Source organism: Macrotis lagotis, chromosome X, assembly GCF_037893015.1.
Source record: "Macrotis lagotis isolate mMagLag1 chromosome X, bilby.v1.9.chrom.fasta, whole genome shotgun sequence".
NCBI classification, from domain to species: Eukaryota; Metazoa; Chordata; class Mammalia; order Peramelemorphia; family Peramelidae; genus Macrotis; species Macrotis lagotis.
Window position 1 is genome coordinate 386987398 of NC_133666.1, and position 72089 is coordinate 387059486.

At 35.3% G+C, this 72089-nt stretch overlaps 2 long non-coding RNA genes across 3 annotated transcripts in view; one reads left to right on the top strand and one right to left on the bottom strand.

Annotated features, from left to right (window-relative positions):
* Nucleotides 1-10166: 10166 nt before the first annotated feature.
* LOC141499720 (uncharacterized) lies at nt 10167-54573 on the bottom strand. The gene is made up of 3 exons (XR_012471737.1): nt 54446-54573; nt 27589-27748; nt 10167-10289 (listed from the first exon to the last, which is right to left on the bottom strand). It is a non-coding gene; the product is annotated as an uncharacterized LOC141499720 (long non-coding RNA).
* An 8382-nt stretch (nt 54574-62955) lies between these two features.
* LOC141503258 (uncharacterized) overlaps nt 62956-72089 on the top strand; it is a 171691-nt gene continuing 162557 nt past the window's right edge. For both annotated transcript variants that reach the window (XR_012472795.1, XR_012472796.1), the window contains exon 1: nt 62956-63119. This is a non-coding gene — a long non-coding RNA (uncharacterized LOC141503258). The remainder of the gene's footprint in view (nt 63120-72089) is intronic.

Here is a 72089-nt window from a genome sequence, read left to right on the forward strand (position 1 = left end):
CCTCCACCCTCCCTTCCCATCCCCCTCTTCTCAACAGCAAACTGTCAGGTTAAATTGTAAATATATGTTTTTGATAAACATGTTTACAGATTAGCCATTTTCAGTATGAGGAATTAGGATTAAGGGAAAGAGATACATAGATAATTTTTATAAAGTGTTCATCAGATTCTGAAGGGTTGGGTTTTTTGTTTTGTTTTTTCCTTCTAGATGGGGATAACATTGTCTATAGCCAGTCTAATATGGTTGTCCTACCTCCTTGAACTGCTGAGAGGAGTGCTTCCATCAACGTTGATCATCTCACAATGTTGTTATTAATATGTCCATTGTTCTCTTGGTTCTTCTCCCTTCACTCAGCATCAGATCCAGTAATTTATTCCAGGTTTCTCTAGAATCCAACCATTTATGGTTTCTTATAGAGCAATAATATTCCATAGTATTCATGTACTGTACTTTTTTAGCCATTCCCCAATTGATGGACATCCACTCAATTTCCATTTCATATATATGTTGTTAGCACATTGTTTCTACAAACTCACACTGGACTGTTAAATTCCTTGAGGGCAGAGACTATTTTTTTCTGGTCTTTCTTTGGGTCACTTGTGCTTAGTACACTTTCTAGCATATAGTAGACACTTAATAAATGTTAATTGACTAAGTATTCATAAATTTATTTTTCCTTTCCAGGTCTGAAAATTAAAAAAAATGAAGATGTAAAGGAAGAAATTTTTTGTAATAAATTTCCTGCCTATTTGTTCATTATTATGTGTACCTATGTCTCTTTGTAGTAGAGGTGGTGGGGTAAAAAGGAGGAAGCACAAAGAACAATTTAGAAAATCTGAAAAAAGGCTATATGTATATCTACTCTTTGGATGATTAGAAAAGTGATAAGCAACCCTACTGACTTATATGAAAGAGAAGCAAGTGGATCATTTCTAGAGTCCTTGGAAGGCTAGGACAGGGGATGACAAGATAAACAGTTAAAATAAAATAATCAAAAGGAAAACTCGGACCCCCAAGGATGGTTATCTCCCTCATTCTCAAGAATTTTTTAGTGCTATTCCTCCTCTGGGGCCACTCCTCCATCCTATACTTACATCACAGTTTGGGCTTTCTAAGGGGGTGGTTACTACTTAGGGTTCTAAGGGAAGAGCTAGGTTTCTAGGACTGTAATTCACAGGTCTGCACTGTTGAGTTTGACATGAATAATCAACCACTTGACACAAATAATCTTTTAGAAAAGGTTTTTATTAAGATGGCATAAATTTGTAATTAGAAAAATGACTTAATAAAATGGTTTAGCAAGAATGGTTGGACAATACCCTTCAAATCTTGTGTGACCCTCTCCCACAGATTTCTGTAAGTCCATAGGAAAAGTGGGTGTCTTGGTGTGCATCAGTAGTGAGACACACACAGTAATGAGACACATAGAATGGACACTCATATGACAAAAGGACAATTCACAACTCCAGGTGTGTTATGGTCCCAAAAATCTTTTCTGTAATCCATAGCCAAAATTCTTCTCTAGCGTGAAGGCTGATGTTCCTTGAAACTTCCTCCCTCCTAGAGTAACTCATTCTAGATCTCTTTGTCTTTGGTGTGACAATCTCTTACTGGTATGACAGACAACAGATATGTGTCTCTTACTGGTCTAGTCTTTCTGATCCCAACTTGATGTGCTGATTCCTATTTGTCTGGTCTCTTTGAGGATGTGATCAGTGGAAGAATAATGAGATAGACATCAGGTGAGAGAGACAGAAAGCTATCTCTTCCACATAATTCTAAAAATGATTTTCTCTTGAACTGGAATTTTCAGTTTCTGAATATAGTAAATTGTAGATTGATCTGCAATTTGATGGACTGATTTTTTAAAGAATTAAATTACATAGTAAAGCAATACAAATTTCCCTTCACTGACCAATAAATATGTTTCATTCTGCATATTAGCCTATCACTTCTATTTTGGGTGGTTACTCTGGAATCAAGATCATTTTATTGATCAAAGTACTTAAGTCTATCAGAATTGCTCATTTTTACAAAGGAGGTATCATAGCATAAATTTTATGCTCACTTCACTCTGCTTCATTTTATATAAGTCTTCTTAGATTTCTATGAAATTGTGTCTTCTTTTCTTACAACAATATTCCACTATATTCATATATAATAACTTGTCTAGTTCTTCTGCAACTGATGGGCACCCTATTAGTTTCCAGTTCTTTGCCACCACAGAAATAGATGATATCAATATTTTTATACCCATTGAGACTTTTTCCTTCTCCTTTGATCTTCTTGGGATATTGGCTAAGGTCTGATAATGGTTTTGCTGGATCAGAGTATTGACAGTTTAGCAACTTTTTTTTGAGTATAGTTCTGAATCACTTTCCATAATGGTTGAACCAAGTCACAGAGCCACCAAGAGTGCCTCAAAGAACAAAGGAAACAGGTACTTACATTTGCCACACTCCTGCTAATCTATGGAAATATAAATACAATTAAAAAGAAAAACAATCTCTGCCATCAAGGATCTTCTTTTATAATGGGAGAATTCAATACACACACACACACACACACATACATACATACATATATATATATATATATATATATATATATATATATATATATGAAAGGGATGGGGGGAGGGGGAAGTAGGGATATAATGATTAAATCTAGAAAGAATCAGAACTGAGATGGGAGGGGAATGAAGAATAATGACTGGCCTGGATCTTGCCCCAGAATGGAGAGGCTCCCCTCAGAAGAAATGCATAATTGGAAAAAAGGGGGTTTGAGAGGGAGAGATGAATATACTTGTTTATCTCCAGTCCCTCTATCATTTGCTATTTTCCTTTTATTTCTGGCTTTGTTGTTATTGTTGTTTCTATTTTTGTTTCTAACAATAATCCTAGGAGACAAGTACTACTATTATCCCTATTTTACAGATCAGAAAATAAGAGTTAAATGACTTGACAAGGGACCTAGTTAATAAATGTTTGAGAACATATTTGAACTCAGGTCTTCCTAAATCTAGGCTCAGTGCTCTATCCACTGTCCCACCTAACACTTACTAATGAAGCTGGTTTCAAAGATTTTTTTCTTTCAGTTTTCTGTTACTTTTCTAAGTTTAGCTGAATTTTTTAGTAGAAAATTCTTAATTTTATATGATCAAAACCGACCATTTTATATCTTATGATTTTCTCCATCCCTTATTTTCAATGAACTTCTCCTCTTTCCATAGAACTATGAGGTAATTTCTTCCTTTTGTCTCTAATTTGTTTATGATGATGAAGCAACAGTATTCTGGATAGAGAAATATTGCAATCTTTTTTCCCTCTTTTCTTTATTAAGAGACAAAGTTATAATCCTTTCCTTTTTCTGTATTGTTATACTTTCCTTATAAACAAACCCCTATAAGCAAGGAATATTCTTTGCAAGTAGATATTCTGATAAAATACTTCTGTTAAACTTTTTAAACCTTCCCTATCTTTATATTGACTCTGCATTTGTCTGGTATTTAATTCTATCTATACTGCCAATTCTTTAATCTGTTTTGACTTGTGATGATCTTTTTAATAAAGTTTCTTTTTATTTTTACATTCCTGGGTCAGAAAGTCTTATGATTTAAATGGATCTCCAACAGTCCTTATGATTTCCCTGTCTCCAGCTGACCCTGCCTACAATGTGATGCTTAACTCATATACCATATGATATTTGAAATTTGAAATTTATATTCTGTGTGGTATGAGAAGTTGATCTAATTTCTTCCCAATTGATAGTCAGTTATCCCAGGAGTTTTCTGTCAAATAATGACTTCTTACCTCAGTAGCTGGAATATTGGGTTTGTTGAACACAAGGCTACAAAGTTAGTTCAGTTTTATACATTGTATTCCAATATGTGTCATAATCAAGTTCCCTGTTTTTCAAATTGTTTTGATTTGTGAAAATGATTTTGCTAATGATTTTGCTTTTGCTATATCTTTGGCAGAACTCCCATTTCTAGAGGAAGACATGATAAAAATCACCAAAGTCACCGAATCTAATACCCCAAAAGAACTATGACCCAAAATCATGCTTTTACACATATGCCTCTGGGTTTGTACTCTGTCCTGCAGTAGCTTAGACCATGCTAAACCAAACTAAATTGATCCTGATCTTACTGGCCTACCTGTTCCATTCACTCCCAAAGCTCTCACCCTCCAAACTGCCCTTTGTTCCCCCTCTTGTGACTTCAGTTTTTAATTACTGCTCTGTGATCCTATATTAATGGTCACTCTTGTACTTGTGGAATCCTAATGCATATCCCTGGTTCTGTCCATATTAAAGATACATTTCTGTTTTATTTTGTTTTATTTTGATTTTTGCTTCTGATTCCTCTAATTTTCTTTATACTGAGTCTGAGGATGACAGATAATTACTGCTTTGTAGTATAGTTAAAGATATTAAATGGGTAGAAACCCTTCCTTCTCACCTTTTCCATTATTTCTCTTGAGATTTTTTGAACTTTTTTGTCTCTAGATGAATTTTGTTACTGTTATTTCCAGTTGTCTAAAGCAGAGGTATCAAAAATGATCCAGAATACAGCCTAAATCAGATAAAAAATGAAATTAAGAATTTATAAAACAATTTAAAAGACAATAAAGTACAGAATATTACATTTTAAAATTAAGTCAATATGCAGCCTAAAGGTATCCTTATATTCAGATTAGTGACCTTCATTTCTCTCTATTTGACACCACTGGTATAAAGTAATTTGATAAATTAATTGATATGGGGGTGGAGCCAAGATGGTGGCAGAACAGCCTCTCTTAGGTGCTCTCTCCAAAATATTTCAAAAACCTTAGAATTATGATTCTAACTAAATTTTCAAGAGACAAAACCCACAGAAAGATCCAGTGAGGCAATTCTACAGCCCAAGGTAACCAGGAAAATAGTGGAAAGGCTCTATTCCGTGGGGTTGGGGGGTGGCAGTGTGCCAAAGTTAAGGAGCTTCAGCCTTCCAGGAACAGCCCCAGGACCCCGGCAGCAGAAGCAGTTTCCTGATCTACCACCCCAGGGAGCACCAAGCACAACTTGGGAGATCAGGGAGACTTCTGCCAGAGTGAGTATGAAGCCCAGGCCAGCATGGTCCTCCTCAGCATGGCTTTGGCCCTCTCAGCACAGCCCAGATCCCAGGAACAGAAGAAGGCCACCCAACAGGAGCCACCCAGCAGCTGTACTCTGGGGCCCCAGGGGGTGGCCATTCAACAGATCAGGAGAGCAGTCATATCTTCACATGCTGAGGTCCATGTAGGGGTGTCCCCATAATACACAAAAGCTCAGGAAGCACCCCAAAACTAGTCATGAGTAAGCAGGAAAAAAAAGGAACCTGACCATTGACAATTACTTTGGTCCCATGGAGGACAAAATACACAATCTGAAGATGAGAAAGTCCAATCTTTTGCATCTTAAGACTCCAAGAAATATAAAAATTGGGCTCAGGCAATGACAGAGCTCAAAAAAGTTTTTGAAAGTCAAGTAAGGGAGGTAGAAGAAAACTGGGAAAAGAAATAAGAGAGATGCAGGGAAAACATCAAAACGAAGTCAGCAGCTTAGTCAAGGAGATCCAAAAAATGCTGAAGAAAGTAACATGTTAAAAACCAGTTTAGGTCAAATGGATAAATCAGTTCAAAAAGTTATTGAGGAGAAGAATGCTTTAAAAAGCAGAATTGACCAGATGGAAAAGGAGATAAGAAAGCTCTGTGAGGAAAACAAATCCTTCAGATATAGAATGGAACTAAAGGAAATTTATAACTTTGAGAGAAATCAAGACACAATAATTGATATGGTAATGAAAAATAAGTAATATTTTCATTTTTATTGTATTGGTTCTATTTACAAATAAGCCTTGAACATTTCTCCAATATTTATCTCCATCTGTTTCATCAAAGAGTGTTTTTATAAGTTGATTCACTATTTTTAATACATAGACTCAATGATCACCACTGATCTCAACTAATCACATTGCTTTCTTTCTTGATCTGGTCAAAGAGGTTCAAATCTCATAAAGAGGATCACAGGGATTCAATCAGCTTGTTTACACATTTAGAGCTTCTTTTACCCTGTCCATATTAATTGATTGATTCAGTAAAGATGTCTGAGTCATCTGTGATAACATGTAGTGCAGTAAGGTTACAACTCTACCCTTATACTATCAGCTTCAATTTTAGTGGAATCTTGAATCAGATGGGAGTGACTTTGTGGCACCTTGGAACTAAAGTAGGTCTTCTTTCTTGCTGTTCAACCAAAGTGTTTTTCAAGGCTAGGGAATGGTGGGAAAGGAAAGGGGAGTAGGGAAGCTCACTTATGTGAACCTATATTCTGATTTTCCACTCATAATTCTTAAAGGTTTTTTTTCTATAAAAATAATTGCTGGTTAAGTTCCATGGTACTGTTTTTCCAGTTCTTATTTAAAATGCACACTTTTTGGATAAAATAGGTTTTAGTGGAATGGATTACCTGTCATAAACATACTACTTTTCTGGGGAAGTGAATTAAGAGTTACAACCAATTGGTATATAAATTATTTTTTTAAATTCAACAAATTTTTGGCAGAGTGAATAGTGATCTTGGAATCAGGATGACCTGGGTTCAAGTCCAGTTCTGATATATACTAGTTTTGTGAGCTTGACCATAACTTAATTTCTCAGTGCCCCAAGGAATTCTCTAAGATATAGGTCACAGACTAATCACTTATTGTGCTGGAAAGAATGAATTTCTTCATAAAGAACATTCTTTTTACTTAGGAAATCTCAGTCTTGACCAAAAAAACCCTAAAATCAAAAAACAAGCCTTGTATAAATCAGGGATTGCTTATAATCCAAGATAAACTCATGATCCTTAGAAATCATATAATCTCCATAAAATCCCAAGGTATTTCACTGAAGTTTTTGAAGAGTGAAGTGATATTGTATAGTGTACCCTTCAAATCTAAGTTATTTTATTTTCTACATACAATTTCAAAATATCTGTCATTTAAAGGACCCTAGTTGGATTTTTAGGAGTTAGAAATAAAAAAGAAAAGAGATCTACTTGCTTTGGAAAAAAGATAAAATAAAATTTTACTTACTTTCTGGCAATATTTGAAATTGCTGAATACTATAAGATAATAACTATGATATAATGAGATCCTTCCTAGCACTCAAATATGTCTTTTGTTCCTGTTAGTAGTCATTTTCTGAGTCTATGTATTTCTTTAATTAATACCATTTTCCAGAACATTTCTGAATGCCTCTTCTGTTATGCCTATGAAGTTAATTCATAATTTCATCTCTTTGTAAGAACAAAGATGACAAAAATCAACCTATCTCATAATTTGATAGTAATATTTCATTTTTGATCACAAACAATTTTACTCAGTGAATTATTTCCTTATTCTTTGTTTTAGTAATTTGGTAGGAATTTGGGGAAATTTCCAACATCAAATTTATCTTCAAAAAGTGTAGATCTACACCATCTTTTGACTACATTTAAAAAGAAAGTGCCATAGACTTTAGTGGGAATTTCCAAAAAAGAATTTCAAAGAGATATAGGGCAATGGAAGATATTAGTTAAAATAAAGAACCTCCCAATGTGACTACTTTAATGGGGGGAATATTAATTTGGATGAATACATTCTGTTATTTATGTTAAAAAAATAATCATTTATTTATGTCCTTCCTGTTATTTTCTTCCTGAATACCATCAAAAGAATTTGTGAGAATCCATAGTAGTCAGATAGATATTGATACTATACTGAAAAAAAAAATTCAAACATTTCTGGAAAGCATAATGACTCCTTCAAATGTTTTCTGTCTTGTTGAGTGATTGTCAGTAACTTGACTAAGTATTTTAAATTATAAAGTTCACAAAAATGATTTTTTGTGAATAATTAGACAGGCTGATTTATCTTCCTGACTACTTGCTAGCATCTACCTGAGCCAGCATCACAAAATCCCTCTAAATGATGAATTAATATGCAAAGTGTGACCTGTCTGCTCCTGCTTTATTGTTCATGGTTAGTAAGACAATAACTTACAAGGCAATATACTTTGAGAGAATTATAATACATTTTAATTAGTATCTACTGACATGCTTCTTGGAAAGACAATAAATGCCTATGGATGTGCTATGTTGTAAAACAGACTTTGCATCTCTATTGCAAATGTCTGGATACACTGTTCTTAGACTCAGCTAAGAGCATGTAAGTGATTGATGATCCACTCAGCACACCCTCTGTCCTACCAATGACATTGAAACAGTAAATTCCTACCAAATCCTTTAGTTCTATTGAGCGTGACTATTTAAGGTGACAGTGTCTATGAGAGATGCTTCAGAGAGGGTGAAGAGTGCATTAAAAGTGGTGAAAGTAAAAGTTGAAAGTTGCCTCCTAATTTTTTTTTCAGGAGATGATCATTTAAGTTTATTGGCATCCCTGCTCCACTTCTCTCTTCCCAAACTTTTTGTATTTGCTATTGATTTAGATTCATTAACAGTCTAGTGAATAAGGGAGCCTAATTCTTCACTTGGTACACAAGAGAATGATTTTTGGCTTGGGCAATGCTAGTCAGGAATAAAGGAAGAAGAGAATTTGGGATACTCAGGTTTAATTATGAGAATAAGGTCATGCTGTAGTGGTGCTGCCTTCTGACTTTTGAGGATCTCATTTTGTTCATTTAAATTTTTTTAATTAACTATAATTAATTTTTCTCTTCCCCCACCCCCACTGGAAAAGAAGAAGAAAAACAAAACCCTTGCAGTGGAGATGTATAATGTCTGTAAAGCAAAATAAATTCCTTCACTGGAATATAAATATATAAAATATCCAGAATGAGATTAAAATATATGAAACAAATGTAAAATATCTGTTTTAGCCAGAACTTTTTCCTCATCCATATAGAACTGAAAGGTAATTTCTTCCTTGTTCCTTTGATTGGCTAATAATATCACTTTTAATGTCTAATTCATGTATCCATTCTGTATTTTTTTCAGTATATTGTATAAGGCACTTTTCTATACCTAGTTTTTACTAGCCCATGTTCCCAGTTTTTTAGGAATTTTTGGTTGGATAGAGAATTGAGGTCTTTGGCAAATCAAATACTTGGCAGGTATTCTAATTTGCTTTTTGTATGTTGTTTGACTGACAAACTTCCCTTTATTCTTAACCAGTACAAGAATGATTCAGTGATAACTGCTCTATATAATAGTTTGAGATCTAGAACTGCCTCACTGTATTCTGCTCTGCCAGAAATATCCGAAGTGATGAAACCATCAGAATTTTCTATAACTGTCAGGTGTAGTTGCTGAGGTAAGATTGTCTGGCTCTCTCTGTAAGCAAAGTAAGCAGTCAACTGTGGTCTGAATAATTAGATCTTCATTTCCCCTAAAATCTCTGACTTGTTAGAAAGCTCGACAACTCTTACTATTAGGATTATACTTTTGGATAAAGATGCTTTTCTCTGGAGGTTCTAGTTAGTGCAGATATGCCATTTAAGGGCTAAAATATTAACTGATTACTTCTACTTTTTTGAATCTGGGATCCCACTGATTTGAGTCTGTGTTCTCTATCTAATGATATAGCTTCAACCCACCAGGATCTTCTTATCCTGTGGCATATTTGCTCATGTGTATTCCAATAAATCCTTTACATGGAGTCTAACTAATGACTAAGAAATCTTCTAGATGATTTGATGTTGCATGGATCCCAATGGACCACATACTCATATTGGTCTAATATGCATATTCCTTATGCATAATTAGAATAACATGATTATTGATGGGATCCTTAATATATTTGTATTCTGTCCTGGACATTTGTATTTTCCAAGGTTAAACTGATTAGGGTTAATTAATATTTTGTTGAATATTAGTTTATAAGATTAGCTAGCAGGTAGCAGAGTACTGATATTTTATTCAAATGTCAACCAGGATAAAATGGAAAGATCACTGGTTCTGCCAATGATGTGATCTTGGTCTTAGATAAATAAAAATATCTTTATCTGCAAAATGAATAAGGGAAGATGTATTTTTGAACATTAAAGTTTATTTCAGTTTTAACATTCTCTTACTCCTTAACAAATTATAGGGAAAATTCCTCATGCAGAGCAAGAATTATGAAATCTATATGCAGATCAAAGCATAGTACCTTCACCTTGTAAATTTTGTTTTATGCTTTTTCTCATTCTTGTAGTTTTTGCTTTTTTTCTGATTCTTCTTTTACAGTGTGACCAATATGGAAATATGGGTAACAGGATTGTCCATGTATAACCCATATCAGATACCTGGGGGGAGAGAAAGGAAAAAAAAATTACAAAAATAAATGTTGAAAAGTATCTCTATAATTGGAAAATCAAACAAACAAATAAAATTATGGGGAAAGTAAGAGATATTTATAATGATCCCAGAAAAGGCAAATTCAGAGAGAGTGTTGTATTGGGGAGCTCTGGATTAGAAGAGGCAACATGATGGAATTTTGGGCGGAAGAGGACAGAAAAGTGGGGAATCAACAAGGGTGCGGGGGTCCAGCCTCTGCGGGGTCCTTGGAACCTGACAGGAGGGATAGAGTCGGCTAAATGAGTTGAGTCAACAAGTGGGTAAAGGCAGGAGCAGGTTGACTGACTGTCAGCTGCTTGGATTTATTTTTATAGTCTCAGAATCATGTATGTTGCAAGCAAGCTAAGATCATTTCCTTGGTTACAAAAGTGTATAATTTTTATCATCAGTCATATAGTTCATATGGTTACAAGTTTTAATCATGTGATTACAAGTTTAATTAATAATCATATAGTTAGTTTAATTAATAATCATATAGTTAATTGATTTCTTATCCCTACTCAGACCATGATGACCTCAACCTGTCTGTTACCTTATTTATTACTACATTGTATAATTGTTAATTCATTTACAGTTATTAATTAAGCAATTCTTTTAATGGAAAATTTTTTATATTTTTTGTGTAAGTAATGTTTTTCGATACACTTCCTTAACAATCTATAGTGAGGGTCTTTATGCTTGTCCACCCATCTGTTAACTCTTACAATAACCATTTTTTCTTTCAGGTCTTGTTCGTAGAAGCCACAGTTTCTTTGACTTTTTTATTCTTTCCCATGGAACTAAGGCTACTGGAATTCACATATTGGTCACCTGTACTAACTGTTTTCTCATGATCTTTTTCATATATTTCTGTTGGTAAGGGGGCAAAACTATTAATTTCCCTGGAATTCTATCTGACCCATCTTGTATCTGTTTTCCCTGTATATATATATTCTGACATCTCCTTGGAATTCCCAGTGTTGGGTTTTCCAGAGATTTCATAATGTTGAAGCCTTTTGTATGCCTCAGGGAGAGGCAGTCCTGTTAAATTTGGACAGAATTTATAATCTGTTTTATTCAATGAATTTTTCTGAAACCCTTCCTTTATAGTCATTCCACTATTAGAGTGAGTAAATATTGCAATCAATAATAAACCTATAAATATTGGTATGCAGGAAATCCCTATATATATTGAAGAAGGAAATGTTCCATCAGGCAGTGTGACTGCCTTGAGTCTTCTTGCTGAGACTGTGTCAAACAGCTTAGAGACCCTGGCTCCCAACACAAGGGAAGACTAATGGATCTGAAGATGATCTTTTCAGACTTCATAATTTTTCTTGGGACTGCTCTGGACAGAACATATGCATATGTCTGCTACTAATGGTGACTACAGAGTTCCTGGCAACTTACAATTTGAGTTCATCTGAATTGATTCCTATCTCAGAATAAGTTTCCTTGAAATGGAGGACTATCTATTTCACTTGCCTCATTTTATAAGGTCTCATTAGAAATAGATTTCATTGATGATATTTGAATCCAGATCCTCTTACTCTAGAATTAGGGGTAAAATGTATTGGGTTTCTCTTTCATTTTTCAAAATTAGCTATTTCTAAAGGGCATTCTCTTTTCTATCCTTTGTGGCTTTGCTTCCTAATGTTCCTCACTTTCATTCAGCCTTGGAACACAGTGCTAAGCCTAACTGACTTTATGAGTCCTATTTTCTCTGATAAGAGGAAATTATATTGCCCCAAACTACATTTATTTCATTATATATGATATTGATTTAGTTCAGCAAACATTGATATGCACCTGCTATGTGCTAGGGTGGTAGGCATACAAATGTTTCAGTGAGACATAGCCTCTGTCTTTAGGGAGCTTACATTTTACTGGGATAAGGATAGCTGGAACCTAACACACATGAATAACTGAATAGAAATTATATCAATAATTTTTTGAGTGAGCGACCTAGAGGTATTCAGTTTACTGATTGCTGCTACCATTTCAATTTAAGCTTTTATTGTTGTGAATTCAATCCCCACTCTGTATCACAATATGTTATGGAACTGGTGAGGCTGACTTGATTTCACAACCCCAAAATAGTGCTGGAGAAAGGGCTCATAAAGCTCTCTGGTCTTTGGTTTCACTCTTCTCAGGGAGTAGGACTCAGCATGAAGTCCCTATCCATGTCAAGCTCTAACAGAAAAGGGATCCCAAGAGAGCAATGAGCAAATCTTATTGCTGATTTTGGAAGCCAGCTGAGGAGAATGACTAAGTGATTATAGAATATTTTGGAAGCATAAGTGCTGGATAATAATAGGACATAGGTTCTGAATATGAAGATTTCATCTAAGAAATCATAATCTAAGATAGCAGTATCAGTCTTTGTTTATGTGCCTCCTGTCATCTAAGACACAAAAATGATGAATAGGTAGAGATTGCAGTCTATTTCTATCCCTGAACACCCATTTGATAGCTCACTCCAAGACCTTATGATTTACTTTGGCGAGACCTGTTAAAGAGTCTAAATATTCATTTCCACCATAATGATGTCTAGGAAATGCCTGTGTTTTTCACCAATGGAGTTCTGCATGTACTAGGAATTCTCTCCAAACCCCAGGGATAATTATCTTTCTAATGGGAGCCCACAAGTAGCAAGCCTATGCTTGCCTGCCTTTATGTCTTGGGCAGCCATTAGTAGAATGTTAGCTTCTGAATTTTAAATAGCATCCTCTGCCAGTGCCAAACTTTTTATCTTTTTTTCTTAGAGTCTTTTCTTTACAGACATAAACTGTAGAACATATTAATCCTTAAATAGTATAATTCTGTCCTAATCACAAGAGAAGAATTACTTGCTTCTCTGGAAAGGTTTTTTTTTTTCCTCTGAAGAGCATTGACTGTACCTCACTGACTCACCCACCTTGCAAGACTGAAGATGATCTATTGTGAAGAGTAATTACACTGCTTTTATTGATGAGGGTTGCTATTAGAATCCTTACAGGAGACTTAGATCAGGGACTAGCTTCTTTAAAATGTCCAATAGACATTCATGAGGAATGAAACTCCCCATGGTTTGGAATGCTAATGAAAGCTTTGTGTACTCACCTAACACATTCCCTCAGTAAGAACAATAATGGATAAAAAAAATAACTATTAGGACATTTCATAGAACTAGTCATTTAACACTAAGTGCTATAATGTCTAAGTCAGTTGAATAAACTGAAAAATTCCAGAAGCTGGAAAAAAATGACAGATGCTCTGTGCAGTACAGGATGTTATTAAAAATGTGTATGTGTCTACCTAGCAAGATAGGTTACTGGCTCATTATTCATAGTGCTATAAATAAAGAGAGGCCAATGAGAACTGACAAGAGGACTAATAGGAAAAGGGGAGCAAAGTAGGAACAATCATCCTAAGAAGCTCTTCACTGCAGCAGGAATTAGACATGACAACTGGAATCCAATTTTTAAAAAGAAAACTATTGGCAAAAATATATTTACTTCAAGATTCTATGAGTCCTTCTGCCAGTGATATGTCTAATCATGCCAGTCCTACTCCAACTCAATAAAATCCAGTGACTGATGTTTCCAAGGATCAAATATATAGTTACCCTTTCACATCATGATGGTTAGAGGCATGGCATTCCTTTGATCTGGAAAATCCACCTAAATATTTTTGACTTTCCCTTTATACCAGAGAATAAATCTGATTTTTTCTTTTATGAGGTGTTTACAATACCTTATAAAATTTTGGTTAAATATTTAGTCATAGATTGTATATAGGTCAATGTTAAGTGAAAATATTGTAGCTTCCACAAAACTCCCCCCCCCCCCAATATTCCCATTTATGGTATTTCTTTTGCCAATCTGCTATATATATATATATATATATATTCTGGTCCTCCCTCTACCTTTTTAGTTTCTCTTAAACCCCTCCCTCACCCTGAAACTCCTTCCATGTACTTTGTGATTCTATGACTCTGGCTTCATTGTTATTCCTCACACATGACACTCTCATCTCCCAACTCTGGATATTTTAATTGGCTGCCCCCCATACCAGAATCCCTTCCCTTCTCTTCTCCACTTCCTGGCTTCCCTGACTTCCTTCAAGTCAGCTATAATCCCATTTTCAACAAGAAGCATTTTCCTATCCCTTTTAATGCTAATGTCTTCTCTCTGTATATTACTTCCAATTATCCTGTGTGTAGTTTGTTTGTATATAATTATTATTCCATTTGATTATGAACTTAACAAGGGTACCAACCCTCATTAAGAAGATGAGTCACTTGTCCATGCTCAGGTAGGAAAGCATCTGAGATGGATTTTGAGTCAAGTTCTCTTTTAACTCTATACCATGTTATTTCTAATAGAATTTAACACTTGAAGGGACTTTAGGAATACTCTAGGGCATAGAAAGTCACAGCAATGGTTAGCAGAAGTCCAGAAATAATGACTTATTGAATCATGATTTCCAAAGGAAGAGGTGAAAACTAGGATGGGTTCATACATGGTGACAGGTCAGATGGAATGAACATGGCTAGGATGTTGACCAATGGAATTTTAGGCATGTTCTAGGTAGTCTAGTTTGGAGTTTGGAGTTGGCTAATTATAGAATACTAGTAGCATGTGAATGGATTAAGTCATAGTGATAATAGGTGAATCAGAGGAGAGGAAACTTCCATTTTCTGAATGTCCCTTTTAAACATTCTATCATCCAAAGGTAACTGATGGATGGATGGCTCCTTGATTATCTATAATAATATATAAATCATTTTACCTTTTGGCAAAAAGACTAAAAAGTTCAGATTGGATCTAGAAGTTTTCTCTCTCTCTTTCTGAAAAGGTTCATATATGGAGATTCTATTTCTGCTTGACTCTCTCTTGACCTGTCTTCATGGGTATGTGACATGTGCTTGTGCCCAAATTGGAAGTCACCAGAACTCTCTCTAAACAGGAGAAACCATATGGACCTTCAAGAATGGCTTCTCCCTACAGTATATATTGACATACAGCATGAGGCCAGAAGTGCTACATGAACAAAACTTGAGGATCTTCACAAGGTTTTATTCTGGACCACTGTGTGGTCCAGAAACTGTGTGGATTCTGTATTTTTACAGAACTTCATTGTAAACAAGCATTTTTTAAGTGCTTACCATTATAAAATAGGCAGTGTGCTAAATTCTGGGAATAAAGTACAAGCAAAAAATCAGACAGTTCCTGCCTTTAAAAAGTTTACATTCTAAGGGAAAATATAACATGTTAAAGGTATCCAAAGAGAGAGGGTGTCAAAGTCCTGAAAATGAAAGGTCAGAAGGAGCTCACTAATGGGAGAAAGACATGGGAACAGAGGCAGAAGGCAGGTGAAGCATGGTGGCAAAGTCTGGAGAGTAAAGCACTGCTGTCCTGGTTCTTCCTTAAAATGAAAGATCAACATGTATCTGACTAAGAATCCCCTCTATAATAACTCTGACTTATGGTCATCTGTCCTTTACTAAGTTTTCTCCAGGATTTAACTAAGTAAAAGAGGCCATTCTTTGCTTCAATTCTTTCTTATCTTGTCTTAATGTTGTTGCCTCAGTAAAAGATCTGATAAAGACCTTAACTTAATAAGAACAAGGTCTTTCACTGCATCTAGAGCATCTCCAGACATCCTGATCTATATATGGCCACTGGACCCAGATGCCTCTGGAGAAGAAAGTGAAACTGGTGATTTTGCATAGTTTTTCCTCACTTAAATCCAGTTCACTTGCATGTCATGGTGTCATTATCTCATAAAATGGACAAACAATAACCAGAAGGCAATGCATTTTATTTCTTGAGGCAGTCCATTCCATTTTGGAGTGACTAATAGCAAGATGTTTTTCTTGACTCTCAGCCTAAATTTGTTGTTGTTGCAATTTTCACACACTACTCCTATCTCTGTTCTCTGTGGTTATTTTGGTTTTTCCTGTATAGAAAGGTCTTCACAGGACCTGTTCTTCACATATACTTTAACAGAGCTGCTGAGAGAATGCTATGTTCTATATATATGCACTTATACTCAAATATTTGATGTTGAACTCTTGCTTTTTCAAATCCTATTAGCTGGCTTCTAGATTGAAACCACCATATTGTCCCACTTATTGGATCATTTGATGTAGAACTGAAAGGGTTCTTATATTCCAATCCACTAATTTTAAAGGATAAATTGAGGCCAAGAATTGTTAATTGACTTGACAAATCACAAAACTAGTAAGCATCTAAGAGAGAATATAAACTTAGATTTTCCTGAAAAACCCTTGATTCAACTCTACCACATTGTCTCTTAGTTAAGTTGTACCATTTTCCAGGTTGGCTCAATTTCTTAATTTTCATACATTCTCTAGCGGGGAGGAAAACTTTTGTTTTTGCTAGTTTCCTAGTTAATATTATACTAACCATGCTAGTTTAGGATAAAGGTTATTCATGCAGCAATTTTAAAATCTCATATCTACATCATTAACTTTAGATCTGACAAATTAACTGGTCCAAAGGGATTTTGGGTCTGAGAACAACATAACAGCTAGCCTGAATAGAAAGGAATTGTGTAATGCCCTATTTTTAAAGAAATGGATTCTATGACAATATGCTCTACCATTACAATAAAATATATTTATTGCTTATTACCATCTGTCACACTTTGGGGAAGTGTTATTTTATTATTCATGAGGAAAGTCGTGAGAGGAGATAAAATAATATGACAGTGTGTACCATTATTATGAATATGGACTATTCCTGTAAATAGAGGGTAAAAAATATTCATCTTCAGATAATCCAAACCATTATAGTCCTTTGATCTGGGTCCACAGTCCAGACTTTGGATCTAGAAATGGGAATAAACGATTACATTCTAGTTACTGACCACTATTCACTAGTAATTTTGTGCTGACAGTCATGTATTTTCTTTGAGTAAAAAAAAAATTGACTTTTGCAGCTGCTCTTAATTACATGAGATCCTTTATTTTCTTCATTGAATGGCATTTTTTGTCCTGATAAGAGAAGAGCTTAGAAAGCTCTAAATGACATTCTAGCAGAGCTTTTACTTTATCAACAAAGAGGCAAAATTTGTTCCCAAGGTCTAAATAGAAATATTAATCCTTAGAAAAGACTTTATGCAGGCCTCAAATGGTTTCAGTTTTACATTTTGTTTTTGCAGTCAATGGACCATTTAGACAATTAAGTTGCATTTTACTGTGAGATGCACAGATAAAAAAAGTTAAGTAGAATTTTGTGAATCTTATCTTTCACATATTCATATAATCTCAATTTCAAACTACAAATGAGTTTGAAATTCATAGATCAGTAGTATTCAGTGTGATTTTATATTATTATACATCTTAAGGCCATTTTCTATGGTCCACCTGTATGTAGTTTTTACTCTTAGAAACCTTGCATATGAAGTATTATTTACTTAGAGCCCTTCACGAAACTATCAAAAGTTTAGTAATAGTGAAAATCTCTTCATTTCTCTCTTATTTAACCTTAATGATTGAATAATCATGGCCTTGGTCAAAATAACTTGGGAAAGACCTAGTTTTTATTAAAGCCAAGGTTTCCCATTCTAACCAGTACCATCTCCAAAGATCTTGATTCATATATGGTCTGTGGACCCAGATAGTTCCAGAGAAAGCAAGGTTAGTGACTTAGCACAGCACACCACCTGCCCCTGCCCCCACCTCATTCAAATCCAATTTACTTGCATGTCAAGAACAAGATGACAAACATCAATCATTATCCATCAATCACACTATCTTAAAAAAAAACCCAAACCAAACCCTGCCCAATCTTTGATAGGTGCTTGATATCTTACTAATGTTAAGTGGACAAAATTGGCTCAAACTAGATTCATGTAATTTACCAACTTTGTGATGGGAGGACTTTCATTTAACATCAATGAAGTATTTCTCGAGTGCCTGAGATGTTGTCTCCATATGTTATTTCTGAAATAGTGGAAAAAAGGATATAGAATATGTATGTGCATGTGTGTGTTATAATTGATTTAGTGTTTTGAAGTTCACAAAGCACTATATAAACATTATCTTATTTTTTCCTCATAATCCTAGAAGCTATTTTTATTGCCTTGACAATATTACAGATGAAGAAATGGAGGCAGGCAGATTAGTTAAGTGACTTGCCTAGGGATACACAGCTAGTAAGAATCTGAGACAGGATTTGAATTTGTGTTGCTGACTTTAGTGGCAGTATTCTATCTGCTGGGCCACCTAGCTCAAGTTTTAGTAAATGAATCTTTACAGAGTTGCCTGAAGCTCAAAGAGGTTAAAGGACATTAATAGACAACAGAAGTAAGATTGGAACCCATATTTTTGATGCTAAGGACAACATTCTCAATATTTTATCCTACTGCTTCATGGGATGGACCATTTAGACAATTGATAGATGATTCTTGCTACTTGTGTGATCTTGGGTGAGGAATCTTACCTCTCTAGGCCTCAGTTTTCTCATCTACAACATAATATAGCTAGACTAATTGGCCTCTAAGTTCTATTCCAGTTTTGGTCATATATATATATATATGTATATATATTATATATGTATATGTATAATATATGTATACATTCTTTATTGAGTCAATGGATCCTTGAAATGAAACGGTGCACCAACCTTGAGTTCTTTGACCAGCACAGAACTTGTTCTCAACTACAGTGAAAGGATGAAAGACCAAAAGGCCACTTTTTTAAGTATCCTTAACTTCTATATATCTTCCCAATGCCCTTGGACAGCACAAACATATCTTATGAGATAATCAATGGGAGTCAACCATACAGAAAGATCTGAAATTTGCTTGCCCAAATTCTCGTCATACTTCCTTATCTATACAGTTTTGGTATAATCCTGTTACCTCAGGATGAGCTGCTTCCTGGGCAAACACAAAAGTAGGAGAATGAAGATGTCCTGAGATACTGAGCCAGCAGTATTGCAAAACAACAGAGGGGCAAGAGGGTCTTGGAGAGCTTTGTCCTTGTTATCTCACAGCTGTGGTCCTCAAGGATCACTAACAGATCCTAAAATGCTATAAATTTAAGTTTTTTAAAATTTTATTTATTTAAGGCAATGGGGTTAAGTGACTTGCCCAAGGTCACACAACTAGCAATTATTAAACGTCTGAGGATGGATTTGAACTCAGGGACTCCTGACTCCAGGATCAGTGCTCTATCCACTGTTCCACCTAGCTGCCCCTGGCTTTAAGTTTTTTTTTTAAGGATTGCTAGGCAGTGGGGTTAAGTGGCTTGCCCAAGGCCACACAGCTAGGTAATTATTAAGTGTCTGAGGCCAGATTTGAACTCAGGTACTCCTGACTCCAGGGCTGGTGCTCTATCCACTTCACCACCTAGCTGCCACCCCGGCTTTAAGTTTTAAAGGTAATTCTATTCCTCAAAAATAAACCCATAAGTTTCCAGTGAATCAATAAGTTGAAAGATGAAAACTGGAAGAATTTCTACTTGCAATAGAATTTGTCTATCCAACCAAGTATTCTCCATGCTAGCTTATATCTTGCATTTTATCAGATTCTTTTCAGTTATTAATTAAGGCTTACCTTCCTTTTCCCATTCTCTATATTACCTCCTTATGTCTTCAGTATTTTTGCTTCCTTCAGGGTTATACTGTTTCAGAGAACAATGGATTGTTCTTCCATAAGCCTGGATGAGGTACTTGCAATTTCTGTATAGAGAGGTATGCCCAACAAATAAGCTTTGGGATTATTGTGGAAGAGGCTAGATCCTTTGCCAATATTTCTTTTAAAGATTTCTCTCTAACCTTTCTTGGCTTTCACTCAATGACTCTTCTGTTTGCTTTCTTTCCATTAAAAAAGTCCTAAAGTTTAGAGTGATGCTAAAGTTTTAATACAGTGCATAAAATCATAACAGATAATTAAACATGATTTTACAGATATGAAGTTCATGTGCCACATGTGGTGGCATAGAATGTTCAAAAGAGTAACTTGCTAAAATTACAAAAGCAATTTGAATTAAGAAAAAAATCTATCTATGATTTGGGATGTATCAGACTTTACTTTTCTAATTATCTCTCTTTAGCTAATATTAAAATCAATTACTGTTTTTTGAATACATTATCTGCTGATGGTTCCAAAGGTAATAGGAGGATAGGAAGGAATGAGAGAAGACAAATGAGAATAGAAAAATCAACCTGAAATGACAATTATATTATAGGTAATCCACATAATGGAATAATCACTTCATAATAGCTAGGCACTGATTACAAACTTTTTTTGTATGTCTAAAAAGATTTTAATCTTATAGAATCATAGATTTAGAGTTAGGAGAAATTTTACATCCCCTTTACATCCCCTTTATTATACAAATAGAATATTGACATAATGTAGAGGTTAAATCACTTGTCCAAAGTCATATAGACAATAGATAATAAAACTGGAATTTAAACCTGAGTCCTTTGATTCCAAATTCCATTTTATTTCTACTATACTATGCTGTCCTCTTTTCAGTGACTTAACCCAACCTTCTTGAATCACTGATATCTAATCTGCTAGGTGGTCCGGTGGATAGAGTATTAGACTTGGAGGCAGAAAGATCTGACTTCAAATCTTACCTTAGACATTTATTAGATGTGAGACCCTTGACAAATCAATCAATTCCTTTAAACCTCATCTGCAAAGTGAAAATAATAATAGTACCTATCTTTCAGGGTTTGTTGGCTTGTTTTTACTTTTACCTTACCATTTTGCATTATCTTGAGTTTTTGCCACAATGCATTATTGCCAGGTCATGTGGCTAACTTTTTGAAATGAACTTTGTAACAATGTCCACATAATTATTCTTTCCAAAATGTTTGGTGATATTTAATTACTTAACATATAATTTCTTCTGGAAATTTACTCTATGGTTTCATAGTTGTTTGGGCAAATTAGTTACTATTCATACCATGGTACATGAAATGAAAGTGAGATTTTATTGCAAGATTGATGGAATTACTGAGAAACAAAGACCTAGAAGAGTTAGAAGGAAACGATGAGATTGATTTTCCTTGTAGAAGAGCAAAAAGTGATAAAGTAATCTACAATAAAATCAGCTTTTAAAGTAGAAAGCAACACTGCAAGTAGCAGGAGCAGATGTGGAGGCTGTGGGACTTTTCTGCTTTCAAAGCGAAATGGATGATTTCTGGGAGCTAAGTTATAGACTTCAGGTACTTTACATTGAATCACCTATTCTCTATAGTTTATTTATGTATGCTCTCATTTATCTCTAAAACTGCTGTGTCAGGAGATGCACTTTTAGGTGGGGGGGAGAACTTGGACTTGGAGTTGAGAAAATAAATGAAGCTGGAGGAATTTTAATGATTTCATAGGATCATAGGATTTAGAGCCTAAAAGGAGAACATGATTTGACAGATGAGTAAACAAAGGCCCACAGCCATGAAGAGGTTTGGTGATTATAGAGATAATAAAAAGCAAACTGGAATTCTAACTCCATTACATTTTGTACCTGTCTTTAACCTATTGAAGCATCAGGAAAAATAGTTGTTACTATCCTATCTATAATCTAAGTTATAATATCCCTAGTAATTCAATGCATTTGGTAAGCAATATGGCTATTATCTCAGTGATGCAGATAACAATTCATCCATGATTGTCGATTCCATTCTCAACCTCTTGCCTTTCTACCTCTAGCTCTTGGAAAAGTAGTGCAATCAACACCACTATTCTTAAAAAGCACAAGTCAATTAAATGCTTTTTATATAACTCTATTCATCATCCCTATGGATTCTCTGATCAAAGCAACCCTCTTTGACCCCCCCCCCACACATATATATATATATATATATATATATATAATATTTATAGTATAGAACACTAACTCTGGAGTTGGGGGAACTGAGTTCAAATTTGATCTGACACTTGATATTTTCTGACTATGTGACCCTATGCAATTCACTTTCTCTCTGATTACCTTGTGACCCTTCCCCCAAAATATAAGCTCTTCAAGGACAGACTATCTTTTTAATTATTTTTTGTATTTCCATCTTCAGCACTTAGGAGACTGGCTGTCATATAGTAAATCCTTAATAAAGTTTTTCATTCATTCATTCATTTATTAATATACTCCTTTGATGATGTACTCTTCCATTTTTCTGCCTAATTTCTTGCTTGTAATATGTTGTAGCACATTACACCTACTGTGCACCACTCAGTTATCCTTTGGCTGATCCTCAATTTCAAACTCCAGGGATTGATATGCAGGCATAAAAGAAAGCAGAAAAATATCCATTTGAAAAAAAGGATAGGGGTGGCTAGGTGACACAGTGGATAGAGCACCAGCCTTGGAGTCAGGAGTGCCTGAGTTCAAATCTTGCCTCAGAGACTTAATAATTACCTAGCTGTGTGGCCTTGGGCAAGCCACTTAACACTATTGCCTTGCAAAAAAAACAAACCTAAAGAAAAGAAAAAAAGGATGATTTTTGTTTCAGGGAAAAACTTGCAGTCCTTAAAATTACTGCATGTTCCCATTAGTAATCCAGACCATTTATCTCTTTGTTTCATGAATTGTTATGACATTTAAGAATCTGTCACTAAGAATTCAGTCTAAAGGAGATGATCCTTGAAAGGTTGGTTCTCAGAAAGCAAATATAATCTATTGCTAGAACTATACTCAAAATCAATTCTTCTAGCCTAGTATAATTTTCTAGAGTTTTATTTTATTAGCATAACCTTTGAGTGGGACTTTGTGTAGATAACCAAATCTTCTGACATTTTTATTTTGCTAGCGTAGTTTTTGAGTGGAACTTTGTGGACAAACAGGATATTTTTTAAGGTAGTATAAAGTTTATGCAAAATTGATGAACTCCATGGCCTAAGAGGTTCCTATTTAGCTCAGTTTCCTCACTATCTCAAGTCAAAGTTATCACTTCCTCCTGTGAATACCAATAAAAATTCTGACAGATATTTTACTGTCAATCAACCTTTTTGGAATATTTCATTGTTATTTAATTTCTCCTGTGGTTTTGTCTTTTTGAGGCCAAGTTTGAGCAGGATGAGCTTGTTTTCTGGGGATTTTTGACTTAGTGTTGTAATAGAAACACTATCCTTACTCATTAGTATTTTCTGTCTTTCCTTTTCTATATACTAGACTGAATCTTTACAATCAAACAATTCATTAAAATGTGTGGGGAATACAAAATTCTATTAGTCTTACTATTTTTTAATCACTGGAAAGCATTTATCCTTAGACAGCAGAACAAAGACTTAAAAGCTTTGTATATTATCTCTCATGAATATTAGGAACATAGAGGATTCCATAAAAATATGAAGGGGAAAGGGGAAGGGAATATAATGCCTATCATGTGCTAAGCATTTTGCTTGCATTGTACCAAGCATTTTGAAAATATTACATCATTTGACCCTTATAACAACCTTGGAAGGTAGGGTCTGTTTTATAGCCATGGAAACTGAGATAAATAGAACAAGGGACTTTCCCAGGATCATATATCTAGTAAGAGTTTAAGATCAGATTTAAATTCAAGTATTGCTGACTTCAGGACCAGGGCTCTATCCACTGCATCACATCAGTTGCCTCCTAATGAAGTATTAGAAGACTCAGAAAACCTTGCTTGATAGTTCTCTGACTACTAATATTTTGTAAGACATAAAATGAAGAGATAAATGCCCATTCTTATAAAGATTGTCCTGAACAAAATTTCAACTAAAGAAGACTCTAATTTTATTAAAAGAACTGAGTACATATCTTCATAAAGAAATCTCTTACTACTCTTTCTATTGTCACTTTATTTCTTCTAATGTTTGCAATTATTCAATCCTGAAATTTGTTGTTTGGCAAGTTTGAAAATCACTACAATTTTGGTTTTTCTTTCTAAAAATGTTTTAAACTCTTTTTTAAAATATAGAATGCCCATCTTTTGTCCTGTCTGATTAAAATCATACATGCAGAATAAGTCATCCTGGGCTTAAAACTTCTAACTCTCCTCCCAAATGGGCTAATACAGGACTCAACAGTCTTGGTCTCTGTCCCCAAAACCTTTTGATTAGTCAGAAATGATCCCAGTTGGATGATTTGCTTTTTACCTTGAGCTTGGTAGAGTTAAATAGCTCCATGCACATAGGAAAACCTGTCTTGAGGATTAGTCCCATTTCCTTTGTTCCTTAATTTTCTGGTCTAGTTTGAGTTGTTCAGAGCCTGTTTTCTCTAGCACTGGTAATTGAAAACTTTGCAGCACAGGTTCTTTCAGGTTTTAACCCCCTAATAGGCTTTGTTGTTATTGTTGTTTGTCCTTCATTCTTGAAGAGGAATAAACTAAGCAAACTTTTGAGACCCAAGAAAACTTATGAAGTCTGGAGTCAAGTTCTCAATTGAAATGTAAAGAGGGAAGGGAGAATGATTTTCATTAATACCCTGTTATGTCGTTAAGTCTGCTAATGTGACCTCACTCTTGGTAATGTGGGAAGTGACCTCAGGTTCAGTGAAGGTCAGTTCCTATTTTTTTTTAATCTTTTGGATTCTGGATTTCCTAGACCTTGGAAACAGCTGAAGTTGCCTTCTCTTTTGCACATAAGTTCTGTTTTGGAGGGGTTTGGGAGATAATAGAGATTAGAGGAAATTTCTAGTTTACCATCTTGTTGCTTATATGACCCAGAAGTTCTCAAAGACTATCTTTTTTAATATTTATATTCTCCCACTATGCCAAAGGGATTATAAAACCATGCCTACCCTTTGATCTAGCAATGCCACTACTAGGTCTATTTTCCAGAAGAGATGAAAAACAGAAGGGAAAAGGTCCTGTCTATATAAGGATGTTTATAGTAGCTCTTTTCTGGTGGCAGGGTACTGGAAATTGAGGAGATGATCATCACTAACACATTGTGGTATATGATTAAGATGAAGTACTCTTCTGTTTTAAGAAATGATGAACAGGATGCTCTCAGTAAAAAAAAAATTAGCATGGGCAGATGTGATGGGAAATGTATAGCAATATTGTAGGACGATCAGCTTTGAATGACCTTCCTTTACTTAGCAATGCTGTGACCCAAGAGAACTCTGAAGGACTTATGATAAAGACTATTTATTTATCCCAAAGACAGAGTTGGTGGTGTCTGAATGCAGATTGAAGCATCCTTTTCTTAAACTTTATTTTTCTTGAACTTTCCTTTTCTGGGAGTGGTGTTACGTTGTTATTGTCTGTCCTTCATTCTTGAAGAGGAACAAACTAAAGTAACTGTTGAAACCCAAGAAAACTTCTTGTAGTCCGGAGTCAAGTTCTCTATTGAAATGGACAATAGGAGGGGAGATGGTGGTGCAGGGATAGGTTGTCATGACTAATTGGTAATATATTTCATGACTACATATTTTTAGCTTATATTAAATAACTGGCTTTCTCAATGAGTGCAATTGGGGTGGAAAGAAGGGAGAGAATTCAGAACTCAAGGCTTTAAAAGTGAATGTTGTTTTGCATGTAACTGAGGAAAAGTAAAATAATTTTAAAAAACAAACTAAGCAACAAATAAAAATAAAAATATACACTGCTTGAACAAATATTCTCCCAGTGGGGAGGGAAAGAAAAGGAAGCATATATTTGTAAAGTACTTATGGGTCAGGAACGTTATTAGACACTTTATAAATATTAACTCACTTGACCTTCTATGAAGGAGTTGCCATTTTTAGCTATGATTATTCACATTTTACAATTCACAAAACTGAGGCAAATAGAAGGTTAAATAACTTGTCCAGGGTGATATAGCTAGGAAGTGTCTGAGGTTAGATTTGAATTCAGGTCTTGTTAATTCCAGGTCCAGCACTCTATCTACTATGCCACTTAGCTACCAGTAATTATATATCATAGAATACCAAATATCAGAATAATCTAAATTGCAGTTAACCCAAAGGCAATTGGAAAAAATTAATGGTGTGTGAAATCAGACCTCAGCATATTATGCATGAAATAGGATAATAGAATCGAAGAGTTACATGAAGAACAGTAAGGTACCTTAAGGTCATCTAGATCAATCCCTTTGATTTTACATTATGGCCCAGATGTGATCACAATCCAGTCACTTGTCCAAGATCGCAAGGGAGATAGTATAAGGAGGAGACAAGACTGAAATCATCTCCTCTAAATCTAAATCCTCTAAATCCTCTAAATCTAGTATTATTTACATTTATCACAGTAAAGTTAGGATACATGTTACTGCAGAGGAAGAAGGGCTGCTTAATAAAAAGAACAAGTGATAACAGACGAATAGCTGGAGTATTTCCCTAATTTTGGCAACATACATTAAAAAACATAGAAGGATTCCAAGGGGGTAGATGTTTCAAAGAACTTCATAGAGAAGGGATAACTGCATCAAAGTGTCCCCTGTTGAGTATATAGGACAGGTGAAGAATGTTAGCTAGTGGCAGTGGAACATGCAATCAGGAATCTTCCTTGATTGACAGAAAGTAAGTGTGGGACAACAGAATAGGTGAATAACCTCAATCTAGCTTGTAAATCCAAAATCAGTAGATGATGTTTAGAAATGGAAGATATTAATAAGTGCTTGTTGATTGATGATTTGATTCATTAATTGTAGGACCAAGAAGGAGTTGGATATTGTGATGAAGGAACTCCTATCCTAGAAAGGGTCCTAGGTTAGACTAGTTCTAAGTAGCTGCAACTAGATAGAATAGTTTAAAAAGTAGCTGCTACCAGTTTTAGGACCAGAAATATTCATACATATTTATAACAACCTTGCTATGTGTATTATTTATGAATTTGTATATGATCCTTTGCCTTGTGAACAAACTCTGAAAACTCATTCTTGTAGTCTAATATGGAGACAGGGTAGGAATTGAAAGAAAGTAGATTCAATTACATTGACAATGAAAGAAAAATGACACATCACAAGGCCTCAGGTGGAATATTTCTGAATTCAGTTACTAAAATAAGTTGTCTTAGGTGCTAGATTAGTATACTTGGTGCTTCCTCTTAGGGTTTAGAGATCATGGAAATGTAATCATGACCACAATGCTGACTACTCTGACTTCCCATTATCTGAAGGACAGGTATGAACCATTTCACTCTTCCTATTCATTCTCTGGTGTCTGAGAATGGATTGAGGGATATCTAGGTTCTCTGCTGATGATTCCAGGTCCCATTGATGGTAGCCCCTCAAGTGTAAGATTGTTCACTTGTTCTCTAGTTTTATTTAATCACTAATAGGAATATATAGTTAAAAAGGTATAATAGAAACTATGTAAATAATTTGACTCACTTCATATAGAATTCTAGTTCCAAGTTCAAACCCCAACTCAGGATCAATACCAGGCACTTGGGCTTTCTCAGGATTCTCTGCTAGATTGGCTTATTGTAATGTCCTATCCACAATCCTGGTTCCAAGGTTGCCATTGCAATTGCCATTGGGTACCCTTAAGCTGAGAAGACAAAACAGAACAGAAAGAACATTTTCAGGTCCATTTCTCAGAACTAAAGTACCCCTTCTTTCAATTTAATTCTGGATGCAGTAGAAAAATAAGTGTCTAGCAGAGTGACTATCTCAATCTCCTCAGTTTTAGAGACACAACCTGTTCAGGCTATAAGGTCAATCAAAAAAGGCTACTCCCACTCATGTGATGGGGGCATGCTAGAAAGCAGTGTACCTTCAAATTAGATAATCTAGGCATGCCTAGGATATAGGCCAAGCCCCTGTATAATAGAAAAGGAAAGAAAAATATCTCTGGATTGTATTTGAGAAGCTAGTTTTCCTAGGAAGCTAATAAGGTATTGTAGGGGCAATGTATGGCAGGGCCAAACCATTTTCAAAGGTCAAAGCCTGGTATCCAAAAGCTGGGAAAGACTTCCAAGGCCTTGTCTCATATCTTGAAAATAGAATATGACCATATTTGTTCAATTCAATTCCTACTATGTGGAAGTCATTCCTTTGGAAATATAAAAATTAAACAACTCCTTCCCTCAAGGAAATTTGGATTCTATAATATCCCTGACCTGAAGGAAAAATATGTTGATTTAAGCAAAGGTATATTTCATCTCTTCTAAGACTTTAAAAGAAATATTATATGAAATTACAAATTCCATAAGGACAAAAAAAGTTGAGAGGGATAACCTACTAAACAACTCAGTATATGGCATAACTAATGCTAGCCCCCCCCCAATAGGATTTTAAATAAAAAATAGTTTTGGCAAACCTGAATTATCAGTGTACAAACCATAACTCCAACAAGCCCCATCATCAAATAAAATAAGGAGTACCATCATTGCATTTATTCTGAAAGAAGTTATAATTTTAAGTGAGGGTCAATACTTGTGGCCCCCTACTATGAGGGTCTTCTCCTCTCCTCTGCCTTGTGCCTGCAATCTTTGTTCCATAAAAGATAATCTAGCCAAGAACATCATCAGAGGTAGAGACAGTGACACCCCAAGAGAATGTTCCTTTTTACAACAGAGTAAATGGTTGAAAAGAGATAGAGTGGCAAGGCAGACTTTTCTTTCCCAAACGTTTGTCCATAAGCATAGAATCATTGAATTTTAGAAATGGAAAGGGTCAGGAAAAAATCATCTCTTCCAGCTTTGGCAAAGGCCAAATTTAATAGTTCTTCTTGTAGCATTGTTGGCTAGGACTAGGAAAGATGCAAAAAGAAATAAGATGAGGTCCTTGTCATCAAAGCTTTTGTAATCTAGCAGGCAGATACCATTCTTGGTCTGAATATTTCTATATAGGTGTTCATAAGGTGTAATTCAGGAGGACTCTTTTGAGATATGACCATTTTAGCATCAGGAAATGTGAAAGAATTAGATGTCTAATAAATCATACCCTGGTGTTGGGTCAATATTGATTTTCAAAAAAATAAAATTATCACTGGCTCCTCAGATCTATGAAACTTATGGGGTATTTAGAGAACATACAGCTGTCATATATGAGGCTGCTTGGATCCTGTTTAGATAAAGATCTGGGGACTCTGGAGACATTTCTGGGATTCTCCTATAAATGTTCTCTAATTTATTTAGGACTTTCTTCATGAAGTCTACTTAACTCTTCCCTTCAACTTTATTTATAATAAATATGCATTAAACTTCTATACTTTGTGGATATCTTGCTGAGAGATGTTGGGGGGATAGCAAGTTTATATAGAATGGGTCATCATTCTGTTGGAGCTCATAGTCTAATGGGCATATATACATATATATGTGTATGTATTTACATGAAGGATATGATAATTTCATGAGAAGTAGAACCAAAGTGCTATGAAAGTTAACAAATTGGCAAGCCTTTATGAAACTCTTATTATGTGCTAGTCACAATGTTAAGTGCTGAAGCTGCATATATGAACACATATAGCCACACATATATATCTGTACATTATATATATCTTTATTTCCACTACCTCTAACTGAAATTTAACATTTTCTTCTTTAAAAGCATTGTGGTGGGGCCGCTAGGTAGCGTAGCGGATAAAGCACCAGCCTTGGAGTCAGGAGTACCTGGTTCAAATGCGATCTCAGACACTTAATAATTGCCTAGCTGTGTGGCCTTGGGCAAGCCACTTAACCCCATTTGCCTTGCAAAAAGCCTAAAAAAAAAAGCATTGTGAGAGTCCACATGCTTCACATATTATGGAAGCAGTCATGCAGGAAAGTACATAAATAATTGAAATATCTCCTTTCTAAAATAGGGTCCCAAAGTACAATCCCTTCCAAAAGGGATCATAACACCAAAAGGCTTAAGGACTAGGCTGAGAACATCACAAGTAATTTAACATTATACTGTGGGCCATTTAGAAAGTAGAATAACAAATTAGAACTGAACTAATTTTTTCTACGATTTTCAAAGGCTTTTAGAACCCAATTTAAAATAGATGGGATGCTGGGTCTCATTTTTAAATTTCCAAAAATATTTGTTGTACCTATCCACTTTGAAGCTAATGCCAAAATGTGGTTGTGGCTTGGCTAGAACAGTGAGATTTATTTCTGCCATCTCGTTCGCTGAAATAGTCATGTTAGAGCTCCGTTTACTCTTGTAGATCAAAATAGAGATGACTAGTGAAGCATTTATATCTTTAAAGACAGTGAACAAAATAATTGACAATTGAAAAGATAAGACTACTGTTTTTTAAAATTTATTTTTATTAAAGATATTATTTGAGTTTTACATTTTCCCCCCAATCTTGCTTCCCCCCCCCCCCAGAAAGCACTCTGTCAGTACTTTGTTTCCGTGTTGTACCTTGTTCCAAATTGGGTGTGATAAGAGAGAAATCATATCCCTAAAGAGAAGAGAAGTCTAAGAGGTAACAAGATCAGACAATAAGCTATCTGTTTATTTTCTAAATTAAAGGGAATAGTCCTTGCACTTTGTTCAAACTCCACAGCTCCTTATCTGGATACAGATGGCACTCTCCTTTGCAGACAGCCCAAAATTGTTCCCGATTGTTGCACTGATGGAATGAGCAAGTCCTTCAAGGTTGAACATCACTCCCATGTTGCTGTTAGGGTGTACAGTGTTTTTCTGGTTCTGCTCATCTCACTCAGCATCAGTTCATGCAAATCCCTCCAGGTTTCCCTGAAATCCTGTCCCTCCTGGTTTCTTATAGAACAATAGTGTTCCATGATATACATATACCACAGTTTGCTAAGCCATTCCCCAATTGAAGGACATTTACTGGATTTCCAATTCTTTGCCACCACAAACAGGGCTGCTATAAATATTTTTATACAAGTAATGTTTTTACCCTTTTCCCTCATCTTTTCAGGGTACAGACCCAATAGTGGTATTGCTGGGTCAAAGGGTATGCACATTTTTGTTGCCCTTTGGGCATAGTTCCAAATAGCTCTCCAGAAGGGTTGGATGAGTTCACAGCTCAACCAACAGTGTAATAGTGTCCCAGATTTCCCACATCCCTTCCAACAATGATCATTATCCTTCCTGGTCATACTGGCCAATCTGAGAGGTGTGAGGTGGTACCTCAGAGAAGCTTTAATTTGCATTTCTCTAATAATTAATGATTTAGAATATTTTTTCATATGGCTATGAATTACTTTGATCTCCTCATCTGTAAATTGCCTTTGCATATCCTTTGACCATTTGTCAAATGTGGAATGACTTTTTGTTTTAAAAATATGTCTCAGTTTTCTGTATATTTTAGAAATGAGTCCTTTGTTAGAATCATTAGTTGTAAGGATTGTTTCCCAATTTACTACATTTCTTTTGATCTTGGTTACATTGGTTTTATCTGTGCAAAAGCTTTTTAATTTAATGTAATCGAAATCATCTAATTGGTTTTTGGTGATATTCTCCAACTCTTCCTTAGTCATAAACTGTTCCCCTTTTCATAGATCTGACAGGTAGACTAGTCCTTGATCTTCTAATTTGCTTATAGTACTGCTTTTTATGTCTATGTCCTGTAACCATTTGGATCTTATCTTGGTAAAGGGTGTGAGGTGTTGGTCTAATCTAAGTTTCTTCCATACTAACTTCCAATTTGCCCAGCAATTTTTATCAAAGAAGGAGTTTTTATCCCAATGGCCAGACTCTTTGGGTTTATCAAACAGCAGATTACTATAATCATCTCCTGCTTTTACACCTAGTCTATTCCACTGGTCCACCACTCTATTTCTTAGCCAATACCAAACAGTTTTGATGACTGATGCTTTATAATATAATTTTAGATTGGGTAGGGCTAAGCCACCTTCTTTTGCACTTTTTTTCATTAAGCTCCTGGCAATTCTTGACTTTTTATTTCTCCATATGAATTTACTTACAATTTTTTTCTAACTCATTAAAGTAATTTTTTGGAATTTTGATTGGTAGGGCACTAAACAGATAGTTTAGTTTTGGTAGAATTGTCATTTTTATTATATTAGCTCTACCTATCCATGAGCAGTTGATATTTGCTCAGTTATTTAAATCTAATTTAATTTGGATGAGAAGTGTTTTATAATTGTTTTCAAAAAGATTCTGAGTCTGTCTTGGCAAATAGACTCCCAAATATTTTATATTGTCTGAGGTTACTTTGAATGGGATTTCTCTTTCTAGCTCTTCCTGGTGTTTCTTGCTAGACATATATAGAAAAGCTGAGGATTTATGAGGGTTTATTTTATAATCTGCAACTTTGCTAAAATTGCTAATTGTTTCCAGTAGTTTTTTAGATGATTTCTTGGGATTTTCTAGGTAGAGCATCATGTCGTCTGCAAAGAATGAGAGTTTTGTCTTTTCCTTCCCAATTCTAATTCCTTTAATTTCGATAAGACTACTGTTAATGCTTCTGAGAGCTGTGAGAACTTAAAAATTTTCTGAGACAATCTTTTCTCCCCTTACTAGCTGGAGTTTTCATTTTTACAAATGCTAGTTTAATATAGAGTTGTGTTATTTCATTTTGGGCTCTTTTATTTTTACCATCTAGGAAATTATCTTTTTTCCCCAGCTATGTAAGTCTCTTGGTAAATTTAATCTGCACTTTATATTATGGTGTCAGGAAAGCACATAAATAATTGAAATATTTCCTTGTGTAATTAGGTCATCAGCTGCAGTGAACTGGCCATATTTACTGGAGGTAACAATAACATGCACCTGGTCCATATTTACACTTTTACAGAGCATTCTGTAGCCTATTTCACTAACAACCTAGTTAGTTCCCCCCTTGTTTCTTTTCTAAGGTTTCTGATGTTCCTATTCTGTTCATATAGGCAAATTATAAATACTTTTCAGCATATTATCATTGCACAGGGAAAGTATATTTTAAGTTACATTATTCTTTTCTCTGTTCTACTTCACATTTGGGGCTGTGAATAGATGGGAAAAACTTTCACACACTGATTTTTTTTTCTTCTCACAGTTCATATTTTCTTGATATGATTTTTATATTGACAAGACTCAACTGGTAAAAGCAATCTGAAAAAGTTACACTTGCTAGTTGTTTAATCAAATTGCTCATATTCACTTCTATGGAAATCTTAACTCTTTCAGGGCCCTAGGGTATCAGTTTTGAAGTTTGTAATAAGTGATACCTTAGTTTTCTTCTCTGGAGATCCCTTAATTTTCTTGTTCAATGTGAGATTTCAATTCATATTTTAAAAATGATTTAAAAAAAACTACCTAGCAAGTTATTGAGGCATTGTCTTTGAGGAGGGATGTGTCTTGAGGTCTGCAGTTTCATTGGTATGAGGAATTTTCAGTTTGGAGACTCTATTGAGGTTCTCAACAACTGCTCTATGATTTAGAGTGTTCTCTAGGATGCTGAGACATTAAGTAACTTACCAAAGGTGGTACAAATATTAAATATCCGAGGATGGACTTTGATATACATGTTATTCTGAAACTAACCCTCTATTTATTAAACCAGTAACTCTGAAATGAGGGACACTAAATGTTATATTACTATGATCTAGTTTCATTCTTTTGTTTATTTTGTTAAACATTTCCCAATGATATGTTAATTGGGTTTGGACCACACTCAGGAGTGTTGGGGACCTCTATGCATCATATCATTCTATCTTTCCAACATTACAAACAAAAAATGTAAAGACAAAAAATAATGTACTTCTTTCCCTGAAAGAGTTTACAGTCTGATGGGGAAGAGGTAGTAAGACACATGCATGTCAGAATGCAAGGTAGAATTTGATATATTCAAAAGATAAGGCTAGATAAATTACTAGTAAGAAAACATGCAAATATGTGTAGATTCTGTGATTTCCATGGGAGCTCCTTCCATCATGTAGATTCTAAACCATCCATAACTTAGTAGATGAATCTTAGTGATAGGAGAAATACGAAGAGGAATATCTTATCTTTGAGGTAAAATGCTCATATAGATAAATTAAATTCAAAGATTTTTTACTAGAAAAAATTGATATACCATAGGTTTGTGACTTTTGTTAATGAATAATTGTGGCTTTTATCAGGTTGTTGTTCAACTTGGGTTGTTTGATGCCATGGCAAAAAAATTACTTGCCAAATGGTCAGCCTACTGTACTTTCCATAGTGATGGCCTAGTCCATATTTGTAAAAAATAAAAGAAATCATTTACATGATATCTTTTCTGACCCCACCTCAAAATAATTGGTAATCAAAAGATTAATGTTATAATGGAACACAAGTTCATTGAAGGCAGGGACTGCTTTTGTTGTAGTCTTTGGTTTTCTAATACTTAACACATAGACTTACTTATGGGAGGCAGAACATTAAAAAAATTAGATGCTTTTAGGGAGAAAATTGGTGAAACCTTTTTATTTTCTTTTATCCAAATTATCTTTTCTAGGTCCAGTTTGGATGTACCTCATCAAAAGAAACAAGTTCTAAAATACATTTTGCAACTTGAGTAGGAAATGTAAATGGATATGGAGGAAAATCAGTTCTATATGGTATGCACAGCTGCTTTCACTTATTCAGTCTTCTCCAATAATACCAGCATTATTGGGAACCTGGAATTAGAAGGGAGATGGCAGTCAGAACTACTAGTGATAAAAGAAAGGATGATGAGTTAAATTCATAGGTAAATTCTAGACCACTGTGAGAGAGGGAAGGGAAAAGGAGAGAAGAGACAGTAATCATGAACTCTATAATTTGATAAGATAGTAAAGAAATATGGATAAAATCCAAAATATTATTCACATCACATGAGATGACATGAACCTCAATAATTTGCAAAGACTTATAAACATTATAGAAAATTAGAAGAAAATATGTTATGAATTTGCATCCAGTCTCCATGTACAGTGTTGACTTGGCTAGATTGATAGTAAATACATGAGGAAAGAGGATGGCAAACCCTATTGGTGCTCTTCTGTCTTTGGATAAACCAGTACAATACTACATAGCTACAATATTATATACAGTGAGCAGAAGTTGGATGCCATAATGGAGCTCTCTGGGTTCACATCTTTCTTCTTATATTAATTGAGTAACTCCCTGGGGTTTAGACAAATATCATACTACGGTAAAAAAAAAAAAGAGAGAGGTTTTCCTTAGTAAAGAATCACAGATCTTCCCACATCTGCAAACTATAAACTTCATGTGGTGTGTAGAGAGGTAGTGTAGTGATAGTGATATGGGGTGACCACTCACAAAACTTCAAGTAGGAAGAGTTATCTTCCAGACCTGTATCTTATTGACTTTTTATGGCAAATGACCTCTCTTGGTCTCGGTTGCTTTCTCTATAAATGAGAAAGTTGGATTACGTGATCTCATGTGTCTTTTCACTCTAACAGTCTATGATTCTGTGATTTCTGTTCAGTCTTGAGAGTTGCTCAGGAGAGGCTAATTGTCTGGACAGGAGAAATAAGTGGTCATGGGACCAAGACCTTGTCTAGAATTGACTGGGCTAGTGGGTAAATTCTCTGTATGGACCTGGGTAAATCACCATAGGCTCTGTGTCTCCTCTAGAGAGAATTCTCAGGCCACAGTAATTATCAGGGGATTTAACTCTGGAGAAAACTTGCAATTCAGAAAAAAGATAGCCCCATATCCTCTTCTGAGGGAATACTTATTAAACTTCCCATTAGAAAAGGCTGTAAGGGACCATATTCAACAACAATTCAATTCAACAGTCACCTAAGTCACCTAATATGTGGAGAGTACTTTGGTATGGGCAGGGGCAAGATACCAAGGTAAGATAAAATAGAATTTCTGTTCAAATGCAGTTTCTATTTGAATATAGTATGGCAAATTGGGGTTTGTAATTCACAAAGACAAGCATTGTCTTCTAAACCCTGAGAAAAGATTTGAGATTCAAAGATCTCTAAGACAGAAAGTAGAACTGAGACATGAATGAATAAAACCTTTATTAAGAACTTATTATGTACAAAGCATTGGGCTTAGTGCTAGATATAAAAATAGGAAACTCAAACAGTCCTCACTCTCAAGAAATTCATATCCTAATGAGAGAGACAGAACACATAAAAATGTTAGTTGTAAATCAGATAGAAAAATGTCATGAGGTCTTAGGATACAGTAGCAAAGATGCTGTTAATGCTTCTTCTTTAATATATATATATATATATATATATATGCACAGAAATCATATCAATTTTTGCTGTTGAACAATTTGATAGTACCTAGGATTTTGGAGGCAAGAATTTTCCTTTCTGTATCATCTGTGCCTGTAATTCCTGCTGGAGCAATTACCAGGCTATATCTCTACAGGTGCCAGGATGATGATTGAATCACAATAACATTTATAACAGATAGCTAGGTGGGGCAGTGGAAAGAGCACAGTTCAAATATGGCCTCAGATACTATTTGTCTCAGTTCCTCATTGTAAATATGGGGACAGAGTGGGGAAGGAAATTTCCAGTATTTTTGCCAAGAAAGTCTCATGGAAAAAGACTTTTTAGTGCTTGAAAGTTTGCAAAATAATTATAAATATTATTTTTCCATTACAATAAACAAGGGGAGTATATTCTTCTATTTTTATCCCATTTTGCATAGTGGGAAACTGAGTCAGTGACATATACAGAGTCACACAATAAATGTCAGAGTCTGGATTTGAACTCCAGTCTTCCTGGCTTTTAGTCCAGTTTTCTAATCATTGTACAATCTAGCCGGCTTGGCTGACTGATAGTAGTCAGCTGGAAGCAATGTTTCCATTGAGTTCAGGGCCTCAGGGGAGCTAGTGGTCAAGGTGGTGGTGGTTTGACTTGTCTGGCACGTGTCTCTTGCAGGTGATCACTCAGTAGTTGTGATGATGGAATGTAGTGGTGATGAGGAATATAGCTCCATCTCTGTGATGATTTTCCCCCTCAATAATGGCTATGAGGATGTGAAGGGTCATTATATTTCCTCAGGTTAAAATATCAGCTAGTTGTTATAATAAAGCAGGACATTAGAAGTAAAAGGAGGGGCAGCTAGGTGGCACAGTGGCTAGAGTACTGGTCTTGTAGTCAGGAGTTCAAATCCAGCCTTAGACACTTACTAATTACCTAGCTATGTGACCTTGGGTAAGTCACATTAACTCCACTGCCTTACCAAAAAAAGTAAAAGGAATAGGAGGAAAAAGGAGGCCAACAAGCCACACTAGAATTTCCCCCCACCCTTCTTGAATGAATCAATGCAATACTGTCTATATGCAGTGAGTAGAGGTGACACAGTTTAGTGGACTTAATTGGACTCAGAGTCAGGAGACCTGAATTCAAATCTCTCCTTGGATATTTCCTGGATGTATGACCCTGGGTTCATCTGTATCTCTGCCCCTAGCAGCAACATCCAATACCAACATCTACTATTGCTATCCTAATGCAGTGTGATACATACAGAAGGGGCTCAAGTACATTAGAAAAACCCTGCATTTGAAGTTAGAGGATTTTGATTCAAATTCTTGCTCTGCTACTTACAATCTAGATGACCTTAACCAATCTGGGCGGTCTCTCTCTCTCTCTCTCTCTCTCTCTCTCTCTCTCTCTCTCTCTCTCTCTCTCTGTCTGCAACTGGAGTTAAGTGACTTGCCCATAGTCACACAGCTAGTAAGTGTCAAGTGTCTGAGGCCAGTTTTGAGCTCAAGTCCTTCCTCCTGACTTCAGGGCCACCGCTCTATCCACTGTGCAATCTAGCTGCCCCTCAGTCTCAGTTTTCTCATTTAGATATTAGGGAGCTGGGACAGATGACCTGAAAGTCTTTTTTCAAGGTCTAAATCTATGGTCTTACTTCAATTCATTTACCCCAGGCTCCTATAAAAGGTACTTACAGTGAAAGGAATAGAAAAGGGTAAGGTCATTGAATGTCACATAAGTAGGACCCAACCTAGAGGGTATAAGACACTGATGATGTCTGGACAAAGAGTGAAGCATACTTTTTTTAACTTTATTTTTCTTGAGTTTTTTTGAGGGGAAAATATTTGCTTTCACAATATGACTATTATAGAAATGCTTTGCATGATTATACATGTATAACACATCAAATTGCTTGCTTTATCAGTGGGGGTGGATTTGGGGAGGGAGGAAGGGAGACAATTTGGAACAAATAGCCTTGATAAACACTATTTGTCAGACCTCATATTGTTAAGTTTTGTCCCAAATCAATGAATGGTCCCCCAATTTGATCTTAATTGGAAGGTTCAATCTACCCTTTCAGATTTGTCCTCCATGTGAATGAAAAGGCTTGAAACCTTGTCTACTCCCACTTTTGTACATTAAACAAGCTAATTGATTCCCTTGATTTCTGACCTGTCATTTCCCTTTTTTTGCAGTCAATCTGTTATACATACCATTACTTGCTGACTTGAAGTCTTGTATTGTAAACATAGAGTGATAGATGGCAATATTGTGATGGAATAACAAATATATTGGTTAAAAAAATCAAAATCCAAAAAAAAAAATGGAGAGACTAGAACTAAGTGGTACAGTGAATAGAACACTAGGTCTGGAGGCAGGAAATCCTAAGTTCAAATTTAACCTCAGTCTGAACTATGTTATAAGAAGTCCTCTATTCAACTTATTTGATGTTATGTAACTTTGTTTACCTCATTTTCCCTAATTGTAAAATGGAAATAATAATAGCCTACCTCATTGAGTTGTTGTGAGGAAAAATGAGATAATATTTTTAAAATACTTAGCACAAAGCCTATACACAGTAGGGGCTATTTAAATAACAGCAATTAGGATCACTAATCTCTCTAATCACTAATCTCTAGGATCACTAAACTCTCAGAAAAACATGGAAAGATTTACATTGAGCTGATGTAAAGTAGAATATACTGTGAACAAAGTAGCAGCAATACTGTAAGATGATCAGTTGTGAATGACTAAGCTATTCTCAACAATACAGTAATCCAAGTCAACTCTGAAAGACTTTCTGATGAAAATGTTATCTCCCCAGAGAAAGAACTGATGGTGTCTGGACACTGATTGAAAAATACATACATTTGTTTACTTTTTTTTTTTGAAGAAGGGGAGGGTCTATATTTTCTTTCACAACATGATGATTATAGAAATGTTTTGCTTATATGGAAATGTAAAACTTCAAATTGCTTCTCTGATTAGTGCAGGTAGATTTGGGGAAGGTGAAAGGGAGAGAGAATATGGAACTCAAAGTTTTAGAAACAAATATAAAAAATATTTTTGCATGCATTTGGGGAAAAATAAATTACTAAACAAATTTTTTACTTTATTTTTTAATTTTTCCTCTGCCCATGATCAAACTCCTCTTGGAGTCACAATGTACACCACTGCTCCACTAACCCTATCTCAATGACCCAAGACAAGAACATTTCAGCTAATGACTTCTATCTATTGCAAGATAATAGGGTATCCATCAGGGACGAGAGCTCAAAGTGACACTGTCCAAAAGTTACTCTCCATCCTATCTCAGTGGAAAAGAAAATAGATCCTAAAATGAGGGCTCTATGGGCCATGATTGCATCTCCATAGAATGACTCAGTAAGAATGAATGACTCAGGGAGCAAGCAGAAATAGGCAAGTCAACTTTGGTCCACAAAATGAGTTCATTGAAGCAGTTCTTTGGCTGCAAATTTCCCTGGCTTTCTGAACTAAGTCAGATTGTTGATAGAGTAATTGCCTGGAGGTCATCAGACCAGAACAAAGTGGCATTCCTGGCTTCATTTGGTAGATTTTAACACTGGAGGGAGAGTCCCTTCTCTAGGTAATATTTCTGTGTATTAACCTTAACCCCAAGGATGTCTTTAACTTTTTTTTTTTTTTCTGGATAATAAGTTCCTTGAGGGAAGGGGACATGTATTATGTAAACTTTTGATATTTTTCTGGTCCCTATGGTAAGGACTAGGTGAATATTGCTGAATGAGCCAATCAATCACTGAGGAAGAGCCTTAAGGTCCTTATACCCTTGTATAAGTAGATGTTACTACTGATAATACAAGTTGTCCAAAGTATCACCTTCATCGAAAGTTCACTCTGAAGGATTTGTGTTTTAAATTCTGATTTCCTTTTATTTTCCTAAGAGTACCACACTTTGGTCTGATAAAACTTGAAACCCAGATCATGCTCATCTTGACCTTTAAACATGTTGATCTTCTGGTCCCACTAATAGTGAGTGACATTTAGGGTAATATATTTGCCACTATCTTCCTTCTCTTTGCTTTTTTATTAGACTTGCTATAGATCTTATCACCTGTCCATTCATTGGTGGATCCAACATTTTCAATAATTTGGTTTATAATGTTTCTTACAGTTTCCTGGGAGGAGAAGTGCGATAAATGTTAGAAGTTTGCTGGACACCTTGATGGAGCTGTCACTGGATATATGGATAAGAGGAAAGGAATGGATTTCATTTTCCTCCTTGGATTTCCCTAGCTCTTTATCTATAGTTGATACTCTTTATAGAGCATAAGCACAGCAAAAAATCTAAAGTACACAGATGGCACATAAAAGAAATACATGAAATTGTCTCAAAATCTTCAGTGGTAAGTTTTTGAAATGATTAAGTCATTATAATAAAACTGTAACAAGTGCCATTTGGGAAATAGTGGGAGGGGCAGGGAAGGTTCAGGAGAGGTGATTTCACATCTGGCTAAGAACAGATGAGAATTCAGAGGCACTAAATGGGAAAAGATATGGAAAAGATACCAACATGCTAAAAACATGTTGGCTGCCCCAGGGGCTCATAGTATTTGACAATCATTTGATGTTACACATGTAGTTAGTGTCTAAACAGAGTATGACAGAATCACCAAATTGGAAGGGGTCTTATGAAATATTTAATTCAATTCTTAACCTAAAGTTCAAATCCTTTTTAAAATCTGTAAGAAATGAACATCAAGATTTTGCTTGAATACTGCCAATAATAGAGAATTCACTGCCTTACAAGGCTGACCATTTCATTTTTGAACAGTACTAATTGTTAGGATGCTTTTTCTTCTTATTGAATTAAAATCTGTTTCTGCATAATTGCTATGCATTGGTCTTTGCACTGTTATATAATGTAGTGGGAAAAGATTGGACTTGGGATCTGAAAATCTGTATTTCATTTATGCCTCTCCCGGCTGTAGGGATTCCATTCAAATTCAATGAGCTATTTTCATAAATTGGCAGTGAATTAATTTAATATATTGGGTCTATAGAATACATATACTTTTCTAAGAAACATAAAACCCTTATTTGAACTTTTGCTTTTATTAACACTGATGGAATCTTTGAAAGGTCAATAGTAAGGGGCAGTTTCTTTCCACAATTGCAAGATCTTAGATACAGGACTGAATCAAATCCCTAAGTAGTACTGTTTACAGCAGAGTTTTTGGCTTTCCAAGTGATGGTGGTACTTTCCCTGGTAATAGAGTTCATCAATAATAGGAGCCATTTATTTTCCTGATGTGAAAATAGTCCCTCATTCCTTAAAAACAATTGGAAGAATACTAGGACTCTTCCATGGGATGGTTAAATAAACACACAAAGCCAGTGATCCAATGAAATGCAGGTCAGCTGGGCTTATTGCCCCATTTTAAATTTTATTAAATGGATTTAAGTCCACAAAGGGGTGATTCATTTCACTTTTAGAAGGCCTGCTTTACACCCATCAGTCAGGGGGAACTGAGATGATGATAAAAAGCATCTGCTAGCAAGAGAGGCTTGTGAATTCATTTTCTCACTTGGCTGTAGAATGGCCTCTGCTGACACATTTTATACTTGGCAGTCATGAGTCACAAAAGCCTGAGATTAAAATGAATAATAACTGAATTGGAAATATTGTCTCACCCACTTCAGAAAACACTGCAGCAGGTCCTCCTAAAGGCTCAAGTGCATTTCAAAGGAATCTAAAATAGAGGTGCACTGTTCATGTTCTGCTTGGAACCTGATTATTTTCTCTGCTTCTGGTATCTAAAGAACTTATTTTGTCCCTTTGCACTGACTGTAGAGCTCATAAAAGGATTCAACATAAGGGAAGACTGAATGTCTCCAATAACACAATAAATAGAATGAAGACAGAATTAGTTTTCTAGACTTTGGTAATCATTGAGTACCACATGAGCTTCAGGATTGCTTTTATGGATGATGATTGTTGCTGTAGTTAAGTCTTTCAGTCATGTCTTATTTGGGAAAGATCTGGAGTGATTTGCCCTTTCTTTCTCCAACTCATTTTAGAGAGGAGAAACTGAGAAAAACAGAGTTAGATGACTAGTCCAGAGTCACATGGCAAATAAATATCTGAGACAGAATTTGAATTAAGGTCTTTTTGAGTTCAAGTCCAGTATGCTCTTCACTGTGATACTTAGTTGCCCCAATTATTATTATATTATTAATTTTATATTGTATAAATAATGTATAAATATGAGGCAAATATACACCAAATATGATATCAATAATAGCTTACATTCATTTTGTACTTTATACACATCTGATCCTCACAAGAATACTATGAAATAAGAAACAAAAGTATAATTGCCTTCTTTTTACAGAGGAAAAGAAAAATTAAGTGATTTGTCCAAAATTGAAAAGTTACAAAAGTAGCAAATTCGTGACTTGAACCCTAGATGAATGTCCAAGTGTAAGAGAATTGAATTACTGGGAGAATTTGTTGTTTTTTGATTAGGGAGTCAAAAGGAGAAAATAGATGTGGTTAAGAATAGTAATGCCTTGGGGTGGCTAGGTGGCCTCTGTAGATAGAGCAACAGCCCTGGAGTCAGGGAATACCTGAGTTCAAATCCAGCCTCAAACACTTGATAATTACCTAGCTGTGTGTCCTTGGGCAAGCCATTTAACCCCATTGCCTTACAAAAATCTAAAAAAAAAAGAATAGTAATGCCTTGTTGGTGGAACTGGGAACTCATCCAACCTTTCTGGAGAACAATTTGGAATTACACCCAAAGGGCAACAAAAATGTTCATACCCTTTGATCCAGCAATACTACTACTACTACTACTGGGTCTATACCCTGAAGAAGTGATGAAAAAGGGTAAAAACATCACTTGTACAAAAATAGTCATAGCAGCCCTGTTTGTGGTGGCAAAGATTGGAAATTAAATGAATGTCCTTCAATTGGGGAATGGCTTAACAAACTGTGATATATGTATGTCATGGAGCACTATTGTTCTCTTAGAAACCAGGAGGGATGGGAATTCAGGGAAGCCTGGAAGGATTTGCATGAACTGATGCTAAGTGAGATGAAAAGAACCAGAAAAACATTGTACACCCTTTACAGCAACATAGGGGTGATGATAAACCTTGATGGACTTGCTCATTCCATCAGTGCAACAATCAGGGACAACTTTGGGCTATCTGCGATGGAGAATACTATCTGTATCCAGAGAAAGAACTGTGGAGTTTGAACAAAGGCCAAAGACTATTACCTTTAATTTTGAAAAAACACTCATTATCTTATTAAGTAATTTTGATATCTCTTGTACTTTATTTTTCTTCCTTAAGGATATGATTTCTCTCTCATCACATTCAACATGAAAACAATTTTAAAGACTAACAAACTGCCTTCTGTGGGGGGTGGGTGGAGGGAATCAAGATTAGGGGAAAAATTCTAAAATTCAAAATAAATAAAAACCTTTCTTTAAAAAACAAGAATAAGGACGGCTAGGTGGTGCAGTGGATAGAGCATCAGTCCTGGAGTCAGGAGTACCTGAGTTGAAGTCCAGCCTCAGACACTTAATAATTACCTAGTTGTGTGGCCTTGGGCAAGTCACAACCCCATTGCCTTTCAAAAACCTAAAAAAAATTTAAAAAAAGAATAGTAATGCCAACAAAATGGGAACCCATTAAAACATTCTCAAAAATGCCCAGAAGAGAAGAAAGGTCAGAAGGAAACACAGATAAGCAGGATAGCTTTGAAAGAGGATGTAGAATTTATTATATGCTCATACATGAAAGGGAGAATCATAGTTTAAATTCCAGTCCTTTTTTTTTTAATTGTTCTGTTTTGTAAATGAAAATGCATTTTTTCTTTTTTTTGAGTTATATTTTTTTAAAATAAGAAAAAGTGCTAACTGCTATGAAATCAAAATCAGGAGAATTAAATGATAAGGGTTTAATACCTCTGGCACTTATTATCTATGTGATATAGATCCTACAGTAGCTTAACCTCCCTGGACATCAGGAGGACCAAATTTATCATTTTATGACTTCAAGTCCACAGTTCTTTACATAGGATCACCATTTTAATGGCATCTGGGATATCTCCTCAAGTCTGATAAAACCCCAAAGTGCTCTGATCAAAGGATTTCCAATGATGTTTAGAGAATTCACTAGATAGCAAACATTGTATTTTAACTTTTCATTATTGAACTCATGTCATTGGAATAATGACTCTATAACACACAGGTAAGTAAGCCAAGCATGAAGATGAATGGTTTAGGCCTTTTATACAATGGAGTACTTAAAATGTTTTTTATGCTAAAACTCCTTATCATCCAGTAAATGAAATGCACTTACACAACATTGATGGAAATCCCTTCCATGGTGGCAAAAATGGGTGCCATTCTCTTGAATGAAAGGCTGATCATGTATCATAACTATAAGGGACAATTCAGAAATGCATTTAGCAAATTGAAGGACAAAGTTTTATCTAACCATACTCTTTTTCCTTCTCTAAAAGCAAAAATACTTTTTATGTACAAAAAACTGTGTTATGCTTGGAGGATAAAAAAGAAATTGAAAAACAGACCATGATCCCCAAAGAGATTACATTCTATTAGAAGTGGGGCAGGGGGAAGTTCCAACTCCTAAGTGCACAGATACATTAACAGAGTATCATGAGGGGAGAGAGAGCACTAATGAATAGCTGGGGGAACCTGAGCTGAACCTTCAGAGAAGCTCTGAGGATTCTAATAAGTAGAGATGAACATTTTTCTTTGACTACCATCTTCCCACATGCATTATTTTTCCTATTAGAATGCAGGGACTTGAAGTTAGGGACTACAACACTTTTTGGATTTGTATCCCCATATCCTTTAGTACAGTAATCATAATGTAGTAAATAATAAATCCTTTTTCATTCTTTATTTATTCAACTATTCAGAATATAAAAACCTTAAAAAAGAAATAATCTGAATCTCAGAATATTAATATCCATTCAGTTTTTAGTAGTCAGATAGTTAATAGTAGTAGTTTTAAAAATTAAAAAAATGGAGACCATTTGAAAAGTATCTTTTTATTTGGTTACTTCTTTTATATTTAATGGGTACTAAACCATTTACACTAAAGAGTTATCCATTCATTTTTCTCCATTATTCTCAATGATCTCTATTATAGCAATATATTATCATTTTTCTTGGTTTTTAAATTCAGGATATAGATATTATAGGGGTTTTAATTTAAGCTGCTAATTTTGAAAGAATTATGATCTTTAATATTTTAACTTCCTATTAAAAGGAAACTTTTCCAAAGTATGAATCTTTGAAGAAATTAGATTCTTATTGTTATGAAATGTGTTAGTGTACATATTATATAAAAGCTTTTGTAGGTCAATTATACGGGTACATTTGTCATTAAATATATTTCTATATTGGATAGATTTAGCCTTATGAATAGTTTTAAAAGCAAAAAATGCATACAGTCTTGAATAAAAGCATCTGCAAACAAAAAATATGACTCCAAATTAATCACTAAGAATATTATAATTGAAGGTACCTTAGAGACCACCATAGTCCAGGCCTTTCATAAATCATGAATCATATATACAATATCCCCCCCACCCAAAGTTGTAGTGAGCAGCCATTTAATCTCCACTTCAAAACCTTGAGAATGGGAAATTCATTACCTTCCAAGGCATTAAATTCAAAATTTTGATCACCTTTAATTATTTATAGGGAAAAGTTACATAGTACAGTAGATAGGATATTGGCCTGGAGTCAGGAAGACTTATGTTCCTGAGTTCTAATCTCAGACATAGTTGTGTGACCCTGGCTAGGTCACTTAACCCTGTTTGCCTCAGTTCCTCTTTGTAAAATGAACTGGAGAAGGAAATGGCAAACTACTCCAGTATTTTTGTCAAGAAAAACACAAATTGGGTAATGAAGAGTCAGACATGATTTAAAATACTGAACAAAAAATATTTTTTTCTTTCTAATTTTATATAACCCTTATGTATGGTAACGTATGGTCCAGAAGATACTGGTGGGGTAGGACAGGAAGAAATGAGGCAGTGGTAACTGAGCAACTACAAAAATAACTATTGCAGGTAGCTGGATATTGAATGGGAGGTGTTTTCCACAGTAGAATACAGAATACTTAAGGGCACAGAATGTTTTCATTTTTGTCTTTGAATTCCTAGTGCTCAGCACAGTGTCTTGTGCTTAGTAGATGCTTAACAAATTTTAGTTGAATTTAATTTGTTCCCTTTCATAGGGAAGTTAAGGAGGGAGGTACTACCTTAAATTCTCATTTTGGGGAAGTAAATATTATCGGTCCCACAAATAATCTTCTGTGCCTATGTCTCATTTATTAATGAGCAAACCAAGTCCTTTGACTCCATTTTCAATGTCTCCATTTTGATGTGCCTTTTAAAAATCTGAACAATTGATAAACTTATACTATCATCCTAGTTAGTACTGAAAAGATCCATCTGGCATCTAGTAGGAATAGCTGTAATGTCTTAAACTTGGGTTCAAAAACACCAAACTGAGTTTACAGATACAAGACTAGCTAGCAGTTTGCTGGGGCAGCTGATGGTGGATGATAGGGTGGAACAATACCTGAGAATTTTAACTGACTGCAAGTCCAATATGAATCAGCATTATGATACAATAATCTCCCTCTCTTCATCCCCTCCCCTCCCCAATCTGTTTTGGGCTACATAGAAGAGCATGACTTTCAAGAATCAGGTAATATATACACCCAGTGATTTGTTCTAATTATTCTACATCAGTAGGGTAGTTTTCAGTTTGGAGGACCATGGTTTAGGATGGGAATTAAACTTGAGAGGATTCCACTGAAGATAATGGAAAAGTAAAGGGTGTTTAGTCCATGCCATAGAATAGATGAAGGAAATGGGAATATTTAACATAAAGAAGAGAAAACTCAAATTTGATAGCTGTGTTCAAGTATTTGAAGAGGTTTTATGTGATAGCAGAATTCTGTATGCCCCCAGAAGACAGAAATAGGAGCAGTGGCTACAAGTTGCAAAAGGTCATTTATTTTAGGTTTTTGCAAGGCAAACAGGGTTAAGTGGCTTGCCCAAGGCCACACAGCTAGATAATTATTAAGTGTCTGAGACTGGATTTGAACTCAGGTACTCCTGACTCCAGGGCCTATGCTCTATCCACTGTGCCACCTACCTGCCCCCCACAAGGTCATTTTGAGCATTTTATAAAGAAAAAAATAAATTACAGTTATTCTCAAAAATGAAATGGACTGCCTTTAGGGGAAGTAGTGTGCTCTCCAGATTGGAGCTGTTTAAACAGAGGTTAGGTGACCCCTTGTCAGGTGTGTTTAGGGGAGAATTCTTTTGCATCTATGGTGTAGTCAGAATATGGCCACTCTGATGGTGATGTCACTCAGTTGTAGAAAGGAATAACTCAAATAGCTGCTAAAAGCTCATTGGAAAAGAGCAGAATCCAGCAGTTCTGGAAGAGTTACAAAGGCTTATTAAAGTTCCCCTTGCAGGATGAGAGTGGGAAAATCTTTCTCGGAGTGCTTATACTGTTTTCTACTACTCTCACTGGTTTGAGAGGGAGAAACAGAGATGGGAAGAATTTGCTTTTATACAGAAGTGATCTGTGCTTTGCTATGAGAAGAGCCTTGGAGCTGATTGGACAAAACAGAATTCCCTGCTATTTGAAGATTTGAAAGTTGTAATAGCTCTTGACTTGTCCTCAAAAGAATGTGATACTTTTTTCTCAATATCCTATTAAGACACTGATATTAAGACAGGGAAACAATCAGGCACAATTTTGGGATATCTACAATGGAGAATGCCATCGGTATCCTGAGAAAGAATTGTGGAGTTTGAACAAAGACCAAAGACTATTACCTCTAATTTAAAAAAAAAAGTTATCTTATTGTGTAATTCTGCTATATCTAAACATACCATATGTTTTTTTTTCCTTAGGGATATGATTTCCCTCTCATCATATTAAACTTAGATCAATGCATACTATGGGAATGACATAAAGACTAACAAACTGCCTTCTGTGGTGGGTGGGGGGAGAGAAGCAACATTGGGGGGAAAATTGTAAAACTCAAAATAAATGAAACCTTTCTAAAATTTTAAAAAAGAGTGAAAAGAGTTTGTTAACATTTGTGGTGGTCTAGATATAAGCTGTATTTAGAAACTGTCCATCTTTAAAAGGTGGGGGGCTTTGTAACAAAAAAAGACAATTATCCTTTTGCTTATATTATTAGATTCAATTTTTGTGAGTTCAGAATTTGGGGTTGAGGGAAGGTGAAGGTGACTCTATATTACTATAGTTTGGTGACATTATATTCCTATCTTTCTATCATTGATTGGATGTGAATTGAGTTCAACTTATCTAATTATATAAATGATTTTTTTCTTATTTAGATTTTTCTCATTTAGGCTTATTTGTTCTTTAGACTATTCATTATTTCTAATTCAGATGTATTTCATACACTAAAATTTGAGCAGTGGTCCTGTGGAAAAAAGCTTTCATGTGTTATTTCTCTACAAAACCCTTTTCTCTTTATTCTGGTATCTCTTTGATGAATTGATCTTTACAAAGTTCTTCATTTAATAACTCTGATATATATCACCCCTTACCTATCAGATTGACTAAAATAATAAAAAAATGAAAATTATCAATATTGGAGAAGATAAGGGAAAACAGGGATACAATGTACTGTTGGTGAAGTTGTGAACTGAACCAACCATTTGGGAGAGAAATTTCAAAACTCTTCTCAAAGATCAATAAAGCTGTGCATATCCTTTGATTCAGAAATACCACTACTAGGTCTGTAACCCAAAGAGAACATAAAAAGTAGGAAAAGACCCTCATGTACAAAAACATTTAAAGCAGGTCTTTTTGTAATGGCAAAGAATTGAAAATTGAGAAAAATTCCTATCAACTGGAGAATGAATGAACAAGCTATGGATATGAATGCTATGAAATTCTATTGTTCTCTAAAAAATAATGAGTGGTCTGGAAAGACTTTCATGAACTGATGCTGAATTGAGTAGAACTAGGTGATTGTCTACAATGGTCCACATTACCTGCTACATTGTGAGGTGATCAACTATGATGAATGCAGCTCCTTGTAGAAGTTAAATGATAGAGAACAATCCTGAGAGACTTGTTATGGACAATGCCATCCACAGCCAGAGAAAAACTGTGGAGTATGAATGCAGAGCAAAGCATACTAGTTCATTTTTTAAAACTTATTTTATCTTGTTTTTTCTCTTTCATGATTTTCCCCTTAGTTCTAATTTTTTATTTGCAAAATGCCTAATACAGAAATATGTTAACCATAATTGTATATGTATAACCTATATCAACTTGTTTGTTGCCATAGGGAGATAGGAGGGAACAGAGAGGGTGGTAGAAAAGTGTGGAATTCAAAAACTTACAAAAATGAATGTTGAAAACTATCTTTACATGTAATTGGAAAAATAAAAAAGGACAAAACAGAAGAAAAAAAGAATTGCTACCCTGTGCTTCTAAATGATGTTTGAGAAGTCTTGCAGAGTTGTTAGGTAATGCTAGGAGAGTTCCTAATAATTCAGCCTTGTGTGGGCTTATGGGAAAGAAAACCCACTCAATACATTTGCAAATGGAAAATAATGCTACTAGGTATTGCCTCATATTTCACATTCCCCACAGCAAAGAACTCAACTTTTAGTGAGAATAGAAAACTTTAGGCTTGTTATTTTTACCTTAATGTTGGTAATTTATTTCCATTCATTTTTTGAATGATATGAATCATTGATATTGAATGTCTCATCTCTGAATAGCAAACATAAAGTTTTAATTTAATTTTTATGAATCAATCATCAAAATCACTCACTTTGAATGGGGTATATGTTGAATTTCCTTCTGATGAGGGCATATACAGTATAATTTTTGACAGTGACTTCTTTCTTCCTTGTGGTTCTAGGTTATGTAACAGTATGTATACTGTTTTTGGAGAAAATATGGCTAGGTAGCAATTTATTTGGAAATAAAAGATCTAGGGAGGGGGGTGGTTGGTTGACAACATATTCAGTGTGAGCTAACAGTGAGAAAAAAAGGAAAAAAGTTTCTTTGACCCTAGGCTGCATTGAGAGACAGAGTATCCAGGATTGGGAAATTGATAATCTGTCATAATCTGCTTTGGTAGGGACACTTTTGAACTACTGTCCTCAGTTATTGGCACCAAATTTTGGGAAGACTATTGATAAATTGGAGAGTGTCCAGAGGAATGAAGCCAGGAAGATGAAAGATCTTGTATTTATACCATATGGGGAAGTTTAGCCTGGAGAAAAGATGACCTGAAAGAAACACATTAACTGATTTCAAGTATTTAGAGGATCATTACATGGAAGAGGGAACATATTTCTTCAACTTGGCTATGGAGGTCCAGCTAGGACCACAGGTTAGAAATGTCAAAAAAGCATATATAAGTTCAATTAAGAAAAAGAAACTCATAACAGTTAGAGCTATTCTGATGTAAAGTAGGAGTCTCCTAACCCAGCGGTCCCCCAGATTCAAAGCCTTTGAGTCTTAGTAGTATATGTTCAAAATTATAGTTCATGAACTTTCACTGAAGAATCTGTTTTCACATACCAACAATGAGATACATTAATTCAAATCAAAATTCATTTAAATAGCTCAGGAAAATAAGTGACAGTCAATGGGTATTGATTAAACATCTGCTTAATCAATGTCAGGTACTGTGTTAGGCACCAGATACAAAGAATGAAACAATTCCTGCTTGGAAGGAGCTTATGTTCTAATGACAAGAAAGCACCCTCCTACCCATGGGGGTTTCAGTCTCTCATATGTTGTGATTACAACATCAGTAATATAAGAAAACATGAAGGCTGAAAGCGTAACTGGGGATCATTGTAAAAGATATATATTTGACTGGGGAACAAATGTAGATACATGTAGGTACATGCATGTAGGGAACACATCTGGTGACCAGGGCATATGCATGATCAGGAAAACTAAGATCTGCATGGCTGCTCACATGCTCTGGATATGTCATTGGGCATGCTATTATTTCTTCTCAGCCAAGGTTTGCTCCTCTGTCACACTGCTCTCTATTGGGTGTCCCACTCTTTGTGATGTCTTTCCATTCTGTTTATGGAGATGCTTAATCTTGTCTGTGTCATAAGCCCCCTTGACCAAATAGCACATATAAGTTCAATTAAAAGAAAAATAAGGAAAATACTCATATTTTAAAATTTACAAACTAAAGTTGTATAAGATTAAAAAGCAAGTCAATTCTATCTCTCTGTCTCTCTCTGACTCTATCTCTATCTCTGTCTCTGTCTTTGTCTCTCTGTTCCTCTCTGTCTCTGTCTCTGTCTGTCTGTCTGTCTCTGTCTCTCTCTGTCTCTCTGTCTCTCTGTCTCTCTGTCTCTCTGTCTCTCTGTCTCTCTGTCTCTCTCTCTCACTCTCTTTCTCTCTCCAGCCTTTGTCTTCCTTGAAGGCTCATGTCTTTTATCTATAAATCCAAGGCTAATTATCCCTTAGTGCTTCCATGGCCCCATCTATCTAAGGTCATCATGCCCAATCCACTTAGGCTATCAGTAAAAGTCATAAGTTCATAGGCTAAGTATTAAGTTTCTTCTTCACACTCTTCTTCCTTTTGCAGGCCCCAGTATACTCACTAAATTGGGCATAGAAATTTTTTTTGTTTGTATTTGTCATTCCCTGGGTTATTAATACTCTAGTTTATCATGATCCTTTTGGAAACTGACTCTGTTAACCATCTTTCCCAGCTTTGTGTCATTTACAAAATTGGTGAGCATGCTTTCTCTGTCTTTATTTAAGATTTTAATTCATGTAAAGTCTAGAAATTATGCATTCAGATCCCTATTTCCACTGATGGGTCCTCAGAGCTTTTTATATAATTCTTGGGAATAAACTTAAAAGGTACAATAAGAAGAGTTCATTTTAAACATACCCCTAAAACCTGTGACTTAATCACTCCTACTTTCATACTTAGTTTAGGTAAAATTAGGTTTGAGTTTACAGAGCACATGAAGTAACTCACAGCTCTTAGATGTGAACATCTCTTTCTCCATTTGTGGGCGCTCAATTATTTCATATTTAGGATGATAAATATGTATCTCCCTAAAACTGGCTTTCAAGGAAGACACTTCCATCAACTAATTTGGTCCATGGATTCATTTAAGGACACTGTTGGGAAGATGAGAGGTCCAAGATCCTCTGGATCACCTAGTATAGGTAGGGAAGTAAGGTGTAAGACGATTGGAAAGGACCATCTTTTGAAGGACTTTAAAAGCTAAAAAGAGGACTTTATATTTAATCCTAAAAGCAATGGTAACTCATAGTGTTTATTGAATGGGGTAGGAGAGGGGGAGATTACATCTGTGCTTTAGGAAAATCATTTTGACTGAAGGATTAAAAAGACTTGAGGTAGGGAGGCCAACAAGAGGGCTATTGCAACAGTCCAGGGCTAGAGTCAAGAAGACTGTTCTAGGGTGATGATAGTGTCAGAGGAGAAAAGGGAGTATAGAGGAGACATGATATGAAGGTAAAACTGACAGGACTTAGCAATTTATTGGATATGGTGGGTGCAGGGATGGACAGGGAAGGAGGGTTAATGAGAATTCAGAATTGAGCATGACCCCTAGGTTGTAAGCCTGAGTGATTGGGAGGATGTTAGTGCCTTAAACAGTAGTAGGAAAGTTAGAAAGAAGAGATTTTTTTTCCTTTCTGGGAATAAGGACATTGTGCTTTATTAATATTATGATGACTTACGTTTTGAATTTATTGAATTAAAGATGTATACATGACATCAAATTCAAGATATACAAATACAAGATATACAACTGAGTCAAGATTGGGTAAGAGCTTAGGGCTAGATAACTAGATCTTAGAATCATCTATATCTAGCTGATAAGTGAACCATGAGAAATGATGAGATTGCTAAGTGAAATAGTGTGGAGGAAGAAAAGGGTCTAGGAGAGAACCTTGGGGGATAACTTCAGTTAGTGGGTATATCCTGGTCCTACAAAGATGACTGAAAAGTGATCAGACAGGTAGGAAGAGAACCAGGAGAGAGAAGTCACAAAAACCTAGAGAGAAGAAAGATATCAAGGAGAAGAAGATGAAGGACAGTACCAAAGGCTGCAGAGAGGTCAAAAAAGATTATGACTGAAAAAAGAATCAGTAAATCTGGCAATTAAAAGATCATTGGTAATTTTGGAAAAAGTAATTATGGTTGAGTGATGAGATCAGAAGCTAGACTGTAGAGCAAGGACAGGGAATGTCCAGCCTGCAGGCCTTATTGATCTGGTGTTGCCAAGGCAAAGAAATTCAGTAAAATTTGGAATGTTTTAGGGATGAGTTAATTAAATGTTTGACCAAATATAGCCTGCAAAGATCTTATAAATATCCAATTGGTCCTTGGTAGAAAAAAAGTTCCCCATGCATGCTTTAGAAAGTTAAGGAGAGAGTTACAGGAAAGAAAGTGGAGGCACAGATTAGATTATACATGGTTTTCTCACAGATTTTAGCCTTGAAAGGGAGGAGAGATGTAAAATGATAGCTAGCAGAAATGAACAGATCAAGTGAGGATTTTTTTGAAGCATGGGGGTGAGCATGTGTACAAGTAATAGGGGAAGAAACAATAGACATGGGGATATGGAAGGTATTGAGAGTGAAGATGATGGAAGAAGAAATCTGCTAGAAATGTCATCATGAGATCTCTTATGCCTCAGAGGGGTTTCTTTTTCTAAGGCAAAGGACCACCTTTCCATGTGAAACAGGGATAAAGGAGGAGATAATGAAGTCATCAGAATAACATGAGATAAATTAGAGAAAAAAAGGATCCTCTTGGTAAATATTTTCACCTTTTTTCTATGAAATATGAAGGAAGGTTCTCAGTTGATAAAATAGAGTGAAGGGTGTAATGGAGGTCTAAGAAGTATGAAAAAGTTTCAAAAAGTCCCCATGGTATATCAACTAGTCAATCAATCAGGAAAGTGTAAAAGCATTGTCATGCTGTTGTGAGACTCAATTGTAACATAAATTTGTAGTGGATCCAGTCCAAATGCTTTTATTATTTTCTCTAGCAGCAGTACTCACAAAGTAGAAGTAAAGGTAGCCAATGGTAGGAGAAATCCAAGGCTGAAGTTTGACAAGGCAAGAGCAATAAAAGGATAAGGTGGCAAGGACTTGATAGAAGAGGGCAGCATAAAGCTGAGCTAGCTTATGAAGTGGTCAACATGGGGAAGGAAGAGAAGTGTAGTCAATGCAGTGGTAATGTCCAGAGAAAGAATGGAATGAGGTCACAATGAAAATGAAGAACAGGGTTTGGATTTACAATGAAGAGCAAGAGGTAGACTGTAAATATATTATCAGATAAAGAAATTTCATAGTTCCTGAACAGGAAAGTGAGATACTTGTGGGAGATGTCAAGATCAAAGGTATGACTGAGGTAGAGGCAATGAGAAAGGCAGAAGTTGAGGAACTGAGAAATTAGAGTGTTTGAGAGATTATTAATATGTATATTGAAAAATCCTAGTATGGGAATAGGAGTGAAAGAGTAGAGGAAGATCGAACCAGGAACTGAAATGCTTTAAGAAAGAAGCACAATGGGGGTGACTAGGTGGTGAAGTAGATAGAGCACTGGCCTTGGAGTCAGGAGTAGCTAGGTTCAAATTCAACCTCAGACACTTAATAATTACCTAGCCATGTGGCCTTGGGCAAGCCACTTAACCCCATTGCCTTGAAAAATCTGAAAAAAAAGAAAGAAGCACAATGTCTTAGATGTTCATAGATAACAGTTATCACAATCTAGATAGATTAATTATAGAGGCTAAAGTAGAATGAGATGTTTTTCCACCCCACTTTTAAGTCTTTGAGAAAAAATATCAAATAGAAAAGTTAATTCATAGTTTGTTGGAGGAATCTCCTGGAGACCTGGGGCCAAGCTGAAATTGAATTATTAAGAACTATTCTTTTAATCCAATGATCTAGTCATTTCTAAATCTATCTATTTCTCTTATAACTGAACCATTTCCCCCCATCTTCTCCAGAAGCATAGTATAAAATATTTTGTCAAAAGTTTTGCTAAATCTAGGAATTCTATAATGACATTATTCCCACCATCTACTAGCTTAGTAATGCTGCCCCAAAAGGACATGAGATTAGTCTGGCATAATTTGTCCTTGATAAAGTCTTATTACTTGTATTTTTCAGCTTTATTAAACATTATCCTTCTTCTCTTTTTCTACAGTCTTTCCAATCTGTCCTTCTTAGTGTTCCTTATGTAACACACTCTATCTCCCAGTTCTGCGCTTTTCTTTTGGCTTTTTCCAATGAAGAAATGTACTTTCCTTAAATTTGTCTCTTAGAATCTTTAGTTATTTTTAAGACAGTTTAAATGTCACTTACATTAAGTCTTTCCTCATCCTCAGTTCCTAATTTCCTCTTCCCACTAATACCTTTGTAGCTGTTTTTTTTAAATAAGCCAATAATATTGGACAGGTTTAGAGTAATCTAAACTTTAGTGCGGTGATCATCATTCTCTATCTGCCACTAGCTCATTGTCCTTATTCATTCCCATCCTGGGTTCTAAAGGAATTTTAAAGATTATGTTCAGAATATTTCCTCATGAATTCCTAAAGTTATAATTTCTTACTTGATGAATTAGTTCTGAGTCACACCCACATTTATTAAAATGTAGAAAACTTTTCCCATAAGATTTTACTCATCCATCCATCTCTCTCTAACTCTATCATTGTTTTTGTCTCTGTCTCTCCTTCATTCTACCTATCTGTTTCTCCCTCTCTCCTTCCCTCATCTGTTTTTTCGCAGTTCTGGATATTATTCATCTTTCTCAAGTTATCAGTTAAAGCCTCTTATCAAGAATTCTATTCATAATCATTCACAAGATTAAAACAATATTCTCCAGTCAGACATTCCCTACCATGTTCCAGAAATCTTTTCCTCCAGGAAGCTGACTACAATCCTGGAATTCACATACTGGAAGTCTCTTCCATCTTGGCTTCTCCCTGGTATTAGATGACTTCATCCTAGAACCTCCTTTTAAGGAGGGCACTTGGATCAGCTAAGTCTTATTCTTTTTTAGTCTGTGATTTTTTTCTACCATGTGCCCATATACTAAGGGAATTTTCCTGTGTTCCACCTCTCTAGCTCCTCTCCTCCAACCCCACTTCACCTTTCTTTTATGTGTTTCTTCCTTCATTAGAATATGATCTCCTTGAGGTCAGAAACTATATTTGTGACTGAATTTATATCCCAGTACTTATCATATCATATATAGTAAGTATTTAATTAATGATTATGTACTGACTGATCAACTCTTAAACCTTTCTTGCTGTCTTCTCAGAATTTCTCTCATAAGCAAAGTTAGCAATTTCTAAAAGACAGTTCAACTTAGTTCAGTTCTGTCTCCTCAAAAATTCTTCATAGAATGACAAAGTAAATATTTAAGATTTCATTACTTCCTTTATAGCCTTTGTGAGAGAAGTTACTGAAGTTGGTACTACATATTGCTACATGTTGCCCCCATGTAACTTGATTGTAAACTCCTTGAAGATAGGGATGGTATCTTGATTTATTGTCAATGACAATGCCAAAGTGAGAAAATTTCAATTTTTTGGCTTATTACATGTGGTGTGAAAATTCTTGAGGGAGTAATAACATATCTCTCTCCATAATTCTGTTTATGTTGGGAGAAAGTGATGTATGAAAGTTTCCCTTGGCTCATCTGATTTTTCTCATGGATACAAGGCATTGCTAATAGAATAACATTATTTAATAAGGGATTAGGAACTATCAATCTTTTTTTTAAAAAAAACTTACCTAAGATAAAACACTAGAGTAGAAAATCAATGTCTTTTAAAAATAAGGCATTTGCAGAATCCAGTCAGATGGTTTTGTGGTGACCAAAGAAGTTATAAGAATGCCTTTCTTTTCTAAAAGAAAATATCATTTATACAATTAATGATGCTAAGATGAAGAAATGAAAGAGATTTATATCAAACTCTGAGAAAGAGCATCATAACTTTGATGTCTTTTAAAATCAAAGAAGGCCATGACAATCAAATGAATGATGGCATGACATACAAATTATGTTGATTATAGTGAGGGGAATGTTCTGCAAAACATCTTTCTCATTGCCCTTTTCCAGAGCCATTAACACTCCATGACCTGATTTAAGGGGAAACAGGATTTCTGGTGATGGTTTGGTTGCTTGGCTTTGTGAATGTGGGTTACACCTATATCAGCAAGGTTCTTGGCACTCCAGCAAATCTGGGCAAGACACCAGTATATGATTTTCTGTTGACATATTGGTAACAACATGGTATATATCAAAGCCTATCTCTAGATGCTCTTATTGTCAGTATAGTTCATACTCACCCTAGAACCCAAAGAGTTTGATTTCTCAGAAACTGCCCAGCAGGTCATGGGAAAAACACTGCTGGATCACTAGTTGGGTTATTTTTGGTTGCAACTCTGATGGTATCTCATTGTCTTTGAACTTCCCACTTTTAGTCTTGATTAATGAAAACATTCTTGGCAAATGCTTTCATTCTGGTCCATCTTGCATAGGTACAAGATTTTACCTCTAGCAGCACAATACAAATGCCTCTGGTTGTTTCTCTTAATCATGGCCACAGTTTTGAAAACCAACAAAATAAAAAGAGCACTGATCCTGCAGTCACAAGATCTAACTTTTAGTCCTCCTTCCATCACTGACTTTCAGGGTGACATTGGGAAAATCACACTTCGTGTTTTGGTATTTATTCACTCATATCATTATGGGATAATAGTTTTAGAACTAGAAGTGAATTCAGTATTCATTTAGTTCAGTCCTCTCATTTGCTGATGATAAAACTCAGTCTCAGAGAAGATAAATGACTTGTCTAAGGTCACAAGGCAGTAATTGTTGAATTAAAACCTACAACATCTAACTTCAGATCTGGTACATTTTCTACTATATTATATTGATTTTCTAAGGACTCTTCAGTCTTCAGATTGCATGACTACAAGACTCTGGGTCTTTATGAATAGTGATTATTTTATTCATTGTCCTTAAGAGTTCAAGAAGCAGAATAGTACCTTACATATAATTGAAGGAGTTTCCAGAAGTTAAAAACTATTTTGAGCAATGACAGTTCTTTCAAATAAATATATTGCTTCACATAGTATATCCACTATATATATGTATATATATATACATATATATATATATATATATATGTGGGTAAATTATATTGTATATTTACCTTAAAAAATTGATCACTACTTTGACATCCAGAGATGTAACTAGGGCAGAGCAGACTGGTTTAGATCCAGGGCATCAAAATTTAGAGGGCATTTACAGCACCTACACATCTGCAAAATAGAAACAACTGAAATTAATACTTAGTAAGAATAATTTAAGATAGGAAACTATCAAGTAAATGTTTTTCTCTCTCACCTCAGCTCATCTCCACCAGGTGAGATCCTCTATGATCTGACCTATTTTTCCTCTTTGCACTTCAGTAGCTACCTTCTCCTCAAGAATTTCTGTGATCTTTGATCATGGAAGCCAGTGTCCTGGTGTCTCTTTGTCTCCCCAAAATGGGAAAATATTTTAAAGTTTCCACTAACCCCCACCCCAATAATTGTTTTTGGTGCCAAAGTTGATCCTCTTGTAATGTAGTATATTATGTGTATATATATGTCACTTAACTCTTAAACAAGGACTTGAAAACTGTAGAGAACTGTATTTGAGTTCTCAGTTTAATAATATTTTCAAATGCTCAGAAATGAACATTCTCAGAATTCTGATCTCTCTTATTTCTAATTTATAGCTTCTTGTTACATGTGGTTGAGTAACAATACAGTGAAAATGAGCATGGGATGATTAATGATTGGTTTCATGTTTTTCAGTAAGCAATCTGGATGTTTTGAAGGTTCATCTCTTTAATCAATGACATCCAGACTTCTTTGAAGCAAGTACTAATAAAAGTGAAAACCTGCCCTTTAAACTATGTTCTACCTTTCAGAAACAAACACTATCTCAATTTAAACCATAAAAAATTTTATCCTATACAGACAGAAGCATCTATCAGAAAATGAAGGGCATGGCAGTTAGTTGATTAGTACCTGAGGTCAAGAAGAGTGACTTTGAATCTGGAAATCTTTGATGTGAAGGGCATTGAAAAATTTTCAAGACAATAACTGTTTTACTCTGTTCTGGATCATGTTTAGACTAGAGCTAATATTAACCTTGGCACTTTTTATTACTTTAAAATTGAATAAATGACAGCACTGAAAATCCTGGTAAAATAGAGTTTTCTAAGTTAGACCCTGTTAGGTTCAGGCTGACATGTTACCCAAATTCAAACTTCTTTCTAGTGCCAGAAGTATTGCTTAACAGACTCATTTGTGCCAAATTCTTCCAAAGCCTATTTTATCAGTCTGTATGATGTAGAAAAGCACTGGACTAGCTTGGGGGGGGGGAGACTCAGAGTCTAAATAATACAAAGCCCCTGATTTCCTGGCAATAACAATCTAGAGGTTGAGGATCCAGTAGGAATAAGACACAAAAAGAGGTAATTAAAATATATGATATTATAGGACGCATGTATTGAAGAGGTAGAAGCAGAAATGCTATGTGAGGAGAGAGAAAAATACAATTAATTGAATTCCATTTCACAAGAGAAATTATTTATTAAACTGAAGGTAGTATGACTAGTAGATAAGCAAAGGAATAGGAATCAAGAAGAACCAAGTTTAAATTCTGCCCCGATCACTGACTTAACTGTGTGACCCTGGAAAAGTGACTTATATCTCTGTGCTTTAGTTTCCTCATTTGTAATAATGGGGATAATAGTAACACCTCTTTTGTAGCATTGTTTCAGGGATCAAAATGAGATCATTTAGGTAAAATACTTTGCAAATCTTAAAGCACCATATAAATTTCAGTTATCAACATCCACCCACCTAGCCACCTCCACTGCCACCCCCCCACCCTATCATCATCATCTCTGCAATGACCAAATGACTAGGCTAGTATATATTTTTTTGGTAATTGGATCTTGGAAAATTGAATACGAAGTGGCTAAAAGGCAGATACGTGATCTACCATTTCTTTCAAAACATTGGCCCAAAGGGGCGGCTAGGTGGCGCAGTGGATAGAGCACAGGACTTGGAGTCAAGAGTACCTGGGTTCAAATTCGACCTCAGACATTTTATAATTACCTAGGTGTGTGGCCTTGGGCAAGCCACTTAACCCCATTGTCTTGAAAAATCTAAAAAAAAAAAACCCCAAAACAAAACATTGGTCCATGGGTATTGTTTAGGGACCCTGTGGATGAGAAGAAAAACATTTCTCAAAAAGTATCCCTTTGTTTCACAGCTGGCACAGAAGTTCTCAGAGCCTACGTTCTGCTTTCTGAAACACACACACATACACACACACACACACACACACACTTTTTAAGGACTTTACCATTAGAAAGGTTTGATTTAAAAAATACAAGAATCTTAAATTCTTTGGAAAGTTCATCTTCAACTCAATCCATACTGGTCCATTTTGTACACTTGGTTTTTGTTTTGAAACTAATTTTTTATAACTCCATATACTGCTGATGCCCTGAATCTTCACTACATCAATGTTAAGTTTGTCACTTTTATTTAGATTTCAATACATGCATCTAGTTAAATGAAAAATGTGGAAGCAAATATTGTCAATATTGGAGTATTTTAAGATTATTCTTCCTAAAATATACTCAAGAATTAACCAAAGTCAAAATTTTTCTTTCTTTTTAAAGTCTAAGTTGAGAAAGATAGTCTTTGAAAAGTAACTTTTAAAAAACAATTAAATGCTGTGGAATCCAGTGTAGGATTTAGAAAATATATTAACAATTTAATATGTACAGGCAAGAAAACACTGGACTAAGTAGTAATGAGTTATTAGTATTCATCACTCAAGATTAATGTAGAGACACTAAATTAAGCTATCTCTCCTTATCCTCATGCAATCACCCAAGGATCCCATAGATTATTCCAAATCTATTTTAGTGATTAAAAAGGACAGATATATATTTCATTCTGATATATCATTAAAATTAAAGAGGATAAAGATTTCTTTCCTTAGTAAATTAATAATGCTTTTTTCCCCACCTTACTTTTTCTTCCTTCTCTTCTTACCAAATATATGTACATATACAAATACATATATACCCACATATATGTATATAAAGAAATACATATATATTATTTTATATTGTTTAGATTTTTTTTAATTTAAAATGAGAATTCTGTCATTCAGTTGTTTTTCAGTAATGTCTAAATTATTGTGACCATATTTCACTGATGTGCTGTAGGATCCATGACTGGGTACAGAATCAAGATTTGTACTGTTTGAATCTGATAGAGGTAGCACAGGCACACGTGTATTGTATGTGCTTAACCTAGTTTGGCAGGGATTGTGTAATTTGAGATGAGACACTATTCTGCCTCCTCTGCCTCCCCTGACCTCACATCTCTGGTTCATTTGGGCTTTTCTTGGCAAAGACCATGAAGTGGTCTTCCTCCAGTTCATTTTATGATGAAGAAATTGCAGAGTTAAGTGCCCAAGATCAAGCAGCTTTGATGTCAAATTTGAACTCAGGAAGAAGAGACTTTGTGACTCCAGGCCCAGCATTCTACCCACTGTGCCACCTGGCTGGCTGCCTCATATAATAAGAATAGATGATCTTTTTGATGTTAACATAAATAATAATGAGATGAAGCATGGAGGTAGTTATATAAAAAGCCTGATTCTGGATCAGATAGTTTCCTTTTTTTAAAAATAAGTTTCATTCCTTTTCCAATTGGTCAATTTTATTTTTTGATTATTTACATTCTTTTTCCTGTTGGTCATTTTTACTTTTAAAGTAGTTGATTTCTTCAGTCAATTTTTCATAATTCTCCTGCATGGCTCTCATTTCTTCTTTCTATTTTTCTTCTTCCTCTCTTCTTTGAGTTTTAAAATCTATTTTTTTTAATCTTCCAAGAAGTTATAAATTTGAAGCCAATTCACAAACTGCTTTGAAGCTTTGCATGTAGGCAATTTGTCATCGCTTTCTTCTTTTGAGATGACATTTTTACTATCCCTAATACAGTAGAAGTTTTCTATAGTTAGTACTTTTTTTTTTTTGCTCATTTTGATAGTTGAACTCTGCTCCTAGGATAGAGGAATATATTCCCAAGCTTTTTGTTCTGGGTCCAGGATCTAGTTCCTGATTCATGGGCCTATGCAACCCAGGCATTGCTTATACAGAGATTTGTTTCCTCCTTTATGCCAAGGCTTTGCCTATGAAGCAGCTTTCTGACCTAGTCCCATTTGTTGCACTGGCATTCCCAGGGCTCAGACTTTGTCTTCTGAGCTGGGGTTGGGACACTTAAGGCTGATCTGCTGCCTAGTGAGCTGGGACCTGAGCTGCATTGTGGCTAAGAGCTTCCTGTTGACTTCCCCATTTTCCTGCCTATTCTGGGCTATAGTTCCCCTTTTCCCCAGAAGAGAGGAACATTTGCTGAAGATCCTCCATTGGGTTGAGAACTTGTTTCATTCTTTTATTGATGTGATCTGTAGCTTTAAGGTTTGCTAGAGGCTTCATTTAAAGTTGTTTCAAGAAATGCTCTGGAAACTTCTTAGCCTCATGCTGCTATCTTGCCTCTTCCCTGGAAGTTCCCTGGCTTGGATAGATCTGGATTCTAATCCTGCCTCTGATACATATTGGTTGAGTTACTCTAGGTAAGTCATTTAACTTCGCAGTCTTCCAAGCAACTCCCTAAGACTATAAGATTTAGAGCAAGTACTAATCTGCATTGGCTGGAGAAATTTCCTTACTGGGTGTTCTCTAAACCAATTTCATAATGATAATGACAAGCATTTATAAAGTACTTTAAGATTTGTAAGAGATTTTACCAATATTACATCATTTATTCTTCATAACAACCCTGGGTGGAAGATCCTACTTTGAAATCACAGGTCCCATTCAAAAAAAAAAAAAAAGATCCAAACAAGAATAGCTGACATTTAAATTGCCCTTTAAAGTATGTAAAGTGCATTATATGTCTTATCTCATTTAAACATGTGCACTTCCCATACAACATTTTTCCAGCCTGTTGACAACATGGCTAGCAGACTATTTGTGTGTGTGTGTCTATATATATATATATATATATATATATATATATATATATATATATATATATATATATAAATGGCAGGCTATATTTGGAGGCAAAGATATTTTCTTTGCGAGCACACAGCTTTACTTTTCAAGGTAAAAGAAGAACCTTGATTTATTTCTTAAATAGAATAAAGCACAAGGATTTGTGGTTTGTCAAAGTATTAGTTCTACTTTTAGCTCTCTTTGGTGTCAAATTGTTGCTTCAAAGCAAAAAAAATACATTGCATGCCAAGTTATTTTCCAAAACATTTGAAACTTGCTATTTCAACAGTTCCAAAAAAATTCATCATTATTACCTTCTATGAGAAAGCTGCTTTGATAGTTCTTGCCTTAAGAAGCTTAGCTTCCAGTTGTGACTTTTGAGTTAGATTTATAAACAGCTATATGATAAATTTGATTACAAAAAGCACTTGAGAACCCTGCATAAAGTGATTAGATGTCCAACCGATAAGCTAATTCATTCATAGGTCTTCAAGTAAATGCAAAAGACCTTTGAATTGTATTGACGGTGCATAAAAATTAGGTTCAGAGATGAAGAAAAGTTGGCCACATTCCAGAGATTGTCCACAAATTATCAAGTGAGTTGAAAAATGGATCCATAACTTCTGTAGTTATTTCCAGAAGTCCCCTGAAGTGGAATCACGAGGTCAGGGGGAGGAGGAGAAGGAAAGGTCTCAGGTTCAGCTAGATTTCCTTTCCCCATCTAGGTGGGGAATCTTTCCAATGATGTCCTAATTGTATCTCTCTGGATTGGATCAGCTGATAACAGGGTCTGCATGTGTCAATGTGAATAGATGTCACAGATTCATTATGTTTAAGGAGGAATGTATTGATCATTTCAAGAATGGAAAAGGATTTATAGCAACTGGAGCTCTGAGTTACCCATCACCTTTCTAAACTTGAGACTACATTGTCTTGAACCTTATATGTGACTTGAACTCAATAAGACCATAAGAAGGAAATGTAGCTGAACTCTGGACCCAACTCATCAGTGAGAGTGTGAGGGAATAAGGATTCTTTTATTTAGGCTATTAAAAAAATGAATATGAGAGAGAGAGAGAGAGAGAGAGAGAGAGAGAGAGAGAGAGAGAGAGAGAGAGAGAGAGAGAGAGAGAAGATGAAGAAGAAGAAGAAAGAAAAATAAGGGAAAGAAGGAATGAAGAGTAAGAAATAGGAGAGGTGAAAGACAAGAGGGAAAAGATGGAAGTAAGAGATCTCAGACTGATATAGAGTCTTCTCAAGGGCTCATGGAATTGTTGATTTTTTTTCTTTGCAGCAAAAGTTCTATTGTTGCTCATTTCTGGAAAGTTCCAAAAATGTTTGGGGCTTTCTGTCAAGTGGGTACATTACTTTCATCCTTGGGAGTTTAAAATAGGAAGTAAAAATTGACTCAAGAACATATAGACGTAAAAATTGTAGAGCATCTTCCGTATTCATTCAATTATCAAGTCAAATCAGTAATCAAATTAGTTGATTGATATTTTGCAGTAGGTCTCCCTTTTTCTCTCCATACTCCAGCCATCCTAGTTAAGTTCATTACCTCTCACTTGTCCTGCTACAATAATTCTCATTACATAGCTGTCAAATTCATAGTCTAAAAACAGAACTACGACTATATCACTTCTCTGTTCAAGAAGTTCCAGTGGCTCCTTAAGGATCATTTAAAGAAGACATCCTGAGGCCTTTATGATTTGGTTTTAATCTATCTTTCTAGACAGCTTTCCTCTTTCTCCTCCTCTCATGCTTTTGGTTCCAGCCCAAATAGCCTAATTGCTGCTTATGACAATCCATTTTTATGTTGTTACATTTCTTCAATTTGTGCCTTCCTATACAGTGTCCACTACATCTGGAATACTCTCCTTTCTCACGTCTACCTTTTGAAATTGTGAATTCCTTTTAGCTAAGATTCCTTATATGTTATGGTGTTTCTTTCCCCTTTCCCCCTTCCTATTGAAATATAATCATTTATATGTTTGAGGGGTTAATTTCAGAGACTGGAGAGTTTTCGGGTTTATTTGGGTTCTTTTTTTTCAGGATTTTCAGCTCTTTCTCCCTATTTAGCACAAATGTTCTCTAAATGGATGATTATATAGTGTTACCTCTGCACCATTAGAAAGTAAAAGCAGGATCTAATGCATAACTTATATATTCAAATGATTGTTGTTGTTGTTGTTGATTATTCTGAGAACAGTTGATTATGTTCTAATATTAGGGAGAAATGTATTGGATCACAATTGTTTTCAATGTTTCTCCTGGTTTTATAATTATCTTTCATGTCTGGTGTCCTTCCCTTTCTTGATGTATGAGACAATGATGCTCATAATCTTTCACCATCATTTTTTTTTGCAAGGCAAATGGGGTTAAGTGGCTTGCCCAAGGCCACACAGCTAGGTAATTATTAAGTGTCTGAGACCAGATTTGAACCCAGGTACTCCTGACTCCAAGGCTGGTGCTTTATCCACTACGCCACCTAGCCTCCCCTCACCATCATTTTCCATGAGATTTTATGAAATGATGTATTTTCTAAATCTGGATTGTCCTTATTTTCATAGGTCTTCAACTGACAAAGAAAGTATCAAGGGTTTGCTGACTAAGGCAACAAGTTTTGTTATCTTCATTTATAGAATTTGATTTACATCAGTAAGAAATGGTGATTATCTGTCTCAATATCTGTTCCCTAATCCATTTAAAAATACATCAGGTTGAAGTAATTTTAACTGCTTATATTTATTTTTATTCTTCAAGTTTTCATGCATTTTTAGCTTTTTTCTAACAAATAAGTAATCTGGATAATTATTTAATAATGATTAATTAATTAAATGAATTTAGTGACTAAGGTGATTAAGTAATCCCACATTAGTAATGACAACATTATCTTATGATCAATTCCCATTTTTGTTATGTTTTCTAGCTCTGAATATGCCTAACTCTCCATATTTTTTTTTTAAATTTTTGCAAGGCAAATGGGGTTAAGTGGCTTGCTCAAGGTCACACAGCTAGATAATTATTAAGTGTCTGAGGCCGGATTTGAACTCAGGTACCCCTGACTCCAGGGTTGGTGCTCTATTCACTGTGCCACCTAGCCACCCCTCCATAACTTTTCTTAAAGAAATTATTCATGCTATAGAGTCTTGAGATACACATGAGAACCTTTGAACTCTTGTAATTCTTTTTTCCTAGGATCTTCCAACATCTTTTTAACCATTGTCTCTTATTCCCACTTTTACATTGAAATTAATGAATATTAAATTATATTTTGATTTATTTATTGTGTTTTATTGAGTTTTCACAAAATTTTGGGTTTTTTTATTTTGAGAAACAAAGTGTTGCTTAAAAAAGAAACTATTTTCATGCTAATGTTTTTATCATAAATGCTTCACAAAAATAATATGGGGGGGCAGCTAGGTGGCACAGTGGATAGAGTACCAGCCCTGGAGTCAGGAGTACCTGAGTTCAAATCCGGCACTTAATAATTACCTAGCTGTGTGGCCCTGGGAAAGCCACTTAACCCCATTGCCTTGCAATACATACATACATACATACATACATACATACATACATATATATATATACATGTATATATATATATATGAAAATCTGTGACTCATCTTTTCATTTAGTTCTTTCTGTCTTCAAGTTCATTTATTGGTTGTTTCAAGATTCATGCTGCTAAGTGCTTTCACTAGTATGTCAGTTCACTGGTCCTTTGACAAGAATATCATATTTAGCATATCATTAGTTAGCTTTGTTTTTATAAATAGTCTAAAAATTTCCTGATTCATAGAATCTCCTGCCTACCTTTGCTACCCCTCTGATATTGTCATTGCAGAATGGACCACACAAGACTGGAGTTCCTTTTGCTTTTTCCTTTGTTTCATAGGTTACTATACTCATAGAATTTACCTACAAATGGAAGATGCCATAGACATGAGCCTCTCCATTCATTGATAGACAGGTCCTTTGCTGTTCCTGGTGTTGTGCTTGAAAATTTTCTTGTACTATAGTGGGACCTCTAATGTCCCCTTTATACTATTGGAATTCTCTCCAACTGCATTTTAAAAAGCTGATAAAATATTAAAGAAATGGAAAAACCTAGAAAAATGATATTTTCTACTATGTCAATAAAGATTAATATTCATGCATTCAATTTGCATTCTTGTGGGCATAATGATCCAGTATGAAGGACACTGGATAGGGAATAAGAAGACCTGAGTCTTTTCTGTCATTTCTGTTTTTTTAGTAAGATTTTATTTATTTTGAGTTTTACAAATTTTCCTCTAATCTTACTTCCCTCCCTCCACCCCCCACAGAAGGCAGTCAGTCTTTACATTGTTTCCATGGTATACAATGATCCAAATTGAATGTGATGAGAGAGAAATCATATATTAAGGAAGAAACAAAGTATAAGAGAGCAAGTTCAGACAATAAGATATCAGTTTTTTTTTTCCTAAATTGAAGGTAATAGTTCTCAGTCTGTTGAAACTCCACAGTTCTTTCTCTGGATACAGATGGTATTCTCCATCGAAGACAGCCCAAAATTTTCCCTGATTGTTGCACTGATAGAATGAGTAAGTCCATTAAAGTTGATCATCACCCCCATGTTGCTATTAGGGTGTAAAATGTTTTCCTGGTTCTGTTCATCTCACTTAGCATCAGTTCCTGCAAATCCCTCCAGGCTTCCCTGAATTCCCATCCCTCCTGGTTTCTAATAGAACAGTAGTGTTCCATGACATACATATACCATAGTTTGCTAAGCCATTCCCCAGCTGAAGGACATTTACTTGATTTCCAATTCTTTGCCACCACAAACAGGGTTGCTATGAATATTTTTGTACAAGTGATGTTTTTACCTTTTTTCATTATCTCTTCAGGGTATAGACCCAGCAGTGGTATTACTGGATAAAAGGGTATGCACATTTTTGTTGTCCTTTGAGTGTAGTTCCAGACTGCTCTTCAGAAAGGTTGGATGACTTCACAGCTTCACCAACAATATATTATTGTCCCAGATTTCCCACAACCCTTTCAACAATGATCATTGTCCTTTCTGGTCATATTGGTCAGTTTCAAAGGTGTGAGGTGGTACCTCAGAGAAGCTCTAATTTGCATTTCTCTAATAAATAATGATTTAGAGCAATTTTTCATATGACCTTTGATTGCTTTGATCTCCTCATCTGTAAATTGTCTTTGCATATCCTTTGACCATTTCTCAATTGGGGAATGACTTTTTAAATTGACTCAGCTCTGTATGTTTTAGAAATGAGTTCTTGTCAGAAATACTAGTTGTAAAGATTATTTCCCAGTTTGCTACATTTTTTAAATCTTGGTTACAGTGGTTTTGTCTGTGCAAAAGCTTTTTAATTTAATGTAATCAAAATATCTAGTTTGTTTTTAGTGATGTTCTCCATCTCTTCCTTCATCATAAACTGCTTCACTTTGCATAGATCTGACAGGTAAACTACTCCTTGATCTTCTAGTTTACTTATAATATTGCTTTTTTATGTCTAAATCCTGTATCCATTTTGATCTTATCTTGGTATAGGGTATGAAGTGTTGGCCTAATCCAAGTTTCTTCCATACCAACTTCCAATTTTCCCAGCAGTTTTTTGAAGATAGAGTTTTTATCCCAGTAGCTGGACTATTTGGGTTTATCAAACAACAGATTATTATAATCATTTCCTGATATTGTACCTAATCTATTCCACTGGTCCACTTCTCTGTTTCTTAGCCAATACCAGACAGTTTTGATGACTGATGCTTTATAATATAATGTTAGATCTGGTAGGGCTAAGCTACCTTCTTTTGCACTTTTTTTCATTGAATCCCTGGAAATTCTTGACTTTTTATTTCTCCTGATAAATTTACTTACAACTTTTTCTAACTCATTAAAATATTTTTTTTGAATTTTGATTGGTAGGGCACTAAACAAGTAGTTTAGTTTTGGTAGAATTGTCATTTTTGATTATGTTGGCTTGGCCTATCCATGAGCAGTTGATGTTTGCCCAGTTATTTAATTCTGATTTTATTTGTGTGAGAAGTGTTTTGTAATTGTTTTCAAAGTTTCTGAGTCTGCCTTGGCAAATAGACTCCCAGGTATTTTTATATTGTCTGAGGTTACTTTGAATGGGATTTCTCTTTCTAGCTCTTCCTGCTGTAACTTGCTAGTCATATATAGAAAAGTTGAGGATTTATGAGGGTTTATTTTATATCCTGCAACTTTGCTAAAATTGCTAATTTTTTGCAGTAGTGTTTTGAATGATTTATTGGGATTCTCTAGGTATATTATCATGTCATCTGCTAAGAGTGAGAGTTTTGTCTCTTCCTTCCCAATTCTAATTCCTTCAATTTCTTTTTCTTCTCTTATTGCTGAAGCTAATATTTCTAATACGATATTGAATAGTAGTGGTGATAATGGGCATCCTTGTTTCACCCCTGATCTTATTGGGAATGCCTCTAGCCTCTCCCCATTAAATATAATGCTTGTTGATGGTTTTAGATAGATACTGCTTATTATTCTAAGGAACAGTCCATTTTCCTAATGTTGAAGCAACCTTGCATTCCTGAGATAAATCCTACTTGTTCATAATGTATTATCCTAGTGATAACTTGTAATCATTTTGCTAGAATTTGATTTAAGATTTTTGCATCTTTATTCATCAGGGAGATAGGTCTATAATTTTCTTTCTCTGTTTTAACTCTTCCTGGTTTAGGTATCAATATCATATTGGTACCATAGAAAGAGTTAGGCAGAGTTCCATCTTCTCCTATTTTTCCTAAGAGTTTATATAGAATTGGGACCAATTTTTCCTTAAATGTTTGGTAGAATTCACTTGTGAATCCATCAGGCCCTGGAGATTTTTTTCTTAGGGAGTTCAATGATAGCTTGTTGAATTTCTTTTTCTGAGATAGGGTTATTTAAGTATTTATTCTCCTCTTCATTTATTGAATAGCAGTTTTTTTATTACTCCTTTTTCCCCACCTTTTTTCATGTGTCTCTGGAATCTCCTGCTTGATATCCAAATGTTCTATTTACCTCTGTTTTTTTCATCAGGTAATGTTGGAAATCTTCCATTATATATTTTTTAGGTTTTTGTAAGGCAAATGGGGTTAAGTGGCTTGCCCAAGGCCACACAGCTAGGTAATTATTAAGTGTCTGAGACCGGATTTGAACCCAGGTACTCCTGACTCCAGGGCCGGTGCTTTAACCACTGCGCCACCTAGCCGCCCCCTTCCATTACATTAAATGTCTGTCTTTCACCCTGGAAGAGAAGGCTCAGCTTTTCTGGGTAGTGGATTCTTGACTGTATTCTAAGCTCCCTTGCTCTTTGGGATATCTCATTACAGGCCCTTTGATCCCTTAATGTTGATGCAGCCAGGTCCTGTATAATCCTAACTGTGGCTCCTTGGTATTTAAATTGTTTCTTTCTGTCTACTTGCAGGATTTTCTTTAAGTGATGGTTCTGAAATTTGGCCACAACATTCCTTGGTGTTTTCATTTTAGGATCTCTTTCAAGAGGGGATCTATGTATTTGTTTTTTTTAGGTTTTTGCAAGGCAAATGGGGTTAAGTGGCTTGCACAAGGCCACACAGCTAGGTAATTATTAAGTGTCTGAGACGGGATTTGAACCCAGGTCCTCCTGACTCCAGGGCTGGTGCTTTATCCACTACCCTACCTAGCCACTCCCTATGTATTCTTTCAATAACCATTTTGCCCTCTGGTTCCATGATATCAGGTCAATTTTCCATCAGTAAATCCTGTAATATTTAGTCTAGGCTTTTTTTTTCTGTCTTCAATGTTTTCAGGAAGGTCTATAATTGTCAGGTTGTCCTTTCTTGATCTATTCTCAAGGTCAGTGGTTTTGCTGATGAGGTATTTTACATTTTCTTCTATTTTTTCCCCTTTTTGGTTCTGTTTAACAGTTTCTTGCTGCCTCATGAAGTCATTAGTTTCTATAGACTCCATTCTTTTTTTTTTTGAGAAGAATTTTCATTATTTACCTTGCAGCTCCTTTTCCAATTTGTCAATACTATTTTTGAAGGAGTTTCCCATTTGACCAATTGGAGTTTTGAGAGAATTCTTTTCTTTTTGCATTTGTCCAATTGTATTTTCCAGTGATTTGTTTTCTTGTTGCAAGGTGGGTTTCTTTCTGGGGTTTCTTTTCCCATATTTTCCAGTTGATTTTTAAACTCCTTCCTTATATCTTCAAGGAAGTTTTTCCGTGCTGGAGACTAGATCATATTCTCCTCTGAGGTTCTATGTCTCTCTGAGTTAGGGTCTTTTCCTCCAAGAATTTTTCTATGGACCCTCCTTTTCACTTTTTTTCCTTTTCTTCATTTTACTAAGACCCTGTGCTGGGGAGGGGCTGGTTCACAATGCTTTGGTGTTGGGATTTCTCGAGGCTTTACTCACTGAGTGTAATATCTCCAGCTGACCAGTAGGGGGTACTGGTTGCTTTCTCTGGAGTGTCTGTGACCTTGATTGAGAACCTCACCTTTGGCCTAGAGGGAGTGGTTGAAGCTGTTAAATACTT